Consider the following 72,089-nt stretch of genomic DNA (forward strand, 5'->3'; position numbering starts at 1 on the left):
AAGGAATTACCAGCTACTTTTTCGAGTATCTAATCTAAGAAGGGTAGCGGGAAGTGATCTTTTCGGCTAACCAAATTCAATTTACGATAATCAGTGCACATTCTCCAACCCGTTACTTTCCTAGATGGGATCAACTCTCCATTAGCATTTTCAATGACAGTCAAACCAGATTTTTTTGGAACTACCTGTGTCGTTCTTAACCACTTGCTGTCGAAGATCGGATAGATGATGTCGGCAGTTAATAATTTTAGCACTTCTTTCTTTACCACCTCCATCATGGTTGGATTCAATCTCCGCTGCGCATCACAAGCTGGTCTAGCATCTCCTTCCAAGAAGATGTTGTGAGTACAAATCGAAGGGTCGATACCCTTGATGTCTACAATGGTCCATCCTATCGCTCCTCGATGCTTCCTTAGTACCTGCAATAACTCAGTTTCTTGTTTAAGAGTAAGGCAAGAAGAGATTACCACCGGGAATGTACCCTCTGTTGGGCCCAGGAAAACATACTTCAGCTCTTCAGGTAATGGCTTTAGCTCAAGTGTCATAAATTCTTCTTCCGATGACGTCATAACTTCTGGCAGGTTAATAACTTCAAAAGTTGGCGTATGTAACTCGCATCTAACAAGTGAGGGGAACCATCCATCTTTGGGAATTGCCCCTCTGATTATGGCAATTTTTCATCAAATACCTCAAGTTTTTTAGAAGAATCATTTTCAAACGCACCATCAACATCAAGTACCGACAGCAGCTCTAAAATATCCAAATCATCTATTACATCAACTGCATGTGCTTTTGCATCGTCACACCCACTCGACATCTTGTGAGCATTGAACACGTTCATCTCCAATGTCATATTTCCAAATGTGAGCTTAAGTACTCCGCTTCAAAAATTAATCAAGGCATTGGAGGTAGCAAGGAATGGTCGCCCAAGAATAATAGGGGCCTGGCATATGGTGGAGGTAGGCTGCAGCATGTCCAAAACAACAAAGTCCACTGGATAGTAAAATTTGTCAACTTGAACCAATACATCCTCAATAACGCCTCATGGAACTTTTACTAATATGTCTGCCAATTGTAGCATCATGAAAGTTTTCTTCAGCTCACCTAAACCCAATTGCTTATATATCTAAAATGGGAGCAAGTTCACACTACTCCACAAATCAAGTAAAGCTCTCCCGATACGAGATTCACCAATCATGATAGAAATAATGGGAAAACTAGGATCTCTGAGTTTTTGAGGAGTCTGACTCAATATCAACACACTAACTTGCTCAGTCAAGAAGGCCTTCTTCTTTACATTCAGTTTTCTTTCCACTGTGCACAGGTCCTTTTGGAATTTTGCATATGCTGGAACTTGTTGTATGGCATCCAAAAGTGGAATATTAGTCTTCACTTGTTTGAAGATTTCTTGAATCTCAATGTGATACTTATTCTTTTGACCAGATGTCAACCTCTAAGGATAGGATACCACAGGTTGATACTCCTTAATAGTCTCATCCTCCTTATTACCTAACTTCTTTGGATCTGAGTTTGCTTCATCTGATTTTCTTTTGCTTCATCCGTCTTAGTTGCAACTTCAGGTGTTGGAGCAACTGTTTTTTGATCAATGGGTATTTCAGGATGGGAAACTTCTTTCCACTCCTTAAGGTAATGATGGATTTGCTGACTCAAAAGAATCTCCCGAAACATTATGCACAGGTTGCTGTTTTTGTTGATATACCTGGGGATTAGGTTGAGGCTGTGCTGGAAGTTTCCTTTTTTTTAAAAGCATTCAACTATATACTTATCTTATTAATAGTGCCTCGTAGCTCATTTATGGTCTTATTGTTATTCTACATAAATTGTTGAAGAGTGTTTGCTATCTGTGCCACACCATCATCATAAGGTTTCTTTGATGGAATAGGAGTTAAATTAGGTTGAAATCCTGGAGATGCATAGCTCTAAAAGATCTGTTGTGGCTGATATTGCTATTGAGGAGCTGCAACTGGATGATATAGCGGCTGCGGAGGTGGTGCATAAGATTGAGGAAGTTGTTGAAACTATGAGGAAGATGGACCAGACTAATCATTCCTCCATTAGAAGTTTTGGTGATTCCTCTATCCCGGGTTATAGGTGTTCGAGAATGGATGATTTTGAGATTTGTTGACCCAATTTTCTAATTGCATCTAATTAGATCTACTCTCCTGCCATACTGGTAGAAATGGACAAACCCGAATCTTATGGTTAGGGGTCTCACAAATAGAACATACCTCCACTAATTTCGTAGCTTTCACTTTCTTTAAATCCATAACCTCTAGTTTCTTAGACAAAGCAGCAACAAGAGTCTATAGATTAGTCTCCTTTTTGACCTCGTATTTACCTCCACCACCGATTGCTCTGAGAGGTTGTGTTGTCATTGGTGCCTGATCATATCGCGTGTTCCATTGTTGGGCACTTTTAGCTAAGTAATCAAAGAATGATAGAGCCTGATCTAGTTCCTTGCTGAAGAACTCCTCATTGCACATAATCTTTACAAATTGTTTACATTCAGGGGTAAGAGCAGTATATAATTGACTAACCTCTAAGATTCGAATTTATGATGTGGATAGATATTCATCAGATCCTTGAACCTCTCCCAACAAGCCTAGAAGGTCTCGTCACCTTTCTGTATGAACTAACTGATATGCTCCTATAGGTACTAGGTTCTCTGAAAAGGAAAGAATTTGTCTAAGAATTCACGTTGTATTTCAGCCCAACTAGTAATAGAGTTAGGTCTCAGAAAGTTAAACAAGATTTTTCCCTTATCTTTCAAAGAAAAAGGAAATAAGCGAAGTTTGACATACTCATCAGTTCCAACCATATTAATAAAAGTGGTACAGACCAACTCAAAATCTGTCAAATGCTGAAATGGACTCTTAGAATCCATCCCGTGAAACTGGGGTATCACAGATAACAGACTATGCTTAATTGTGAAGTTCGGTGCATCTTGTAGTAAAACAATGTGAGAAGGTGTAGACGGCTATAGAAAATCTTAAAGTGTATGTGGTGCAACCATAACTCCCTAAAAATTTTCTTCAAAAAGATTATTCAAATCAATTTCAGTATCACTCGTAAAACTAACCAGAGAACAATTAGATTCTGTGTTTTGTGTCACTGTTGGTGCTAAGTGATTTTTTTAGACAGTCTATTCGAAATATTTCTGACACAAAGCATCAAACATCAATGCAAACAGCAGAAATTCACCAACACGGCAGCAAACAAGCATGATCAAATTTTTCAAAAAAAAAAATTTTCATTTTTCTTTATTTTATTTTTTCCATTTTTTTAATTTTTTAATTAAAAATAAAAATAATAGGAAAAACACAAATTTTGAAATTAAATTTAACACTCCTTGGCAATGGTGTCAAAACTTGACTCACTCTAAAAATGAGCAACTCGAAAGCTATCCCAAGTATAGGAGTTCGGTCATGTAATAATTAGCCCAAGGGTCAGATCATCTCCTCAGAGAATGCAGTTTAATCCCAAATTTTGTGTAATTCTAAAAGAAAATAAGAAAATAAAAGTTTATAGAACACAGTTCAGATTCGGGTTCCTGAAATTTTTTAGATGTTGTAATAGAATTTTAAACAAGGCAAAGATTAAACATGCATAAAAATAACTAAAAAAAACTACCAAACTCAAGACTAGTATGAAGGAGTAAATAAACCCTACAAACATTCAACTACATAAAACCAACTATGCTAAACAATAATGAAAATCCAACTAAAACATATAAGATTTAATGGAGATCATACAAAATTGAAATCTAACAAATTACTTAATACTAAAAAAAACTATCTTTACTAATAAAACACTAAGAAAATTAATTGAGCCCTTAAACAGAATTTAAATAAGAGAGATGCAAATTAAGTTGAGTAATCCCCCAAGAAAAACTTAAGACAATAATTAATTCAAACAAGAAAAAAAACTAATTAAAAATTTAGACTTTAAAAACCTTCAATAAAGAGACTTAAAAATAAAAGCTATTGTAAAAAAAAGAGTTTGAAATAAAAGAGATTAACTAGACTGACTTTTTAATAATAAAAATTAGATCCAAACAATTATTCAAGATTCAAATAAAAAAAAAAAAGAGAATAGAGAGAGAGAGAGAGAGAGAGAGAGAGAGAGAGAGAGAGAGAGAGAGAGAGAGAGAGAGAGTAAGCAAGTCATCGGGTTGAGGAGAGTCTGGTCGTAGCAGCAGCACCAGGCAACAGTTGAAGCAGCAGTGGCAGGCAGCAGCAGCAACGAGTTTGCTCTCAGGTTGCACAAAAAGAAAGAGAGTGAGCTGAGAGACTGATAGAAAGGGCGAGATAGAGAGGCTGACAAAGAGAGAGATACGAAAGAGGCAAGAAGAGACTGAGGGATAGGAGAGGGAAAGAGAGTTGAGAGAGACGAGAAGGAGAGAAGAGACTGATAAAAAACTGAGAGTGTGAGAGAGGCCCGAGAGCCAAAAATAGAGAGAAGAGGAGAGGGACAGAGAAAGGGAAAAAAAAAAGACTGAAAAAGGAGAGACAAAGAGGAGGCAGAAAGACCCCAAAAAAACATTTTAAACCCCCCCCCCCCAAAGAAAGCCTTACTCCCCAGCACACACACTTCATACACGGGCTTCTCTTTTTTTTTTCTTTACATGGCCGAGTCACATCATGACCCAGCCTTCTTGGTTTTTTTTTCTTTTTATTTTGTTCCAGCTCATGAATGCACAGGCCTAGCTCACCGCCTTCACTCATGCACGCCCACGGGCTTCACAGCTAGCTTATGGCCCAGCATATGCACAATTGTTCTAGCAAGCTTCACGACCTCTTCTATTTTGCATGGTACTATTCACGTGGACATGGCCTGCTTTGCCTCCAAGCCCGCATGGCCCTCTTCGGTTTGCATGGCTTCAAGTCCTCTCACGTACGTGGCTCGTTCAAGTTGCATGCACGCCTCTTCACTTCATGCATGGTTCATACATGCAGGGTTCACCCATGTACACAACCCATTGTAGCAGTTTCACATTTGCATTGCATGACATAGGTTCATGTGTACGGAACCCACATACATTTTAATTTTGATTTTAATTTTTAAAAATTGTCCTGCAATAATTAAATACCAAAAATTCGTAAATTATCGTATAAAACCCAAATATTCTAAATGGAGCTCAATATTAAAATATGGGAAATAATAAGGGATTTAATTAAAATTGTAGACTTTAATGCATGAATTTAAAAGGCCTAACTACGCATCTTTGACGCGCAATCATGCAGTCCGAAGACTGGACTTAGCTAGCTAGCCAACCAAACTAAATCGAACTGTACTATTAAAGTGAGATTTTCACTATTAAGTCGTGGCCTGAGACCGGGTCTGCACTCAAGAGAAATTCACTTTTTTGTAAATCACTTTGTAAACAGTGTGGGTGTACTCTGATCCCTTTAAACATTAAGTTACAATACTGAGCATTTGTAACATTGAATTTTTTTCGCCATAAGGGGATTATATAATTTGTCCATATCAAAGCACTCACTGAAGTGGCCGTCCCAGACTCATTTGTCAAACCAAGAAGCCCTCGGACTAAAGTCCCAAGGATTGGGGCCATCCATGATTCATTTGCCCATTTCCTTTGATATCAACAAATTTACTAAAACAAATATCCTTGTATATATCTTTATGCAATTAAAACATCATAGAAATTGTATATATAATAAAATGAACAATATCATAAAAATTGTACCATATCTTAATTATTTTGTAAAATATGCAACATACTTTAACAAACTCATGCCACACGATTTTCGTGTTAAAAATATTTCCTTGAATAAAAAAAATAATGCTGTCAAATACTCGAGGGAATTAAAACATTTTTCAACCCAAAAAAAAAAACGTGATTATATTAAAAATAAAACTGATATAATCAAATATACATAAAAATAAACTCGGGTAATGTTTAATAAAAACCTAACATAATTAAATTCAATTACACTGATTAAACCTTGAGGAAGGGTTACAACAAACTTTTAATTCTTAAAATGAGATTAGAAAGAGTGGAGGAGTGAGAATTTTAAGTGTAAAAATTCTCTTTCTACCACTAATTCTTCCACAAACTTTTTTTTTCTTTATCTAAAAATATTTTTCATGTATATAGAAGTTGTGAGATTTCAGAAGAGAGAGCTTCTCTATTTATACGCAGTGGGGAAGGACCAATTTTGAAATTGGATTTTCTAGTGAGGGGGCAGTTGCAACATCGCCAAGGGGGCTGCAGGAATTTGAATAGGAGAAGACAAAATAATTAAAGGGATGGGAAAATTGATTGGAGGGGGAATGGGGCCTGTGGGAGAAAAAAATGGAAAAGAAAAGAAGAAAAAAAGGAAAGGGAAGAGAAAAAGAGAGAGGAATGGTTTTGGTGGCTACGGGGAGAAGAAGAGAGAGGAGAGAGAGAGTGTGTGTGTAAGAACCCGATCCGTGAGATCCAGAATAAATAAATAAGGGAAAGGACAAGGCCGTAATTCAAGCAGGCTTTGTCGACGAAGCCAAAGTTTGTCGACGAAGGCCTTATGCTATTCGATGAAGAATTTCAAGTGTTTGATGACGAGGAGAAGCCGAGAGGTTTCAGGCTCGTTGACGAGGTCACCATTTCGTCGATGAGCTGTCTACATTGACTCATCGATGAAGATGCCATTTTGTGGACGAGGTCGGCCGAGTCAAAGGGCTATAACTATCCTTTCCATTTCTTCCAAGCTAAGAAATCACAATATCCTCTCTCTCTCTCTCTCTCTCTCTCTCTCTCTCTCTCTCTCTCTCTCTCTCTCTAAGAACTTGAAACTCTCTCTCTCTCTCCAGATTTCATTGTCGTACGTTGCTAGAATCAAAAATCTGACGTTACTATGAGGATCAGGGAAGGATTCTCTTCGAGATTTATGGAACGGATCTTCGTTTCGAGCATTTTCGGGTTTTGGCTCAAAATCGAGGTAAGACTCAATTTTCATTTCTGTTCCAATAGTTTTGTAGGGAATGGAATTGTGAGTATATTATGTACTGTGATTTATAGGTTTTGAGAACTCAGTTTGCTGTTTAGGAGCCATAGAGTTCGGGATTGGATTTTTAGGGAAAGGTAAGGGTATTCTATTTATGTCGGTTATTTTTGAAATTGGACTCGGTAGAACTGTGGCTCACGGTCCTGTGTGTGTTTTGGCTACTCATTTTAGGGAATCTAATGGATAAAATTATGGGTTTTGCATATTACAGTTTTGGGGAAAAGGGGGCATTGGGTTGCATCTCTGGTTTTGTTGGAAAACCCTGGATATATTGTGTTATGGAGATGGCCATGCCTTGACTTGTTTTAAACTGTATTTTGAAAACTATGATTGTTGTGATTACTAAATGAGTGCGGATTGATTTGTTATATGAACATGCATAAGTTGTGTTTTGCTAAAAGAAAATAGGAATGGGGTTTCGAATTGTTCCGGGTTTGATATCCGGCTTTTTCTAAAGAGTGTGCAATACCACTAGATTGGCCGATTTTACCGAAGGGTGTGAAAGCACCAGATCTGCATCAGTTCAACACTATGGGCTAATGCTATGTCAGGTTACCAGGGGCACTGACTTTTGCCGAAGGGTGTGAAATATTACTAGACAGTCCAGCTTCGGCCGAAGGGTGTGACGACACTAGATTGTATTACCTGATTTGTGAAAATATTGGAACTAGTTTAACTGTGTATGTTTTATTTCATGATAACACTCATATGCCACACACCGATATAACCTGGATCTGCCTTACTGAGATGTGTCCCACCCTTATCGTACGTACATGTTTTTCAGGTCCTTCGAGTAACCGGAATTAGCGTCCTTGTGTTGGGAGCGTAGTGGTCGGTGTACTGTGGATCGCGCTTGAGTAAGTGCTAGGACTTTATCGGGTTGTCATTTTGGGGTATGGTTGACACCCGGGTTTATGTTTTGTTTTATGGAACCTAGACTGCTTTTTGTATAGACTCTAGTATGGTACGAAATATGTATAGAAAGAATATTTTCTGGTACCGATTTGTCGTATTTATGAATGTGTATAGGGTGCGTGGGAACGCCACGGGGTCGGACCCCCATTCATTTGGTATTGTATCATTGGTGATTTGTATGATACAAGGACAGACCAGGTTACTATTCCACCCCTAGATTCATTACCAGGTCTGGGGTGTGACCACTTGGTATCAGAGCTAATTAGGTTGTTAGGTCTTGTAGACTTGGTTAGGCATAGCTATGTGTACATACCAGAGCATAGGATGTGGAAAAATGGTGGAGTAGGTTAAGGGTTGTTGTGTTGCTAGACAAGGATTCATTGGCGGTGTGCTATGTTTTTCCTAAAATGACAATTTTAGTAAAATCACGGTAAACCATTGATGACTTCTGTGTCGGTGTGATGGGACAGACTTAGACTTGTGAGATAGTAGGTAACATAATTAGCTATAAATAATTGCATTAACCATACATGCGTAGGAGTGCTAATAGATTTTTATCTTATTTTCAGAATGGAGCCCAAGGATAATAACTTGGAAAGTGGCTCGGAAGAGACTGGGAGCAATGAGTCTAATGTTCTCCAATAACTGCGGGGTGTACCATCGAGAGGTTCACACGTATGCACCCTCCAACATTTTCAGGGGGATCCGATTCGATAGTGGTTGAGGACTAGGTTAAGAAGACCGAGAGAATTCTGGAAGTCTTCCACTGCATAGATAAGTAGAGAGTTCTCTACGCTACCTTCCATTTGTCTAGGGAGGCGAGGCGTTGGTGGACTGTTGTGAGTCTGCTAGAGAAGCAGAGAGCCGGTGTTTCAAAGATGACATGGAGCCGTTTCAAGGAGGTGTTCTTTGAAAGATACTTCTCGACCTCCACACGCAATGCTAAGGCGGATGAGTTTTCTACTCTGTGGCAGGGAAATATGACGGTGCAGGGTTATGCTGCTCGGTATATATAGCTATCCCATTTCGTGCATTGTGTATGATCTCGAGCAAGTACGAGAAGACTCGGAGGTTTGAGAAGGGTTTGAGGAAGGACATTCGCAGACTAGTGGGCATGCTTCATATCCGTGAGTTCTCGGTTTTGGTGGATAAGGCCACAGTGATCAAGATCGGCATCTGGGAGGATAAGGTGGATCAAGAATCGAAGAAAAGGCCGGTACCTTCTGGGTCTCAATCGAGATCTCTTCAGGGATCATGGAAGAAGAAGAATCAGGGCTCGAGTTATCACCAGAATACCAAGCATCAGAGTTTCCAGGCAAGTTAGACGCGTGATCGTTGTATTAGGCGCCACAAATGGCATGACGGTAAATGTCAGTCGTTTGGGGGTAACTACTACAACTGTGGCCAGTCAGGTCACATGGCTCAGGATTGTCACGCACCAAAAAGGGGTATGCCTGCTCCGAGTTAGAGTCAAGGGAGTAATCAGGTATCTCGGGGAACTTATCAGGTGAACACAGCTCGAGCAAGGGTATACTTGCTTACTCCGGTAGATGCTGAGCATTCGGGGAATGTGGTGACAGGTACTATGATGTTTCTTTTAAATAGAGCTGTGGTTTTATTTGATTCTGGTGCGACCCAATCCTTTATATTTGCTAACTTTGTAAAACTGTGTGGGGTTGAGACCTGAGTCATGAATGAAGAATTGTCTGTAGTTACACCATCTGGGAGTGTATCATTCTGTAGGAGGATGTTAGAAGACTGCCTAGTGGTAATTCAGGGAAAGTTGCTACTGGAGAATTTGATGGTCTATGATATGTCGGGGTTTGACCTCATACTGGGGATGAATTGGTTATTCTCTAGTTATGCTGTGATCAACTGTCGTAGAAAGGTGGTAGTATTCAAACCTCCTAGGGAGCAGGAGTATGAGTTTGTGGGATCGTGTGTGCGTTCGATGCCACAAGTTCTATAGGCACTACAGGCGAGGAGGTTACTCTTGGACGGATATTAGGGGTACCTAGCTTGTGTGAGGGAACCACCACGGGATGAGTTGAGGCTCGAGGATATTTGAGAGGTTAGCGAGTTCCCGGATGTGTTTCCAGAAGACTTACCCAGTTTACTTCTAGATCGTGAGGTGGAGTTTAAGATAGAATTGCTGCCTAGTAAGGCACTGATCTCTAAGGCTACGTATCGAATGGCTCCAGTAGAACTTCAGGAGTTGAAAGAGCAATTGCAAGAATTAATGGACAAGGGCTTTATCTAACTGAGTGCTTCGCCCTGAGGAGCTCTAGTTCTGTTTGTGAAGAAGAAGAATGGGTCGATGCGTATGTGCATTGATTATCGTGAGATCAACAAAGTGACTGTGAAGAATCATTACCCTTTGCCTCATAATGATGATCTCTTTGACCAGCTGCAGGGGACGCAGGTCTTTTCGAAGACCAACCTACAGTCAAGGTATCATCAGGTAAGGGTTAGATCTGAGGATGTGGCGAAGACTACTTTTCGAACCAGATACGACCACTATGAGTTCTTAGTCATGCCTTTTGGGTTGAAGAATGCTTCGGCGGTATTCATGGATCTAATGAACATGGTTTTTTATGAGTACCTAGACTAGTTCGTAGTGGTGTTCATTGACGACATTTTGGTATATTTGAGAAATCCGGAAGAGCATGAAAACCATCTGAGGTTGGTACTAAAGATTCTACAGGAGAGGAAGTTGTATGCCAAGTTGAAGAAGTATGAGTTCTGGTTGAATCATATTACATTTTTAGGCCATGTGGTGTCTAAGGGCGATATCTCAGTTGATCCTAGCAAGATTGAAGTTGTGGTTGATTGGGTGAGACTGAGGAGTGTGCAGGAGGTTCGGAGTTTTCTGGGACTAGCAGGTTACTATCGTCGGTTCATGGAGGGATTCTCTAAGTTGTCTGGGCCTCTGACACGATTGACCAGGAAATGGGTGAAGTTTGATTGGATAGAGGACTATGAGCAGCGTTTTCAGGAATTAAAACATCGTCTGGTTACTGCTCCGATTTTAACCATTCCTTCGGGGGATGGCGGTTTTGTGATCTATAGCGATGCATCTCTAAAGGGTTTGGGATATGTGCTTATGCAACAGAGTAAGGTAATAGTGTATGCTTCTTGGCAACTTAAGGATTATAAGAAGAATTACCCTACGCAGGATCTGAAATTAGCTGCGGTAGTTTATGCTTTGAAGATTTGGCAACACTACTTGTATGGTGTGTAATGTGAGATTTTCACTGACCACAAAAGCCTCAGGTACTTTTTTACACAAAAGGAGTTGAATATGAGGCAGAGACGGTGGCTTGAGCTAATCAAGGATTACAATTGCACCATCAGTTATCACTTGGGGAAAGCCAATGTGGTGGCTGATGCGTTGAGCCGGAAGTCAAAGCATGCAGCAATATCTGCGATGGTAGCTCAGAATCACATCAGATGGGATCTGGAAAGCCTTGGCATTGAGTTGGTAGTCAGAGATCATCGAGTTTTTATTTCTAGTTTGGTGGTCCAACTGACTTTATTTGAGCATATTAAAGCCGCGCAGGCTAGTGATGCGGAGTTAGTTGAGACTGTGGAGAAAGTGCAGCAGAAGTTGGCTGCGAATTTTAACATCTCTGAGGGGGGTGTGTTGAGGTTTGGAACCAGACTATGTGTTCCAAATAACGACGAGATCAGAAGGACGATTCTGGAGGAAGCGCATAGTTCTTTGTACACGGTACATCCTGGTAGCACGAAGATGTATCGAGACTTGCGCGAGACCTTCTGGTGGACTGATTGCTCAGTTCGTGGAGCAGTGTCTGACGTGTCAGCAGGTGAAAGCTGAACATCAAAGGCCGACAGGGCTGTTACAACCCTTAACTATTTCAGAATGGAAATGGGAGCATATTTCCATGGACTTTATGACCGGATTGCCGCCAGCACTTTATGGGCAGAATGCTATTTGGGTGATCGTGGACAGGTTGACAAAATCTGCTCACTTTTTACCAATGAAGGTAGCTACCTTTTGAGTAAGCTAGCAGACTTATACGTGCACGAGATAGTTAGAATGCACGGGGTGCCGGTGTCCATTGTGTCAGATCGAGACCGAAGGTTTACCTTTCGTTTCTAGAAGAGCTTGTAGAAAGCACTAGGGACGAAGCTTACTTTCAATACAACATTCCACCCCCAGACTGATGGACAGTCGAAGAGAACAATACAGATCTTAGAGGATATGTTACGGGCTTATGTGTTAGACTTCGGTGGTGGTTGGATGCAGTTTATGCCACTAGTAGAGTTTTCCTATAACAATAGCTTCTAGGCTAGTATCGAGATGGCACCGTTTGAGGCTCTATATGGTCGGAGGTGTCGATCTCCTCTATATTAGGATGAGGTTCGTGAACGTCAGGTGTTAGGACCTGAACTCGTGTAGTAGGCGCTTGAGAAGGTGGGTTTGATCTGGGATAGGATTAAATCGGCTCAGAGTCGACAAAAAAGTTACGCGGATGTTCACCGCCATGAGTTGGAGTTCAAGGTGGGGGGTAAGATATTCTTGAGAATCGCTCTGATGAAAGGGGTGATGTGATTTAGGAAGAAGGGCAAGCTGAGCCCGAGGTATATCAGACCATTCGAGGAACTTAAGCAAGTGGGTTTAGTAGCCTACAAGATTGCACTACCCCCAACATTCTCGAGGATCCACAATGTGTTTCATGTATCCATGTTGAGGAGGTACGTGTTGGATCCATCGTATGTTATTAGTTATGAGGACTTGGAAATTGGGGATACTTTAGCATACGAAGAGGTACCCGTTCGGATTCTAAAATCTTAAAGTTCAGAAGTTACATACCAAGGACATACCGCTGGTAAAGGTATTGTGGCAGAATCATGAAATTGAGGAAGCTTTTTGGGAACTGGAAGTAGAGATACGCCAGAAGTACCCTCAGTTGTTCTGAGTATGTATATATTACCCTACTTTGTATTGGGATAGGTGGTTAGTCTTTGGGAGTATGTGTTATTGTGAACTCTTGAGATGATCTATGTATGTAACCACGGTATTCCTCCGCCATAAGTATATATGTATTGTGACGGGGCTTCATTGTTGTAGCAGCCGGTTCTTTCTAGAGTCGAGTGTGTGTTTAATTGTAGGAATGAATTCGTGAATAAGAGATTACAAATTTCAAGGATGAAATTTTGTAAGAAGGGGAGGTTGTAAGAACCCGATCCATGAGATCTGGAATAAATAAATAAGGGAAAGGACAAGGCGGTAATTTAAGCAGGCTTCGTCGACGAAGCCAAAGTTTGTCGACGAAGGCCTTATGCTATTCGACAATGAATTTCAGGTGTTTGTTGACAGGGAGAAGTCGAGAGGTTTTGGGAAACCGAAAATCTCAGGATTGTCGATGAGGTTACCATTTCGTCGATGAGCTGTCTACATGGACTCATCGATGAAGATGCCATTTCGTCAACGAGGTCGGCTGAGTCAAAGTGCTATAACTATCCTTTCCATTTCTTCCAAGCTAAGAAATCAAAATATCCTCTCACTCTCTCTCTCTCTAAGAACTTGAAACTCTCTCTCTCTAGATTTATTCGTCATACATAGCTAGAATCGACAACCCGACGTTATTACGAGGATCAGGGAAGGATTCTTTTTGAGATTTACGGAATAGATCTTCATTTTGAGCATTTTTCGAGTTTTGGCTCAAAATCGAGGTAAGGCTCTGTTTTTATTTCCGTTCCAGTAGTTTTGTAGGAAATGGAATCGTGAGTATATTTTGTACTGTGATTTATAGGTTTTGAGAACCCGGTTCGCTGTTTAGGAGCCGTAGAGTTTGGGATTGGATTTTTTGGGAAAGGTAAGGGGATTCTGTTTACGTCGGTAATTATCGAAATCGGACTTGGTAGAAATGTGGTTCACGATCTTGTGTGTATTTTGGCTACTCCTTTGGGGGAATCTAACGGGTCAAATTATGCGTTTTGCATATTACAGTTTTGGGGAAAAGGGGGTATTGGGTTGCATCTCTGGTTTTGTTGAAAAACCCTGGATATATTGTGATATATATTGTACTATGGAGATGACCATGCCTTGAATTATTTTAAACTATATTTTGAAAACCATGATTGTTGTGATTACTAAATGAGTGTGGATTGATTTGTTATATGAACATGCCAAGTTGTGTTTTGTTGAAAGAAAATAGGAACGGGGTTCCGAATTGTTTCAGGTTTGATATCCGACTTTTGCCGAAGAGTGTGCAATACCACTAGATCGATCGATTTTACCGAAGGGTGTGAAAGCACTAGATCTGCACCGGTTCAACACTGTGGGCTGATGCCATGTTAGGTTACCGAGGGCACCGACTTTTGCCGAAGGGTGTGAAATATCACTAGATCGCCGGCTTTTGCCGAAGGGTGTGTAATATCACCAGACAGTCTGATTTCGGCCAAAGGCTGTGACGACCTCAGATTGTATTGCTTGATTTGTGAAAATACTAGAACTATTTTAACTGTGTATGTTTTATGTCATGATAACACCCATATACCACACACCAATATAGCTTGGATCTGCTTTACTGAGATGTGTCTCACCCCTGTCATACGTACATGTTTTTAAGGTCTTTCGAGTAACTAGAACTAGCGTCATTATGTTGGGAGCGTAGTGGTTGGTGTATTGCGGATAGCGCTTGTGTGAGTGCTAAGACTTTATCAAGTTATCATTTTGGGGTATGGTTGGCACTCGGGTTTATGTTTTGTTTTATGGAACCTAGACTCCTTTTTGTATAGACTTTGGTATGGTACGAAACATGTATAGACATAATATTTTCTACTGCCTATTTGTCGTATTTGTGAATGTGTATAGGGTGCGTGGGAACCCCAGGGGGTCGGACCCCCATTCATTTGGTATTGTATCATTGGTGATTTGTAAGATACAGGGACCGACTAGGTTACTATTCCACCCTTGGGTCCATTACCGAGTTTGGGGCATGATAGTGTGTGATGGAAAGGGGTGAGAGTATGTGTGAGAAAAGAGAAAGGAAAGGGAGAGGGGGAGAGAGAATGAGAGACATGGATGGGAAGGGGTTTTGTCCCCTTCCCTTTTATTTTTATTATTATTATTATTATTATTATTATTATGTATATATATATATTATTTATATAAATTATTATTTTTAATTATATTATTATTATCATTATTTTTTATTATTAATAAATTATATCTTAGTATTTATTATGAAAAAAGAAGCAGTTTGAATTCAAAACCCATGTGGGCCCTACATGATCTTATAAGCCCACACAACTCGAGACCCATGTGGGCCCCATATAACTCCAATAGTCCTCACATGACTTCATGGGCCCATATGCGTTGGATGTGGGAATGCTCATAAGGCGGCTTAATGTATTATATAATTAATTATATATATTTTATCATATATTTCTACAATGTATGTCGGTCAAAGTATTATTTTATATAGATATATATACTAATATATGTACACTACTATGTCTACTCTGTTTATCTTATGAAATTCCACTTTGACCTGACCGACCTCCTGGGAGTGACTGAGCTGCAATGGTCTCCGAGCACTTGCTTAGATGAGATCTTTTTTAGGCATAAAACATGGAATCAAAGATCCTAATAGAGAAGCACCTTTGTATACGTCTACATATTTTGTACATTCAGACTTCTACTCATAATATATTATTGGGGTCATTACAATTTTAGTTATACATAAAATTCTCATTTTTCCACTCTTTTCAATCTCACTTTATAGAGTTAAAAATTTAGTTTGATTGTTTCACGAGATTAAAATAAGGTAAGTAAGTCTAATTATGTTAGTTCTTTTTCATAAAATATACCCGAGTTTATTTGTAAGTAAGTTTAATTATGTTAGTTTATTTTTAAAAACAAATATTTTTGGCATGAAAAAAGTATGACATAAGCTCGTTAAATTTTATTGCATGTTTTACAAAACAATTAAGATGTAGTAAAAAATTTTATGATATTGTTCATTTTATTTCATAAATTATGTATATAATTTTTATAATGTTATTTTAATTGCATAAAGTATACATACAAGAATGTTTTTAAATTAAGTTTGGTGGTATCAAGGCAAAGGGGGACGATGATATATAATGCTCCAATCGTCGAGACTTTAGCCTATGGATTTGCTGAATTGGGGGACGACGATACGTAATGCCTTAATCTTAGTGAGTGCTTTGGTATGTATCATATTATATAAATTATATAGTAGTATGTTTTTAAAACCTTTATGACTCAAATATCATAGAATTACAGATGTTTGATACTGTAAGTTATAGATTACAATTTATAGAGTGCATCCACATTGTTTACAAAATGATTTTATGAAACAGTGGATTTTTCTTGAGTGTATACCTTGAAGGTTTATTAGTACGAGATTTTGATACATTCAAACTCATCTTAGCCACATACTAATATAACCTGACTTACTTATTGAGTGTCGTTTCATCCCAAATATTATTTTACATTACAGAAAATTTTGAATAGCATATCAGAAATCAGACATAGAAAGTAATACCTGAGACCCTATTGGGTTCATGGCTTTACAACCTTAAAGTTATAATTTGACAAAAACATTTTTAAAAAAATAAGCACTTACTTAAATATAAGTAAACAATATTACATTAGTTATTGATACAAATATTATAAAGAGTAATTTTTTTGAAGAAAAGTACTGAATTTTTACGATGTTTGGAATGAGAACTTAGACAAAATTTGAGATCTGATTGACGCTTCAAGTCGATGGAGATTGGGGTGAAATTTCAAAAAGCGATGGAAGGACACGGGAGGAGCAGGGCAGCAACGCCACGTTACCGTCTCTCTTTACGCCCACTAAATAATGACACCCACAGTATGAGTGAAACTTGTTTTACTTTCACACCGCCCAAACATAAAAGAAGTAGACAGACTGCTTCCACGTGTTGCACGTATAATAATAAAAGAAATAGAATGGTAGGCTAGGCTAGGCTACCCATAGATCTACGATGGAATAAAGTAATTCCGGTCAAATTCTAGGGGCGTCGGACATCCTCTACAGCTTGCTTGTTCGCAAAACAACCAACGGCTGGAACCCGCTTGTTCAGATCTGACGACGCAGGCGCCATTAAGGGAGGGAGACTTCCGCTTGGCCCATTAGGTAGGTGCGCTCGAGAATTGGAGACTGGGAGAAGAAGGGAAGGTTTGCGTGCACTTGCTGCTGCTCTACCCTTGGTTCGGTGGTGAGTGTCCTCTCTCTCTCTCTCTCTCTGCTTCCAAATTTGTATATTTGTATCCCTGTTCCTGCAAATCATTTGTTTTGCTTGCTTGATCCGAAAACAGGTATATCAGGTTCTTTTCTGCTTGTTGCTTTATTTTTTTATTTTTCTGTTTTAATTAAATCGACCGGTCCAGTCATTCAAGTCGATTTTTGAATTTTCTATTGATAGTCTTCCGAGGTTTCGATGTTTTTTTTTTTTTAAAAAAAATTTCCCCTTCAAAAGTAGTGAATCGGTTCATATAAACTGTTTTTTGTTCTTAAAGTCTCCATATTTGTCTGTCGATTGGATTCGCGACTCTCTGAAGATTTTGGCTTATGCTTGCTTTGCGCAATTTTCTTTGTGGCTTTTTATTTCGGTATTTGTTCTTTATTTTTTGTTCCCTTTCTTTTTCCAAAGATTAATTTTTTTCTCGGGGAAGTTAGTTAATTCTCTTTTATGGGAATTTGATCCCCATATTTTGAAAGTTGAAGAAACACGCTGTTGTTTCCTGGATTCGATTGTAGTTGATATACTGACCTTGTTGCTACTGAAATAATTTTCGACAAGATTGAATTACAGCTACTGATTGCGCACGGATCTCATTCTCTTAAATGGTTGTTCCTAACTCAATGTGTCTGGGTGCCTTCTAGGTAACTTCCTGTGGTAGAGATTTGTTAGAAAACAGACGGACCAAATGGCAAACATAGACATTGAGGGAATATTGAAGGAGCTCCCAAATGATGGTCGTGTTCCAAAAACCAAGATTGTTTGCACTCTGGGACCTGCTTCTCGATCAGTGCCCATGCTTGAGAAGCTTCTCAGGGCTGGGATGAATGTTGCCAGATTCAATTTCTCCCACGGTACTCACGAGTATCATCAGGAGACTTTGAACAATCTTAGGGTGGCCATGCAGAGCTCCCAGATCCTCTGTGCTGTAATGCTTGACACCAAGGTCAGGTTTTGTTACTTTGTTTGTTGCTAGTTCTTTATTTCACTTGTTCAGTGTTCAATTATTTTTCCACTTGTTATTTTGCTGGTTAAACCTTTTCTTAGGCACAGGGAAATTTTTTTTTACCTGTTGTAGCAGAATTCTTTCAGATTGGATGATGGAATTGGTGACTTTGTAATGAGCACTGCACCTACTTGGTTTATTTTGTTAGAAAGGCTTGCTGTTTGAGAATCATCTTACTGTTTTATTCACTTGTTTATTGGGATCTTAATTTATAGTTCCTGTGAACAAACTGGCATATATCTTTGAGCATGCATGGCCTTACATTTTTGGATTAACGCAGATCCTCATTAATTTTGAACAATTCTAAGAATTGTCAAAAAATTAAAAAAGAGAAGATGTTTCTTTTTCGCCACTTCGCAATTGCAAGTGACTACTCATTGGTAGTTTTAATGTCTCTTGCTCTGTCAAAGTGGGTAAACTGTTCATCCTTGTGTATTATACTCAGAAGATTATGGTTTTGGAAATGGTTTGTGAGCCATGCAAATTCTATTATGAATGCTTAATGCTGAGCTGGTTTTATTTGCATTAGTTGATGGGTTGAAAAGTTTCATGTTTAATGGGTACTTAGTCCTCTACTTTTAGCACTGGAACTACTTTATTTTGACTGTTGCTTCCCAGTTCTAAGTTTGTAGTTGCTGAAGGCCTTGTATGGCTGAACCGTTTTTCTTTTTTAATCTTTATTTTGATGAGGCCCTATTTTTTTTCTAGTTCGCATTATTGTGATGTAGTGGACGATTGGATTTTAATGCTGCATCTAAAGTTGTTGTCTTTGAATTTTACCCTGGTCATGGCCCCTTTGGATCCATGAATCCCTTATGGAAGCTCTTAGTTTTCAGATTGTAGACCATTGAGTGCCTCACAGTGCACACACTCACACACACACATATAGGGGTGAGCATAATTCGGGGAAAACCGAATTAACCGAATTAACCGACCGAAATTGGTCGGTTCGGTTCGGTTAAAAAATTCGGTTCGGTCGGTTCGGTTATGTTTTCCAATATTTCGGTTAATCGGGTTTCGGTTCGGTTAATGGAGAATATTAATTCGGTTAACCGATTAACCGATTTACGAATTTATTAAATTTTAAATATAAATTAATAAATTAAAATCTGATTTCACAATTTTCACTCATTCCCGAATCCCTCTCATACTCTCAGTCTCACACTCTCACTGCGATCAGTCTCACAGAAGTCAGAACATGTAAGTCCCTCACTGCCTTTCGCCGTCGTCGTCGCCGTCGCCATCGCCGTCGTCGTCGCCGGCCATCATCACCAACACAGTCACTGCTCTCTGAAGTCAGAAGCCATCGTCGTCGCCTTTCTCTCGCTCACCCGAGCTCCTCTGCACCACCAGGCACCATCTTCACGCGATGCCTTCATCTGTGTCCATCGCCGTCGCCGTCGCCGGCCATCATCAGTTCATCACCAACAGTGCAACGCAGTAACTGCTCTCTGAAGTGAGAAGTCAGAAGTCCTCACTGAGTCACTGCCTCTCTCTCGCTCACCTGAGCTCACTTCCGCACCACGGCACCACCATCTTCACGTGATGCCATCGCCATCGCCACTGGCCAGCCATCGTCACCGAGAACCACCCCCGACTCCTCATCGTCATCGGCGTCAAGCTCACCCGAGCTCAATCATCTCCCCCGACTCCTTCCTGACTTCCCCCTTCCCTTGTTCGGATTTACCTTCCCAATTCCCCCTTCCCTCATATTTCTCGGTTAAATTAGGTTAACCGAATTACCCGAAAATAAATTCGGTCGGGTTCGGTTCGGTGAGGCACAATGGTTCGGTCGGTTCGGTTAACACTATTCTTTAACCGAAATTTTCGGTTAATTCGGTTAATTAACCGAATTTGGCCGAACCGACCGTTTGCTCACCCCTACACACATATTATTGTATATATGTAGGCAAATATTATTCATGAAGCAGTTTTCTGAATGTTGACCATTGAGTGCCTCTCAATATGTATATATATATATATGTGTGTGTGTGTGTGTGTATTTGATGATCAACAACAGGGACAGACCTGGGTGTTTCACACCCTCACACCCACACACACACAAACACTATTTGTTAAAGGAAGAACATGGCAGTTTTCATTCTGCACCTTTTTTGCATTTAAAAATTCTTATTTTCATTGTATTGAAAATAAAATATTCTGTTATTGGGTAATTTACTAAATTAGTAAATATAAATCTTACCCATAACTACTCCTGATTACTGATAACAACAACCAAGAAGAGACTTAATAACTTTTGCACACACACTGCACATTCTTGTTATTCATGACTAGCTTGTCCCATGACTAGTATATAGATAATTATATATAGAATGACTGCTATTGGATATGTATATAGCTTCAATGAAGATTAAGCTAGAAGTTTTGGGGTTCCAGTGTGTGGGAACTTGGTCAGCTTTGTTGTACAAAGGTGGTGAAGCAAGAGGTTTTAGGTGTACAATGTGTGGGAGACTTAGGTCAGCTTGGTTGTCTTTGGTGCTTTTGTAGAACATTCTAAGGGAAAATTGAATTCTGAGGAAACAATCTATAGATGAAAGGAGTTCTGCTTGTTGAGGCAGAATTTTCTGACACAATACATTCCAGTTATTGATGACATGGTGACCACAGCCACTAAAGCTGCCATGCATATTTACACACATATTTAGGCTGGAAACTAGGATTGATGTGTTAAAATTATAACTGTTGGTTTGATATGTGTTATGTAGTGGTTTATTTGTAAATATGTGTTTCAGTTAACTATAGGGTGTTTAAATATTAAGTAGTTATCTTGTGGAACCTTCAATTTACAATTTGAATGAATCATATTGCCCCTCTATGAACTGTAGCCCTACCTCCCCCTTTCTTCATTTCTTCTTTCCTCTCTCTCTCTCTCTCTCTCTCTCTCTCTCTCTCCCTGCTGTCCAACTTCAAGTTTGTTATCAGATTAAACATTGATCACCCATGTTGTAGTCATCTACATTGAAGAATCATCCAAATTCTGAACCTTCCTTTGCCCATCAAGCACTCCCACTGTCCTTAAATCTGTAAAGGGAAGAAAAATTGCAGACATTGCAGCACTGTTCACCACTGAAATTTGACAGCTGCTTATTTTTGAGCGGGACTTTGCCAGAAAAATTCTGTGATAGTGCTTCCACAGCTGGAAACAGAATCCTCCGACTGGTCCAACCCCAAATTTTTGTTGCCATCTGACAGCCGGAGTGCCCTCATGTGCCATCCTTCCAGCTGCTGCCCCATAAAAATCTTCCCCTTCCTGCACTTCTCTCAATTGCACCACCCACACCACCAGAGTCAACATCCCCCATCTGTCAATTGCCGGAAGACCATCATCAGAATGTCATTGCCAGCTACTTACTCTCATGCCTTGGTGGCATGTGTATGATTCACATTGAACTTCTGCCACTTCAAGAATTGCAGCTGTCCTAGCTGTGATGCTTTGAATGTACTTCCTGGTATTTTGATATATGTTGTGAGATATTGGACTCAATGGACTGCAAGTGTACCATATACATTTTTGGAGGAAAGTTCAGCTTGGCCAGCATCAAGGTTTGGGGTCACAGTGATTATTCAAGGAATTCCTGTGAGAAAATTAAAGACTTTTTCTGAGGAAATTTAAGTTTATGTGAGAAATTAGGAATAACTTATGAGAAATAATGACTGCAAGCTTGTCTTTAGGGCGCCTAGTAAGATTTTAGATTCTCCCATTGAGTTTTATTTTTGTTGGATAATTAAGAAAATTAGACAAATTGAATTGTTAAACTTCCAAGTTTCTTAAATCTCACTCCAGTTAAACAAAAAGAACGAGAAAACAGCAAAAACAAAAAATGATTCTATCCACCTTTTATTGTTTGCTCACATCCTTTTTCATGCCATTAACTAATGTTAGAAAGATATTAAGGGATTGTTTGGAATCATGTACAGAAAAGTACTTTTCTAAAAAAGCACTTATCTAAAAGTAGTGTGAGAATACTTATTATAAGTACTTTTCCAAATACGTATTTTTTTCATATATTTTTTTCAAAAAATATTTATTTTCCTAAAAACAAAAGTAGTTTGGAAAATTACTTTTTGAAATAAGTACATATTTTAAGTGCAAGAACTTTTTTAGATAAGTATTTTTTTTTTCAGATTTTTTTTCAAAAAGTACTTATTTTCCTAAAAATAAAAGATGTTTGAAAAACTACTTTTTGAAATAAGTACGTATTTAAGTGTAAACCAAATGCTACTTATTGAAATAGGTACTTTGTTTAAGTACTTTTCATAATAAGTACTCATTTTTTAAGATGTTCCAAACTTGGGCTGAAACCATTCAGGGGTCTTAACAAGCAAATGCTTTTAGTTGAATTGATTTTTTGTCGTGGTATCAAAGCCTTTATGATGGAAAGGCATATAGTTCAAGCCTTGCTTCCTCATTCTTCAAATTAAAATTAGAAATTGTAGTACATATATGGTACTATAGTGGGCTTGTTCTTTATCCACTCTTCAAGCTCAATGGGTTTTTGAGTGCAGGGGCATGTTTAGAGAGAGATTAAAACCCTTCCTAGGGCCTTTAAATAGTAAATATGCTTGAGCTTTTAGGAAAATAAATTCTTTGGCAGCCACTTGTTTGTTACAGAATGTATACCTATGAGAAATCATTTATGTAATATTCAGTAGCTCTAGTGTGCATTGTAGTAATTTTATGATTCATATTATTTGGAGCAACATTTAGTCTTCTTGATCATCACTTGTTCCATATTGCACTTTGCTCTATTTGGTGACTGCTAACAAGATCAATGAACCAAACCCCAATTGGACCTGCATAGATTGACAGTCAAACTCTTCATGTGTGTTATATAATGTATACCTATGAGAAATCATTTATGTTATGTTCATTAGTTCTAGTGTGCATTGTAGTAATTTTATGATTCATATTATTTGGAGCAACGTTTAGTCTTCTTGATCATCACTTGTTCCATATTGCACTTTATTGCACTATTCGGTGACTACTAACAAGATCAGTGAACCAAACCCCAATTGAACCTGCATAGATTGACATTCAAACTCTTCATGTGTGTAGGCAATCTACATAGCAACTCGTCGAGTACATTGCACAAGCCCCAAAGTTGTTAGAAAATCCTATAGTGAAAGACCACCTTCAATCACTTAGGTGACTAGTGGATCTCCATAATCTACAAGGTCCACCTCTAGGGTATTCTCTACGGCTACAAATGAGCCAAACCTTACCATGCTCAGGCAAGCTTGTTTATTACTTTAAACCAAGCTCAAACTGAGCTTGAATGTATTGCTCAAGCTTGTTCATTATGTAATGAAGAAGTTTATGAGTCCTTACTGAGCTAAACTACTAAGATGCTCATGAGAAGTTTGGCTCTTTTGGACCCTCTCATTGGGAGAGGTGAAAACTCTCATCCCCTATTTGGTTTGTGGAATGGAATTGAAACAGGAAAGCAGTCGAGAGAGGAATGGAATCAAGGTAGAAATGGAATCACGTTTGGAATGCAATCATTGTGTTTCGTTAGTAACATGGAATGATTGTAGGAATAACAATTTTGATTTCTTTTTTCAATGTTTGGTATTTTTTGATGGCTGTTATTTTATTATTGTTTTTTTTTTATAATAGTGATTGTTATTAGCGTAATTATTATTTTTTACTTTTTTTTTATAATTATTATCATAATATTAATTATTTTTCCTTCTATGATTATTATTATTATAGTTATTATTATTTTTTATACTAATAAATGTTATTGTTATTGTAATTCTTATTAGTTATTATTACTATACTAATCATAATAACTAGTATTATTACCATTTGTTGTTGTTTTTGTTTGATTTTTATTGTGTTTAATAATAATAATTTTAATAATTATTATTCTTTTTACTCTTGTTGCTATTATTATTTTTCATATATATAAATGTGTGTGTGTGTGTGTGTGTGTATATATATATATATTTATTTATTTATAAAATATGTTTGACTCCAATGAAGAAGGATTCCAGCCTTTCGCTGCTTATAGGAATCGTATTTCGGTTGGAATACGATTCCGACCTTGATTCCACAAACAAAACATAGGAATATGATTCCATTCCTAAAATTTGATTCCATCTTAGGGTTGATTTCACAAACCAAACTGAGGGTTAGGGTTTTGTTAGAAAAAAAGTGCACAAGTCCTCTTACTAGTACTATTGTAGGGTTTCTTTGCCAACACCAATACAGCCTATTGTCCTCGAGCACTAGTCCTATCACTAAATTCATGTTATGGAGTTAGGCTAAACAAGCATAGACCCAGACATCCCCTAGTTTTAAGCCCACTATAATCTACTGAGCCTATTCAACCTTAAGAAACGAGGCCAAAAACGAGCCTAATCCAAGTCTACGAAACCAAGCCTATGACCGAGCCAACACCAGCCTAAACAAGCTGAGCCCGTTCATGTTCTGGTTCACTCATTTATTAAACGAGACCCATATTTGGGGAATCACTCATTTATATCATGCCCAACTTGTAAAGTAAAAAAAGCACAGGATCAATCAAAGTATTCCTGTTTCCTATCAATCATTTGAGAAACCAGCCATAAACCAAGCTGAGCTCCAATGGCTTGGCTCATTTGCAGCCCTGATATTCTCCCCACTCTTGAATTCCTATAGCTGCCATTAAAGTGAGTGAGGTCCTAGACTACTCAATAGATTTGTTTAGCCTATCTAGCCTCGATTCACTTTGGAGTCTTGGTTTGAGGAGGCAGCTTTGATTAGATTGACATTGAATAGCACCAACATAATCCTATGCATCTTCTTTATCTACCTTGGTATGACTAGAAGAATTTTGGCGATATCACTAAGCGTGTGTACATGATGGACAATTAGATCCTAATTCTTTGTTATATTAAACGGACAAGATGGAGGATTATTTTAAGTTGTATTGCGTGAGATTTTACATTTGAATTTCAACTAAAATTTTGAGGCTCCAAGGTGTGGAAACATTTTGAATGGAAATTTTGATGTTTAATGCCAAATTTTGATTTTTAAAATGATGTGAATAAGTAGTAATGCATGGAAGTGATGGAATGTTTTATGAAACTTTAGAAACTGTTAGTAAACATGATAACACAAGATTTATAAATAAAATATTGTAAATAAAATGTGTCAATGGTAGGTTTGTAAAACTATTGTAAAAAATGTTCAATTAACACCAATAAAATTCATACATTAGTTAAAAAGTAGTTAATTATGCAAATACAACCAATTTATGCATAAAAGGTTGAATATAATGTTGTACCTTAAATCTAAGTTCAATTTTCCATGAAATTTCAAAAGTTTGAGAGTTACCATCCATATGGTTCTTGCAATAATCTTTATTTTTTAATAAAAAAAGGATTTATTAAGAGAGAATTTGAATTTGGGTTTTGAACTCTCAAATTTCAATTTCAAGAATTATTTTTGATTGCCAATGTTCAAAATATTAATTGAAAAATTCAAGATTTTGATAAATTTTGTATGATTTGTGAAAGTTTCAATGAAAATTTTGTAAGATGGAAATTTACTGCCATTACAATTTTGAGGGTGGTGGAAAAGAAATCTGATAATCTCATGGAGATTTAAGATGGTAACACATGAGAATTAAGGAGAAAGTTTGTTTTGCCAAAATGAAGCTAATTGGACAAGCTAACAAATATTGGAAAAATGTTCAACAGAATCTCCATCACTTAGTGCAGTCCTTATCACTCAATGGGAGGCCATTGAGGCAAAGATTTGAAATTCCTTTTTATAGAATTATTTGGGCAACTTTCTGGTATGATATCCATTCAAGTGAGTGGGTTGGGCGGGGGCTTAAGGCAGTGTGGAATTGTTTCACAATTTAGGGCCTGTTTCTGATATGCTTCTAAGGAGAGTATTATTAGAACTGTATAGCAGCACTAGTCCATCACTTTTCCTAGTGCATCTTTTTGTGATCTTTGGACTAGTAGTTCTTTAGTTTAATGTCATTGTTATCTACTGGTGGTCATACGAATGATCATTGTCCTTAACAAGCCTTAGCTTTGGAGTGTATTGTTGATGCAATTGGAGTACTTTGGAGTGTGTTGTAGATGCAATTGGAGTACTTTGAATATGATGTTGAGATACTTGATGACTTTGAGGTTGCTGTCTCCCATTGTAATGTTTCAAGGTGTGTTTTGTCCATTAATGTGGATAATGACAACTAGATTAGGATAACTATCTGTGGCGATTGGTGTTATAAGTTATTCATTGATGGATTAATAATATTAATGTTGTTTCTAATGTTGGCTTAGTGGATTGAATCTTAAAACAATGTACCCAACCTCGCCTTGATAGAAGTTAAGTTCTATGCTAACCTTAAGAAATTCACCTTTGTGTAGCCTAGTGAGTTTTTTTTTTTTTTTTTTAAAATTGGTTTTTTGGTTTTCAATAATGTTAGAGCCATTAGAGAGTGGCTTGAATAGTTGAACCTATGACTACGTAACTACTTTCTACAGGTGATCCATTAGGGTCTTTGGCACTATTCTGCCGCCCATCATTGGAAAAGGGAGTTTTGTTGGACCTTTCAGCTGCTAGAGTTTTTTGAGAGATTTAAACTACAAGCCAACAATAGAGCATCGAAGGGGAGCTTAGGCACAACGATAAGATTGTCTTCGTGTGACTTGGAGGTCATGGGTTCGAGGCATGGAAACAACCTCTTGCAAAAATGTAAGATAAGGCTGCGTACTGTAGACCCATTGTGGTCCGCCCCTTCCCTGGACCCCGCATATGCGGGAGCTTACCAGGCTGCCATTTTTTAAACTACAAGCAAATGAATAGAGCACCTCTACTTTAAATGTCTTTGGTAAAAGCCCTTGAGATTGCTTGTGATGCCCCATGGGTAGTTATAGGTGGGTTTTGAGTCAAAAGGGACAGCATATGGCGTTTTCTTAGTGAGAAGCTCTTGGTGGCTAACCAAACGTGCAACACATGAAGAGTTTTGTGTTATAAAGCCTGTAATGAGATCCCTTCTTGCCTAGGATTGTATACTCTATTATTGATCACGATATTTGAGTTCATATAAAAAGTTGATTGAAAAGCATCCTGCTTGGTGGAGTTCCTCAATAAGTACATCCACCTTTGTTCTCAAAAATTGTTTTTTAGGGTTAAGATTTGGGTAGCTGTTAGTAGAGTTGGAGCCATTTTTCATTTCACAATTGTTGAGGTCATGGCATTTGAGTGCTAGAAGGATGAGTACTTTGCTTGTTCTAATTATAGGTTCATTTTTTAGGAGGAGAGATATTGAAATTTGTGGAGAGTATGTTGACTTTTTCATGCATGGCCTCAATGAGGATGTGTTCTAGTAGCCTCCTTTGCAGATAGCTAGTGTAGCCTTTGAGTGTCATATCCACAACAATCTAAGGGGGGGTTTTGTTGCACTTAATGGCCTCTAAATAGAGGTTGGGCTCTAAATGGTTCAATACTCAGTGAACTGGTGATGTTTGATTAACCTTTTACTAGAGTTTTGAGTAGGCCCTGGCCCAATTAGCATCTCCCCACATACTGTTTTGGTTAGCGCTGCATTTGAACTCATATTGGACTGTTTTGGCCCACCTAAAAATCACCAAATTACCCAACAATTCTGCAATTGCCTAATCCTTTCCAAAACTGTTGTGGCCGGGTATTGTTGGCAGTGAGGACTGGAGTCAAGTGGGAGTTGTTGAAACTAGATAAGGAGCATCATCCATATGACCGGAGCTTGTCATTAGCAGAAATGGAGCTAAGAAGGAGAAGCTATGTGTAGATTGTAACAATGCTAGTACTATCGGCGGGATCACTTCATCGTCATCATCAACTTCTTCTTCTTCGCATTGTACACAGGAGGTGAAAAAGTTCTCAAGAAAGCAACTAGAGGAGTTGATGGGAAGCTAGGACACAGAGGGGTCGTCACTAGAGCAAGTGTGCTTTGTTAGCTCTAGTGGCAACCACCAAGATGATGCTCCGATAGCAATCTTGCATATTTTGGGGATCTTGGCTTGTGATTTTTTTTTTTTTTGGAATTTTGAGAGGAGGAGAAAAAAAAGAAGATCTAAAAGTTAAAGCCATATTTTTAAACAAAATAAATAGATTTAATTTTAATTTTTTTTTCTATAATTTCTAATAAATGATTTTTAAATATATTTCAGAAAATTTTCTTTTTTATGCAATATTTGTTTTGTTTATTATACATGAAAAATAATATACATTTTTTATTATCTATAACTAAATATTTTTCTAGTATTTATTTTTAATTTTTTTATTTAAATATTTAAGGGTTAAAATAGTAAAAAAAATATTTATATTCAGAACTTTGTCAGATGACCTAAACTATTCAATAATTAGGGGTTCATTTTATTTCTAATTTCAGTTCACAAATTTAGAGCTGGATTTAGCATTTAGCACTAAATGCTTAATTTTGTCAAATGCCTTCCCCCCCTAAAATCTTGGAAAGAAAATACTGGGTTTTGTATCTCTTTTTTTTTGTGCTTCATATGCCTTGGAGAGAGACCTTGAGCATGAATTTTGTTCTTGGGCACCTTGAAGGAGCTCAAGGTAATCCCTCTTAGTTGTTGTTGAATAGGTCTCCAAAATGGTACATTTTTAAGAAGAAGAAAAAGCATCTATGCTAAAAATAGAATTGGCAAAATTGGCGTCCTAGAAGATGTTTGCAGTCCTCCCTCATATTCCTTAGGCTGAAAGGAACTTTACAAAAAAAATCCTAATACAAGCATAATTTCCTAGTTCTACACCGAAAAAATAGGTATGGTGAATGGACATCCTAGAAATTCCCTTGACTGAAAGGAACTTTGCTTCAAAGAGTGAAACTGTAAATATGACTCGAGCAACTTAGGAGCGTACTTATGGACAACATCCTCAATAGCATTTGAATCTATACAACCTCTCCATTGAACCAAATATTGATGAAACCACCTTGCGGAGACATCATGAACTCATCAACCAAAATAAGCTCCCTAATCTTCTCTGGCTGAGAAATAGAGGGAGTTTGAGAAGTTGCCGACCCTGCATTAGCACCTGATGGCAAACAAGAGGCTGAAAGGTGCCTTGATAAGGTGTTGGATCCTCCACATTAAAAATTGGAGTAATGGTCATATGAGAAGGCAAGTCTAGTAAATGTGCATTAGGTCCAAGTTTCTTAAGGATAGGGAAAAGGGCCAATGGCATGGGCATGGAGCTTTTCAAGTGAATTTCTAGAGTAGCATTTAGGTCTAATGTGAACCATGACACTATCACCTGCATTAAAGTCTCTAGCTCTATGATGCACATTTGTAGTAAGTTTGTAATCCATATCAGGCAAGTTTTCTAACTTCAACATGCAACTCATGAATGTGATGAACAAAAGACTCAATAGAATTAGAAAATACAGGCATCTTGGTGGCAGTGGAACATGATCAATGGATGGACGGGGTTTGTAACCGAGTACACACTCAAAATGACTCTTTACTTAGGGGTGTACTCGGTTTTTTCGGTTTGGTTTTACCCAAAATTGAACACCAAACCGAAACATATCGGTTCTTATAATTAAAAATCATTACCGAATTGTGAACTGACTGTTCGGTTTAAAAAAAAAAAAAAAATCTCCGGTTTGGTTTTCAATTTCTAACTGAATTGAACCTTAGCCCAATACAAAGCCCCACACAACAACTGGGCCTTTACTGAAAATTGGCTTTATGGAGGGCCGTGGGAGCCAAATATGAGCCAGGCATAGTAAAGCGAGCCCTTGGCCTATTAGCTAGTAGTTGGGTTGGGATTTGGAAAGAAAGGGAAGGGGGGGGGGGGGGAACCTGTATTTATAGCTGAGGGAGAGATTTCAAATCTCTACCACATCCAATGTGGGACAATAATAGGTGGGGAGGCTGAGAGCATTGGGAGTTTTTCCTATTCTTGCTGTCCCCCACTGAAAATTTGTGAGGGAGGGGAGTCTCCAAGTTTATAAAAGCTTACTATTTCTCTCTCTCTCTCTCTCTCTCTCTCTCTCTCTCTCTCTTTTCCAAATTTCTAGTTTGATAATTAAATTTTTTTAAAAAAGTAAAGAATGTGAAGATGTATTTATTTTATTCAAAATTGATTTATTGGGAAATTATTAGTTGAATTTATTAATATATATATATTGTAGGGCAGTATTAATATATATTTTTATAAGATATTTCAGTTTTTCGGTTTGGTTTTGGGTTGGAAGCCGAACCGAGAACCTAAATTTTATATATTCAAGAACTGAAACCGAAAACAAAAATCGAAAGACTGAATCAAAACTTATTTTGGTCCGATTTCGAGTCGATTTTCGGTAAATTTTGCACGCTCCTGTCTTTACCCGTGGACATGTTCAGATAATTATTATAAGCAAACTTGACAATAGGTAGCACCAAGTCCCAATTGCCTTATTTTTTCTCCCACAACACACCTGAGTAGGTAACCAAGACTACGGTTGACAACCTTAGTCTGACAATCAGTTTAGGCATGGCAAGCAGAAGAAAACATCAAGTGAGTTCACAACCTTAGTCTGACCATCAGTTTAGGCATGGCAAGTAGAAGAAAACATCAAGTGAGTTCCGTATATTTCCCCTAATGTGCTCCAGAAGCAACCAGAAAACTTGATATCCCTATCAGACACTATGGAAGTTGGCAACCCATGCAATTTTCTGACCTCTTTAAAGAACAATTTAGCCACATGAGATGCCTTAGAAGTCTTATTACATGGGATATAATGTGCCATCTTGGAGAATCTATCAACAACAACAAATATGGAATCATGTCCTCGAGTTGTTTTGGGGAGTCCTAGAACAAAATCCATACTTAGGTCTCTTCAAGGTATGTGCGAAATCCAAGAACAAATAAAGACTAGTGTTGTGTCTCTTAGATTTGACTAACTGATAGGTGCAACGCTGAGATGCTATTCTAGCAACATCCCTCGTAAAGAAGGGCCAGTTTGATGCTAGTTTGCTTTGATATCAAGTCGATGTAATATAAGCAATGGAATTTAGAAACAGAGAAAGAATGGGGAAAGAATCAGAAGAAGAGACGAAGAGAAGTAGAGAAGAACATAACAGAAGAGAAGAGAGTAGGGGCTGCTGGTAGTAGAGACAAAACAAATAAAAAGGAGGACAGAATGGATTGCTGGTAGTAGGGACAAAACAAATAAAAAGGAGGACAGGATGGAGAAAGAGAGACATAATGGAGAAGGGCAAAACACTACGTAACTGAGATGGGAGAGGGAGAAGAAGAAGGAAGATGAAGAATAAGAAGAAGAAGAAACCTCCTGTGTGAGAGAGAGAGGTGGGGTAGTGGGAAGTTGATTCAAACAATACTGTACAATGACGTACATCTCCAGCATTTATGCCCAATACTACTAACACATTTACATAAAAACCCCAATAAAAAAGGAATTAAAAAATAACCCCATACACAACATAAACCTAAACTGAATGAACTACGAAAATAACTCGAGTTTTCCCAAATTAAAACTAAAAAAAATTAGCTATAATATAAAAACCTAAAGTTCCACATCGGTGGTTCTCCATCAAACTTACTTGTTAGAGAAAACTCGACCCTGAGTTATAAAATGGCGTAGTAGCTTTAACTCCATGAATGGAAATAAAGTTGAAAATATAGGCAAATCAAGAGGAGACAGTATGCGTTTCATTATCAATCACCATTGGAGAGTATCTAGAAGATCCTCCAACTACAAGTAGCACCACAAGCTGCAATGTCCTCCGATAAAACAAGTCCTCCAAACAAGAAATCAATTTATATCCAAATATATTGGCAGCTTAAAAAAATATGCATCCGGTTCATATTCTAGGATGATAGACAATGTTCCATGAGATTTGGTTAACGAAAATGTAGAGGGAGAAGATGCAAGGGATGGAGGCACAAGTTTGCTAGATTGAGGAGAAATAATCCCAAGGGGATTTTCAACTAGAGGTTCCATGATTAAAGAATTTTCAACAGACTTTGAAGCAGCCTATTGTTCCTCACTCTTTGGGTTAGAAGCAGAAAATTGAGGTTGGAAAGCAAGGTCATTGACGAACGTATTTATCCTAGTAGGCAACTAATCTTAATGGTCATTGCAAGTGCAGTAAACAATTTTGGTGACATGTCAACGTCCATCTTTGTCCTAGACTTCTAGAGGCTCCAACAGTGTTTGAGGTCACTAAAGACAAGTTTATGACCTCATTTTGAGAAGATTTATGACTTGTGTCCATAGAACAAGTGAACAAACAACAAGAACAACAACAACAACGAACCAAGCTTTAAATCCCATTAGGTGGGGTCTGCTACATGAATTCTTTTCCACAAACTTACACAATCATGGGCAATTTCCTCCAACAAATCTAGGGCTATTAAGTCCTTCTCACTATCTTATTTTAGGTTAATTTAGGTCTACCCCCACCCTTTTAACTGCCCTTCACAGTAATCAGCTCACTTCTCACTGGTGCATTATTTGGCCTACGTTGCGCATGCCCAAACTATCTGAGTTGCCTCTCCCTTATCAAATTTCGTATCCATCCTCACAACAATCATTTTCCCCCTCCACATAGTATATTGAGAATGATTTAAGAAAAAAGGGGGGGGGGGGGGAGAAGAAAAAGTAAGAGAAAAAATTATTGTTGATGGTTATCTTAGTCATTAGCATTGTTAGTGTGTGAATGTTATGTTAACAAGAGTAAGAGTTATTAAGGGCATTATGGTCATTGTTTGTACTTTGACATATATTATAAATAAAGAGAGAGACCTATCATTTGTGAGTAAGTCTTCCATTTCACCCAATTATTCAACATGGTATTAGAGCAAGCTGAGACCTAAACCCTAATTGTCACAACCACCATCAAAACAGAAGCCCAAGACCCTAAATCTACTTCGTGTCTACCATCATAGAATAATTTCTAGCAACATTATAGCCCTAAAATAATAGCCAGCAGCTATCGGAAGCTAGAGAAGTCACAGGCAAATTCTTGAGCGACACTACCAGTTCAGGAACACAAAATCTACAATAGATTTGGCAAAAACAACGCCAGTCACCCACATTCACTGTCGATTTGCCTCCTACTGAAATCTCATATCCAGCAGCTTCCCTATGTGCAACTGAGTTGGAGCGGTAGCAAATGTTTTCCCTAGTAGAGTCGCCAAGCTGTCAACACCGGATTTTGATATGAGGTGTGTTGACGAATGGAAAATGTTTTTGGCATGGTGATCCCTTAAACAAGAATAGTTAAAACAGGGGTGGGTAACACTCGAGGAAATACAAAAGATTGGAAATGTTATTTTTTTTAGGGGAGACAAAGGAAAAAAACCTTAAAAAAGTCTACAACATAGAGATTATAGGTTCGCATCAGTTGAAGGCTGCCAGGGGTGACCTCACGTGTCGGCGTGTGAAGCAAATTTCAGCCATGTTTTTGACTTGAATTCTTCAAGCAGGGCTTGAGTCCCTCTATAAACATGTTATTGAAGTTTTCTGTGATGTTTTTTGTTCAAAGATCTTAACTTTTTTAGTTGCTCATTTACAACATCTGAGAAATGATTGTTTGGTGCTTCTTGAAGCTGTTTGGCAATGTTTATTGAGCCTGAAAGTGGTATTTTGTTGTTGTGATTGGTACACTGTGGGCTTGTGGTTTGCATCAGTTGTCAAAGGTTGTTTATGTTGGGATCAAGTTGGTGAATTTGAAAAACATGGTGCCTGCTGTGTGTTTTTGATTTGATGCTCTATTGATGTTGTATTTGTGTTGGGATGGAGTTGTCAAATCCCAAAAGTGTGTCTCCCTCATCAGTTACTTGTTTAAGTGAATAACATACTATAGCTATTTTAGAGGAAGAGTATTTAAAGTTCCTGCAGTATGAGGCATCCCAACAAGCGCATCATCACATTGCAACTTTTGCTTAGAATAGTAACCATACCATTTGTTTGTCATCTGTTATTTCTCCCACTATTCCTGGGGTTCACTTTGCTGCTATTTACCATATGGCAGGTGTCACAAACTTCTTTTCTACTCTCCAGTATTCTACAAATCTACCTTGAGTCACCCTTGCTAATGGGTCCACTTTTGTTGCTAAGGGAATAAGAATAGTAAATCCTACTCCCTCCATTTCCCTTTCTTCTGTTCTTTACATTCCTAAATCTCCCTTTAATCTCATGTATGTTAGTAAAATTACAAAGTCTCTAAATTGCTCTATAACCTTCTTTCCAAATTCTGTTCTTATTCAGTATCTTAAGACGGGGAAGACAATTGATACAGGACGTGAGATTGATGGACTTTACTACTTTGTGCTCTCTTCTCCTATTGCCTGTAATGTTGCTGTCACAGCACATCAAATCCATTGTCACCTTGGTCATCCATCATTCGACAAGTTAAACAACTTGTACCTACTTTGGGTTTTGTGTCTACACTCGATTGTGAGTTTTGTTAATTAGGAAAGCATCATTGTGTTTCCTTTGCCTCCCAAACCAATAGAAGAGTCGTTAACTCTTTTATGTTAGTACATTCCGATGTTTGGGGTTTCGTTACTTTGTCTTTTTTGTCCATGACTATTCTAGAATGACTTGGTTGTATCTGATGAAAATCACTCTAGAGTTGTTAAATTTTTTTTGTGCCTTCTGTGCTCAAATAAGAATTCAGTTTGATATGCTAGTATAAATACTTCGTAGGGATAATGCTAAAAGAGTACATCAGTACTCAATTCATTGCCTATATGACTAACTCTGGCATGATCTATCAGTCATCTTGTGGCCACACTCCACAACAAAATGGAGTTGTGGAGAGGGAAATGGACATACTCTTGAAGTCATTCGAACCCTTTTGTATCAAATGAATGTCCCCAAAGTTTTTTGAAGTGATGTTGTGCTCATTGCTTGCTCTTTCATCAATAAAATGTTATCTTCTATCCTTGGTGGTAAAATCCCATATTCAATTATCTTCCATAAGACTCCTTTGTTCTCCCTTCCTCCTTGTATATTTGGTGTCGCTTTCATTCATCAGTTAAATCGAGTAAGGGGTAAATTGGATCCTCGTGCTATCAAATGTATTTTTCTGGGTTATTCCTATACTCAAAAAGGATATCGATGTTATAGTCCCACTTCACATCGACTCTGTCTCTACTGATGCCACCTTTTTTGTGTCTACACCGTACTAATCTATTTCCTTGATTGTACTTGATGAATCTCTTCCTCTACTTAGCCCTCCCAATCCTATTTCCTTCGTCTAGTTCTCCTGCATCTTCATCTAGTTTGAGTCTTCAGTGCTTGGATCGTCCCAATTTGCAATTGTACACATGACGACTCAAGGGAGGAGAGCTTCCTCCAGCTTCCACTTCTATGCCTCCAGTTTCCTCGTCAGATGATCCTCTTTCCCCAAGTGGTTGATCCTCTTATTGCTGTTCAAAAAGGTAAATGAACTTGTACCTAGCATCCAATCTCTAATTTTGTTTCTTATGATTTCTTGTCACCCTTATACTATTGTTTTGCTAGTACCCCATCTTCTATTGCTCTTCCCAAGTCTATTTTTGAAGTACTATCCCATTCTAGGTGGAAGAATGCAATGATAGAAGAGATGCATGCTCTATAGGTGGATAATGATACTTGGGACTTGGTACGTATTCCTCTTGATAAGTTTGTGGTTGGTTGTTGTTGGGTGTATATTGTGAAAGTTTATCTAGGTGGTTCCCTAGCTCAATTGAAGGCCCGCCTTGTTGCTAAGGGATATACTTAGGTGTATGGTCTGAACTATTGCTCTCTCTTGTAGCCAAACTTGCCTCAATACATTTGTTCATCTCTTTAGCCACCACCTATCACTTGCCTCTACATAGTTAAGACATGAATAATGCTTTCCTACATGGTGATCTTCAAGAGGAGGTTTATATGGAGCAATCACCTAGGTTGTTGCTTAGGAGGGGTCAAGCTTAGTGTGCCAACTCAAGAAGTTACTACATGGTTTAAAATAGCCTCAAAGGGCATGGTTTGGTCTTTTCAGTGTTGTAGTACTTGAGTTTGACCTTCAACAGTGTGCAATAGATTATTCTGTATTTTATCGCCATACTCCATCGGGAAGGATTTTACTTATTGTGTACATGAATGATATTGTGATTATTGGTGGTGGTGGTCAAGGTATTCTGAGTCTAAAGCATTTCCTGCAAACTAAATTTCAGACAAAGGATATGGGACGATTGAAGTCCTATGCGGGTGTAGAAGTATTGTGATCTCGTAATGGAACCATCTTGTCACATAGGGAGTATGTTCTTGATCTTTTAGATGAGACTGGGCTGTTGTGGTCCTAACCTGTTGATACACATGGATACTGACAATAAGTTAGTGCTAATTATGGGTGATTTGTTGCCCAATCTAGGACAATATCAGAGGCTTGTTGAAAAGTTGAATTATTTCAGAGTCACTTGGCCGAATATATCTTACAAGTGTTGTGAGTTGGTTTCTTGATTCTCTGAGAACGAGTCATTGGGATGCAATAATTTGCATCTTAAGATATCTCAAAGGTGCACATGGGAGAGGTCTCTTATATCAGGATCAAAGTCACACACAGGGATATACTAATGCAGATTGGGTCGGGCCACCTTCTGATAGAAAATCTACAATCGGGTACTGTATCCTTGTTGGCAGAAATTTGGTTTCTTGGAGGAGTAATAAACAAACTGTGAAATGGATCAGAGTATAGGGTCATGGCTCACACTACAGTGAACTTGTTTAGTTGAAGAACATGTTGGAAGAATTGGGTTTTTTTCACATGCTCAGTCTACGGAGTTGATATGTGATAATCAAGTTTCCATTCTTATTGCTTCCAACCTGGTCTTCCATGGGCGAACAAAACACATTGAAGTTGATTGCCACTTTGTTAGGGAGAAACTTGTGTTGAAGCTCATTACCACCACTCATGTGATGTTTGATTTGCAGCTTGCTGATTTATTTACTAAAGCCTTGGGGCTGCTCATGTTAAATTCATTTGTAACATGCTAGGAGCATATGATGTATATGCTCTTGTTTGAGGGGGAGTGTTGATGGTTATCTTAGTCATTAGCATTGTTAGTTTGTGAATGTTTTGTTAACAAGAGTTAGTAAGGGCATTATGGTCATTGTATGTACTTTGACATATATTATAAATAAAGGGAGAGACCTATCATTGTGAGTAGGTCTTCCATTTCACCCAATTATTCAACAATTATTATTATTATTATTATTATTATTATTATTATTATTATTATTTTTCTTGTAACAGTCTTGTAGCAGTTACATAACGGCAATAGTGGCTTTTTATAACATGCGCGGTCCATGATGGCCGCTATTGACCATGATTTTTCTTCTCATTGATTTCATGGTGTGTAACAATATCAAAAACCCAAAAAATTGTTTCATAATATCGTGGAGGTCATGAGTTTGAAGCATGGAAATAACCTTTTGCAAAAATGCAAGGTAAGGCTATGTACTATCCATGCTGGTCCTCCCCATCCGCAAACCTGCATACACGGGAGCTTTGTGCATTAGGCTGCCCTTTTAGCTTAAGAACTATTAGATCCATATTCACTATCTCATTCCAAGTTATTTTAGGTCTACCTCTAGCCCTTTTAATACAAAAAATAATAACTAACTCATTCCTCTGCACAAGTAACTTGGTTTGCGCTTCAAATGCGCAAACCATCTAAACCGCTCCTCCCTTGTTTTTTGTCTTTGACCGGTGCTGTGCCTAGTTTGTTGTAATTATGTTCATTCATTATTCATTAATATATCTTTTAATGTTATATCACTCATCTACCTAACAATTGCATTTTAGCAACTTTTACTTTTGTACATATTTCTTAGTTGCCCAACATTTTGATCCATAGAGCATGATTGGCCTTATAGCGGTCTTATAGAACTTCCCTTTTAATTTCAAGGGCATTCTATGATCATAGGTCTAAAGCACTCGTCCATTTACTCAACCTACTTTAACTCTACATATTATATTGAAATCCAAGATATCAAAATCTATAATTTCTTGGTTATCAAGTTTAATCTTATCTCTAGTACTCCTTGCATTAATGAAATTTTATTTCATATGTTATTTCTTATTGCCACTTATCCTAAAACCTTTAGCTTCTAAAGTGGTCCTCCATAGTTCTAATTTGGATTCCACTCTACTCCTCCATCAATCAAGACAATATTATCTGCAAACAACGTACACCAAGGGATCTCGTTTTGGATAGTCCTAGTGAATTCACCATTACTAGAGCAAAAAGATAAAGACTAAGTAAAACCTTGATGTACACCTATTGTGATTGGAAATTTTCTAGACTCCCCTCATATAGTCCTAATGCTAGTTGTTATTCTATTATACATGTCTTTAATTACCTTAGTGTATCTACTGCATACTCCCTTATTTTCTAAAACCTCCAAAGAACTTCCCTAGATACTCTTCCATGGGCTTTATCTAGCTCAATAAAAGTCATATGCTAGTCTCTCTTTTTACCCCTAACTATTCCATTAATCTTCTTAAAAGATAAATAACTTATGTGTTGACTCCCAAGCATAAAACAAAATTGATTATCTAAAATCCTTATTTCTAGTTTTATTCTTTGTTCAATTACCCTTTCCTGCAATTTCATTGTATGACTCAATTAATTTTGGAAAATTATTACAATTTTGAATATCGTCTTTTACTATCTTCTTGATAAACGATCCTATTCCACATGGTATTCGCATCTACCTTATCCCCTATTATCTAATTACTCTCTTTGGTCATTTTATCGTTAAATTTTATTATATTTTCTCCCTTTAGGCTCCATCATCTACTCTTCTTGCGTTGATTTATGTTGCACTTTCGCTTCCATGTTTTTAGTATATATATCTAATACTAGGACTCTATGTTATGTAGTCAAACTTTTGCCTTGGACAACTTTACAATACTTGCATGATAGGTGATGTCCCTTTCTAGTTGAGAAGAAATCTAGTTGGATTTTATTTTGCCCACTCTTGAAAGTTATTAAGTGTTCTTCTGTTTTTATAAAGCAAGTATTCAATATAACCAAATTGTAAGACATGGAAAAATATAAAATCGCATCTCTAGCCTCATTTTTATCTCTATATCCATGGCCTCCATGTATCCTCACAAGAACCTACATTGTCTTTTCCATTGTGTCCATTCAATTAGCTATTAATTATGAATGTTTTTAGACCTTGGTATCCCTTGTATAACGCCATCCATATTTTCTCAAATTGCCTTTTAAGGTTTTCTGCTAGGCCTAGTTGGGAAGCATATGCACTAAGGAGATTTAGTATCTTTTGGCTTAGAGTTTTTCTTGATTTTTATGATTCTATCCTCTACTCCTTTAACATCTACTACGTTATCTTTTAGGTCTTTGTCTACAATGATTCCCACTCTGTTTTTATGTTTCTCTTTACAAGTGTACCAAAATTTAAATCCTGAATTTTCAATTTCTCTAGCTTTCTCACCTACCCATTTCTTCTCTTAGAGGCAAGGTTAAGTTAATTTTCCTTCTAATCATTGTATCCTCCATCTCCATGCTTTTGCTTGTGAGTGTTCCTATATTCTAAGTTGCTAATTTGATCCTAGTTTCTTGTGCTAACTTCTTAACCCTCTGTCATCTAAAACGATCCAATTTAGTCCCTTGTCCATTTTTCACTACACTCAGGTGGTATAAGTGCAAATGCCACTTGTAGGGGACGCCCCAATAAATATTTAGTAAGGATTCATGTTATAAAGATTTGACAAGTTTTATGTTGGGTATTAGCTTCCTAATGCAGCCAACCTCCTTTATCTGGGTTTGGGACCAGTTACGTGTACAAATATTTAGGGAAATTAGTGCTACATAGGTGGAGTGCAATTATCTAGCATTCTTTATTTTATTGATTTAAAAAAATTGGGCAGAAGACATTGATCTCTCATGAGGTTTTGGCAAAAAGACGGGGACCTCCCTTGAGGTTTCAAAAATGATATAAGTTTCTCCTTAGGTTTGCTAAAAAGACAAACTTCTCCTCAAAAGATTTGTCTTTTTGGCAACCTCAGGGGAGGTCCCTGGAATTATTGAAACTTTAGGAGAGGTCCCTAAAATATTTGAAACCTCAGAGGTTAGTGTCTTTTTGCCAAAAACTGCAGGGGAGGCTAGTGCCTTTTGCCCAAAAAATTAATTGAATGATGCAAACTGTTTTAAAAATTAGTGAAAAATTAACTGAATGATGCAAATTGCTTTAAAAAATTTTCAATGTAAGCAACATTATAATCCCAACATTAGGACTCTGAAGTAATCTAAACTAAGTAGTCTACTAGTATCCTACCCTGCATCCAACTCACAATTATCTAAAGCATGCCCTAGATGCACATCTAGCAACCATGCATACATCTCAATGAACTTAAAATCTAACGCGTGCAAATTTGACATGTGAATCAAAGCTAGAATAAAATCAAAACTCATGCAGTAGTAATTCTGAGAAATTTTAGTAGATCCGAGAGTTGCAAATGACTTTTGTCTTGAGATCTAAAAAATGTGAAGTCTAATGCATATGTTAAGCCTACAAATTGAAACACAAACCTAATCTACCAACCAGCAAGGTAAGAACAATTGTAAAGATACAAACAGATCGAGAGAAGAAGATCTCATTGGTGGCCAAGACAATAATATTACAAAAAAAAAATTATGAAACTAATAATTGAGGAACCTAAGGACCAAAAATTGGCTTATAGTGTGAAAAATGGTAGGGGATCTAGTCCTTGAATTAAAAAAAAAAAAAAAAATAGTGGTTAGTTGATGCCCATCACGCTACCTGTGAATAAACCTTGCATCGCTAATGTCTTTTGAAGATGACTTAGGATGGCTTCAGGGCTTTACTCGTATAGGGACTACACCACCTTTGGGATTAAACAATATAACTTGGAAAACAATTTTTGTTCCAAATGAGAAGGCAATTTCCTTCTTATTAAACAAGGAAGCATACAATACAAGTCTCATCCATAAGAAAGACTTCATTGTAAGGTGAAGGTCTTAAATTTGATTTTTAGACTAAAACTGAGGCTTCAAGAAGTACTGAATATTTTATTAATCCATTTGAAGTACGCAAGGGCAGTAGGAAATTGAACAGTTTGATGGTGGAATTTTGCCTACCCCTATTTCTCTGAGGGGGGAGGTTAACAAAACGGAAGCTCAGCAATTGTTGAACAAGATGGGTTTATGGTTGACTGGTCCTTGGGGGAGAAAAGTTTGTTTGGATTGTAATAAAAGCAAGGGAAAAAGGTCAGCTTGAGTAAGCTAATTTAAATGTCTAACAATTTCGGGGGCAAGGGTTTAGGAAGTGGCTTTCTTAGTTTGTATTAGGTTTTTTGGTTTTCCATTTTTCATATTTCTTTAATCATCATCTTTCTTTTTTTTCTTGAAGATTCTTGTCCTTCTTTAGCTTGCAATTCTTTTTCCTCTCTCTTAATATGTTCCTTTCTTTAAAAAAATGATGAAATTTAGTAGTAAAGTGTGTAATTCTTTTATGAAACTATGGAAACTATGATAGACAATGCAAGATTTAAAACTTAAAAATTATACATAAAATACATCAAGGACAGGTATGTGGTGTATAAAGCGCAATCCCTATAATATAATAATCATGTTAAACATATTCAATTAATGCAAATGAAATTTTGTAAAAAGAAAATTAACTGCCATCTCGATTTCAGTGTGATGTAAAGTGGAAATTTTCAACTGAAATTTTGACAATTGATGGAAATATAAGAACATGTGTGGGGCTTATTGGTTCACTTCATTTATGAGCATTGCCTGGAACAGACTTAGTTATTGTTTTTATGTACAGATTTAATTTTCTTGAAATTATAATTATTTAAGAATTATATTTTAAGCTATTATGCTATTTATTTATTTGTTCCTCTGTTCTTGCAGGGTCCTGAGATTCGAACTGGTTTTCTAAAGGATGCTAAGCCTATTCAGCTTAAGGAAGGTCAGGAAATCACTGTAACTACTGATTACAGCATCAAGGGGGATGAGAATATGATTTCCATGAGCTATAAAAAGTTGGCTGTCGACTTGAAGCCTGGAAATACCATCTTATGTGCAGATGGCACCATCACCCTGTCTGTCTTGGCTTGTGACCCAGATGCTGGAACAGTAAGATGCCGTTGTGAGAACACTGCAACTCTAGGTGAGAGAAAGAATGTTAATCTTCCTGGTGTTGTGGTGGATCTTCCCACACTAACAGAGAAAGATAAGGAAGACATCCTGGAATGGGGCGTTCCAAACAAGATTGATATGATTGCTCTTTCGTTTGTGCGCAAGGGCTCGGATCTTGTCAACGTTCGTAAGGTTCTTGGGTCTCATGCAAAGCACATACAGCTGATGTCAAAGGTTTGTGTATCTTCTTTCAATGCTTTGCTGGGTTGGCTATTATATATTTTGAAGAAACTTGTAGTTGTCCCAGTGGACACTGGTGGGAGTGTGAGTGTGTGCAGAGAAGCATGGTTTGTAAGGCCATATGACCAAAATAATGAAGGTCCTTCATGTGGCCATAGCCATGGTGTTGGTCTGGGTAACAAATGATCTAAGCTTTAGGTTGTCAAAAGTCCTGAACAAAGGCCTAAATTTGGTGATGCAGAATTCACAGCTCAGTTCACACATGCAAAATACTTTACATCCTACATTTTAAAGTAAAACTGCTATATTCAAACAAATTGTAACATAACATTCGTTTGTGCTTCCATCACACTCCTTGGATGAGAGAGGGAGTTTTTTTTATCGTTTCAATCTCTGCTTCTATTGATGTGGGTCAATGAGATAGCAAGGTTTGGTTCAAAGTTGGTTCTGTGTTGTTCAAGGTGTGATGGTAATAGTTGAGTTTCTGGTGTGGTTGAAGCGTTGATAGTTCAGATGTTTGCTCTGATAGCAAATTTGATGGAGGACAGCTACGTAGGAAGGGAGAAGAGTGAAACGAAAGATTAGTGGAAGGATAGAGGAAGAATAATTGAACAGAAGAGAGCGAGAGGGAGAAACACAAGGGGCAAGTGTGTGAAGCAATGCAGCTTAGAAAGCCAAGGTGCAATTTGAAAGCTAAGTGATAGAGAAAGGGGTTAGGGTAAATTTAAATGAGATGTGAAAGGGCTATAAGGTTAAAAGATGTGGATCTTCAGTGGCTGGCAGCTAGGAAACAGATTGCAGGAAGCATGGGAGCGAGAAGATTAGGGTTTAATTGATAGAAATAGGTCTGAAAGTATGTGTAGGGTTTACTAGAAACAGGCTTTGATTAAGCTTGCGCAGGGAGGGGAAATTAGGTCAAAGGATGTGTGATTGTGCTATGTGAACAGTAACCCGAGAGTACTGTATATGTGTAGGGTTTACTAGAAACAGGCTTTTGATTAAGCTTGCGCAGGGAGGGGAAATTAGGTTGAAGCATGTGTGATTGTGCTATGTGAACAGTAACCCGAGAGTACTGTAAAAATATGGGTGAGGGAGAGAGAGGTCACACATGGCACCCTTGCCAGAAACTCAAAACACTTGACTCCATTGAGTCAACTCTTAATTTTTTAAAGCTAGTTCATAAATACACACACACATGGCTTTAATGACCAAACTCTCTTTAAGAACCCCAAAACTTGGTGCTAAAATTATGACTAAGACTTCTTAAAAACAACTAAACCGCAGTTATGATTTCAAATTTTGATGAAATAACTGAAATTTTGTAATTTGGGAGGGATGGAAATGGAAACTACAGTTGAAATTTCAGTCAAAAATATTTGGACATATTGGCCAAAATTTCAGAATTGAAATTAAAAACTTAGCCTTTCTTTTCTCCTGTCTTTCAACAAAATTGCATCCTGAGTTTCACCAAATTTGAGCTTATAAAGCCAACGTGGACCTTGGCATAGGTTTTCTCTAATGATCAAAGCCCATTTATTTGCTTCAAATGAAGGTGCTGCCTACTGCAACAATGAACCAAGCCTTAGGTTCCACTACGTTAGGTCGGCTATATGAATCTTTTTCCGCCAATTTTTACAATCATGGACGCTGTTTCTACTATTATTACATTCAGCTATATGATTGAGCCCATGAAACATTTTCCACAATGGGCTTAAATATTTGAATAAATGGTGTATTGTCATTTATCATAGTAGGTGATTAGATATTAAGTTATTTTTTAAGTTGTTTAGATCATAAATAAATGTTATGTTAAATAAATATTTTTTGCTTCTTTGCATGATTAGTAGTATGCAATTTATAAAGCCCATATACTATAAAATTTTTGTACGTACATTTCTTTCAATTTATGTTGGTTTTTAACTACACACAACATATATACATTTCTTTCATTCATCATTTTCATAATTTAATACAAGTTTATGTTGTTTCTTCTATTAAATTGAAATTTGCAGTGAAATTAGGGGGTTTGAAACTAAGGGGCCATTTGGTATTGCTGGAAAATATTATGAAAATGAAAATAAAAAACGAAAACTAAAAACAAAAATAAAGAGATAAAAACCGAAAACAAGCAAACTATTTGTTTAGTATTTAGAAAACTAAAACAAATTAAAACTTGATTGAACAATTGAAAATACAAGTTGAAATTATTGTAACAAAATAGAAATTATTATAATTATTTTAAAATTATATTTTAAAATGTACTTTAGAATAACAATCTTATTATACATGATAATTGGAAAATGAAAAAAATATTATTAGAATAATAATTTTATTATACATGTAATTGGAAAATAAGAAAAATATTATTTAGTTGGATGTTTTATTTTTAAAATTTGGGAAATTTTTTACATTTTTTTATTTTAATTACATTTTAAATTCACATGTTCATTTTTTTAAATTTAAATTAAAAGTTATGCATAAAATTAATGACTAATTCCAAAAAGGTTTTTGGATATTAAAGTATTTTGGCAACAGATTGTAAAGCAACTAAAACCCATTAAATTTGGTTTAGTTTTTCTTTTTTCCCCTTTAGTGAAAACAATTGAAAACCGAAAACAAACAAAACACTAGCAACATAAACAAACATGTTCTCATAATAAGAAAAATATTTTTTAGTTGGATTTTTTATTTAAAAAAAGTTGGGAAATTTTATACGTATTTTATTTTTATTACATTTTAAATTCACATGTTCATTTTTTAATTTAAATTAAAAGTTATGTATAAAATTAATGACTTATTCCACAAAAGTTTTTGGATATTAAAGTATTCTGGCAACAGATTGCAAAACAACTAAAATCCATTAAATTTGGTTCAGGCTTTTTGTTTTTGTTTTTTGTTATTTTGTTTTTTTTTTTTCCTTTAGTGAAAACAATTGAAAACTGAAAACATAAACAAAACACTAGCAACGTAAACAAACATGTTCTCATAATAGGAAATAGAAATGATACCAAATAGACCCTAAATTTTGTTGAAATTTATTTAAATTGTGGCCCTTGAAATTTCCATAAAAATCGAATATAAGTCCTTAACTAAATTCTATTAAAATCATATTAAAAAGTTACCCTAACTTCGACACCAAGACCCAAGAGTCACAATTGTGATCCATTGCCGGTAACAGAAAAATTACCAAAATAACTGCAAGACACTAAACTGAATGGAACTAATAGTTTATTGCACAATCTTTTAATAATAATAACTGTCAAGGATACCATTCCCAATGCCAAAGGGAGTGTTTTGCTGAAGAACACAAGAATTTAGTCTTCAACTTCCAAGGAGGATAAACCTTTTTTTTCCCTGCCAAGTTAATAGATGTACCATTAGTTTGAAACAAACTCAGCTGCACAGACAAACTAATCCTTTCACATAAACGCAGCAATTTTAGCTGTGTATTTCAAAGTAAAACAAGTATTTTCAAGTGACTCCTAATTACTTCAGCATGATTTTTCTAATTTAAATAGAATTCCTAACTTCCTAAGTCTAATAGTAGGTGTATGAACAGGCAGCATAAGTGCCACTCTTGTCATAGTCCTTTATTTAGTTTTTATCATATCTTATGAAATTTGTCATTAAATTTTTATATTTTTAATTTATGAATCCTAGTCTAGGGCCACGCCTGCCATTTCATCAGCAAAAGTATGGGCATTTTGAAGGGAAATTTTAGAGTATGAGAGCTTGCTTTCTCTGTTGAAAGAAGCTAGTGATTTCTTGTTGGCAGCTCATTGGCAGTTGCTGGCAGCATGTTTTGTTTTTGTGCGATTCTGCAGCTCATTTTGTGTGATTTCGTTTTTAAATAATTTTCGCCTTTTTCTCTATATCCACCTATTATGTAGTTTGGCAACAATATTCTGTATGATTGCCTGATGGTTTTTTGATTGCCGGAATTGTAAGGTTGAGAACCAGGAGGGAGTAATCAACTTTGATGAAATCTTGCGCGAGACCGATTCATTTATGGTTGCCCGTGGTGATCTTGGAATGGAAATCCCGGTAGAGAAGATCTTTCTGGCTCAGAAAATGATGATATACAAGTGCAACCTTGTTGGTAAACCTGTGGTCACTGCCACTCAGATGCTTGAATCAATGATTAAGTCTCCGCGGCCAACCCGTGCTGAAGCCACTGATGTAGCCAATGCTGTACTTGATGGAACTGACTGTGTCATGCTCAGTGGTGAGAGTGCCGCTGGGGCATACCCAGAGCTTGCTGTGAAGATCATGGCTCGAATTTGTATCGAGGCAGAGTCCTCCCTTGACTATGGTGCTATCTTTAAGGAGATGATAAGGTCGACCCCCCTTCCAATGAGCCCATTAGAGTCTCTGGCATCCTCAGCTGTACGAACAGCAAACAAAGCCAAAGCTAAACTCATAGTTGTGTTGACACGTGGGGGAACTACAGCCAAGTTGGTAGCCAAGTACAGGCCTGCAGTTCCAATCCTATCAGTAGTTGTTCCTGTTCTGACCACGGATTCATTTGACTGGAGCTGCAGTGATGAGACTCCGGCAAGGCATAGCCTTATATACAGGGGCTTGATTCCTCTACTGGCGGAAGGATCTGCAAAAGCAACGGATGCAGAATCAACAGAGGTGATCCTTGAAGCTGCCTTGAATTCCGCAACAGAGCGGGGGCTCTGCAAGGCGGGTGATGCCATAGTTGCACTCCATCGCATTGGTGCTGCCTCTGTCATTAAGATCTGCCTGGTGAAGTGATAGCGAATGTGCTGCACTGGGCAAGTCAGATCCATGGTTTTGCTTCCTATTGTCATCTAATCTTTATATGTACTGCAATGCATTGCTAAAAGGATGTAGAATTATTTTCCATTTGCCTTGAGCTGTGTTAATCTTGTTGTCTTGTATGCTTGGCGCCGTCCTCTAGCTAATGTTATGTAGCCTGAATGAGCTACAGGTGAAAAATAAGAGACTTCGGGATTTCATTTTGGTAAATATAGTCGCACTTATGTTGGACATCATGTTTTTTGGGTTTTTTTTTCTTTTTACATTAATGTTTGTTGTTTTTTCTTTCCCTCTTTTGTTTATTACTGGGTCAAAATTTATGAATGCAAAGCAGGGGTATCATGCGCCCGTTTGTAGCAGAATATCTGATTAAAAATTTGATCATCAGGGCAATTATTGTTAATGATTACACTGCGTGGATTGGAGCCTCTCTTTAATGATTGTAATCTGATGGAGAGAGGTGTAGCCAGTTCGTAGGGGTAGGGGTGGGCGAGGAATAAAAAAAAAAAATTGAATTGAAAAATTGGTTAATTATTTATTCAATTTGGTTTTTATTTAAATTTTTGAATTGTTTTGGTTATTGGTTCGGTCTATTTTACAATTGCAATTAATTGAATTGAATAGGTTTATTATAAATATATAAAAATTATATTATTTATAATATATTTTAATAATTTAAATTAAAAAGGTTGTATTGCACATGTTTAAATTTTGATGATTATTTTAAATGCATGATTATTATTGAAAAAAAATTTATTTATAGTGAATTTAAATTTTGAAATTATATTTTAATAATTTGATTTGATTGACATTTGAAAATTGGTTTAAAAATTAATTAACTAATTATAGTTCGCCATACGATGAACTCTAGGTTACACATGCACAAGACACAAAATAGGTTGCTTTGCTAATCAAAGAGGTATAGAAGCAAGAAAACACATTACTCACTCCCAGGGTATGGTTCAGGTGGTAGTGCGGACTGCGGGAGTACCTTTTACGAGGTCAGGTATTCAAACCCTCTTCGGTTCTTTTCCGTCCCTGGACTCTTAAATTTACCCTTCCTTTGGAGTTGTGAGGTCAACTTCAAAAGGCGCAGGATTAGTCACATGGACCGTAAAACGGACACGTGGATATCCGATACGTAATCTAAAAAAAAAAAAGAAAACACATTACTCTAAAAATATAGAAGATTTATCACTTTAGAGATGCAATTTAAAAATTAAAGTTTGTCACTCGTAAGGGAGATATAGAATTGAAGAGAAGCAAGATAAAGTCAAATCTCCAATTTTCATTCAAACAATATGCTCTTACATGCTTCAAGTGCTTTTATAAACTTAGTAAACCCTCTTAGCTAGGGAAATGATACTATACATTTTTCTAGATAAAAACAGTTGACTTCGACAAAAAGAAATAATCAAAAATTCAAAAGAAGAGTTAAAACATGTTTTTTGAGAAGTGGTTACTACTAAAAGACACATTAAAAGCTGCTGATTGTAGACTAAAATTTAAACTATCATAACTTCTAGTAGGAAGTTCCAAATAATGTATTATTTAATCCGTTGAAAAGATCACTTCAACTTTAATTTTATGTATGGTGTGTACATTTTTAGCCTCAAGGATTTGTTTGAAAAATGGGCTCAAAATTTGGTTCAAAATTGAGTCAACTTGTTGGTCCACAACGTCTCGAACTAAATTTGCATACATTGTTTCAGCCATTTCCCAACATCTCAAATTCATTTACACTTATTAAGCACACTCCTTTGTCAGCTTGGTTGAAGAAAACTCGCCCCGAATCATATGTTCTATCATCACTATAAAAAGGAGATAAATTAGTAATATTGAATTATAATCAATTGAAAGTTCAATCTTCTCATTTTCATCAATCCACTTGAGAACTTTGAAAGGACCATCAATCCTCGGTTTGAGTTTTCCAAATTTTCCATGACAGAATCTCTTTTTTCCAAGGTGAACCCAAACCAAATCGAGATTTTTCCTAATTTAATTTAATTTTCATTAAAAATATTTAAGAAAAGTTTGGGTTGTCATTTTCATAATTGATGCATCTAAAAAAACGCCGGACCATCCAATATTTTTTTTTAAAAAAACACACTACTTTAGGTAGCATTTTTACGTAAAAAACGCTATTTAGACCAGCAATTTTTGCATGGCCCATGCAACATCAAAAATTGAAAAGCAAATTTCAACAAATTTTTTTTAATTATACATCAAAATATTGGGAGTATTTAAATTGACTGCCTTTAATTTTAATTCCTAAATCTTTTTATCACTTTCAATAACAATGAGTGTGTTCTAAAGTTTGTATAATAAAACTTTAAAAAGAAGTCATGACTTGTTTATGAACTCGTTATCTAGAACCATTTTGTTAATTCCATTATATTTTTACGTACCGTATGTGCAGTTTTAGTTTATAGTGGATAAGGTTCAATATATATTATCATGAACTATCGTTATTTTCATAATTGATGCATCTAAAAAAATGCTAGACCATCCAATATTTTTTAAAGAAAAAACACTACTTTGGGTAGCATTTTTATGTAAAAAACACTATTTAGACTAGCAATTTTTGCATGGCCCATGCAACATAAAAAATTGAAACATAAATTTCAACGAATTTTTTTTTTTTATTATATTATACATCAAAATATTGGGAGTATTTAAATTGACTGCCTTTAATTTTAACTCCTAAATATTTTTATTACTTTCAATAACAATGAGTGTGTTCTAAAGTTTGTATAATAAAACTTTAAAAATGAGTCATGACTTGTTTATGAACTCGTTATCTAAAACCATTTTGTTAATTCCATATATTTTTACGTACCGAATGTGCAGTTTTAGTTTATAGTGGATAAGGTTCAATAAATATTATCATGAACTATTGTAAGATATAATCAAGAATAATAGTTAAGCTTAACCTCATCTGCATTAAGTAAATCATTTACTTCAAGATTGACATTTGCATTTGCATAGAATTGTCATTGACATCTAGTTTAGTTTAAGATTAGTGTTTCCATATATCATATCATTTGCATCATATTTCACTCATACATCATCATGAAAATCAAAACCAAATATCACCTACTTTGAAAGAACATTTTATTTTCATTAAATCCAATACGTTCATGATGAATTCAACTAAAAGGCAAATATACATTCAATATCTCATTCTTATCAAATTTAGTCTAGGAATATCACATCACTTCATCAAGGCTTAGAAGGAAACAAAAGAAAATACTATATATAATTTGCTAGCATTTCACTCTTATGCTCAAAATTGACATTGCATTTACACTTCTACCAAACAACCATCATACTCCCTTTTACCAAACAAAATTACAATAATAATAATAATAATAATAATAATAATAATAATAATAATAATAATAATAATAATAGTAGTAATAGTAATTATTATTATTATTATTATTATTATTATTATTATTTTACAATTATATTTATTATCAGCAAAGGGACAACTTATTAAATATGGAGAAAAGGCATGAAGGCGATGCCACCCAAGTACAAAAGAATAATTGAAAAAAATATAAAAAATTTTGGCAGTCTCCTCTTAAAATCGAGTATATCCATCCATGTTTGCACCTGTTAAAAGAAAGTAATTTTTATTAGCAATCGATAACAGCATTTTCACAATTTTCATACATTATACATTCATATTATATCGAACTTCTGCAAAAATTTTGGCTGTCTCCTCTTAAAATTGGGTAAATCCATCCATACTCGCACCTGTTCAAAGGAAACCATTTTCATGGGCAATCGATCATAGTATTTTCATAACTTTTATACACAGCTATATGCACTTATACTGTGCAAGCAGTATTTTCCAATTACATATACATATTAGGGAACGACAAATAAACATTTCCAGTTTTACAAAAATGATGCAATGAGGCCATAAACATTAATACATAAAATGTACTACACAATATAGGCCCTAAAGTATATATACAACCATGAATGTTCAAGTGCCACACGAAGGTGGTATTTGTTGTCGGCATGGTTGCCGTATGTGTCCGCCCTCTCCTTGCTAGTCATCCCCATTTGATCTGCTGCCCCCGTTTTTGTGAGACATACTCAAACCTGAAGGTCGGGAGGATGAAGAAACATCTCCAGAATATGGTCTGCTACTGTTCGACTTGGCAATGTCAGCTCCCGTCGAATAGTTATGTGGTGTTGATGGGTCAAACACGTCCTCACTCTATACGGCAGGCGGCTCTACAAACGATTCACCAGATTGGCTCTGTGAACCACTATCCGTATGTGGAGCATGTCCTCCTCGTACTAGTTGTCGTGTAGGTGAGTGAGGTCGAGGTACATGTGCCCATCTCCATCCTCGTGGATAATCCTTAATCCAGTCCTCACCAATCCCTGTACTGAAGGATCTGGAGAGATCATATCTACCTTCTGCAGTATGTCAGTCTGCAGTATAGAACAAAATTTAGTTAGTATATTCACATCATAAAATCCATATACAAGAAGTATAGTGTGTGTGTTAATGTCTAATAATGAGGCTCATATATACAACTGCGGTCTTGTCCACGAAGCGTCATGGGATGGACCTATATCCACACTTCTGGCTTGATGCTCACAGACTAAGCCTGCATGGATAAGCGCAAAGCTCATGAGTGTGGATACCCACAGATTGAGCATGGCCAATTGATGCCCACAAATGAGTACTTGAGCATGGAAGCTGAAAAACAGATGCCCATATATTGAGCATGAACTAAATAAACAAATGCTTTGGCTAAACATAGCTTGTAGATGGAGTGTTCACAACAAAGTGTTTTTAGAATAAGGGGTAAATGGATAGATGCTAAAAAATTGAGCATGGTTTCATGAGTGCTCATAGATTCAATATGAATGACAATGGATAAATGCCCATAGATTTAGCCCAGATGAGAGGGGTGTGTCCCTAGCTAAAGAGATGGATAGTAGATACTCATAAACTCTAGCACATGAGGTGTAATATATGGATGGACTTGTTATAAGTTCTCGAGCTTTTATGGGAAGTTCCTTAGGCTAGACCTTACCGAAAGGTTTAACAAGTCATATTCACATTGGATTTGAGCAAAGAGAAACAAACTAATACAAACTAAAATTTTCATGGAGAAGGTAGAGGCTTCTATCCCTCCATAGTAGGTTTTCTAGTAGAGGAATCATCCCCAAGGCTAAAATCCTACAACATTGAACGTAGGATTTATCAAGTGACAACGTCTTTATCTATTAAGGATGGCAGTTTCCCTAGACAACCACCACTTTGCTCCAATTAAGCTAGTGAATCCCCAATCCTCAAATAGAAAAGGGTTCAATCTGAGTAGGGTGTTTTGTGTACCCATGTGGAGACTACGGCCTCATGAGAGCTATCACTTCTTTGCCATTTATCAAATAGAACAAGGACATCAATTTGTAGGCACTTTGTCTGCCCATTCACCGATTAGTAGGACTTTGCTATGAACACTCCATCCGCAAGAACTCGGTGCTCATGCTCAATCCTTTAGCACTCCTTTAGCTATGCTCAACCTAAGCTCCCTTTTATTCCTTCCACTAGTTCATGCTCAATATGTAAAATCTTTTTTTTTTTTTTAAATTTTCAGCTTCTCAGCTTAGGTAATCATTTGTGGGCATCAACCGTCCGTGCTCAATGTGTCGATCATCTATGCACTCATGAACACCAAGTCATGCTTAATCCTTCTAGGCTTAGTCTGTGAGTATCAATCCAAAAGTCCATGATCAATTTTAGAGCATCCTACTATGAGATCATTATTTTGCCACAATCTGGGGCGTCTATCTATTTGTGCTCAATCTGCAAGCATCTACTTATGCTTAGTTAGAAACTTCCTTATGTGTGCTCAACTCATGCTATTTATAAGCTCATTTAATGGACATGAACTTTAGGAAGGAATAAATAGGTGCTTAGGTTGAGCGTAACTAGCGGAGTGCTAAAAGATTCAGCATGCTTCATGAATGCATTCAATATGAATTGTAGGTTGTTTATGAGGTCGATAGATAGGTGCCCACGAACTAAGCCCATATAAGTGGGGTGTGCCCCTAGCTGAAGAGATGGATGGTAGTGCTCATAATAGGTTGAGCACTTGTGGTGTAAGATATGGTGGGACTTGGTGAAAGTTCCCTAGCTTTTATGAGATGCTCCCTAGGCTCCACCTTACCGAGAGGGGAAAAAAAATCACAATCACATAGGATTCAAGCAAAGAGATAAACAAACCAATACAAACTCACATTTTCATGTAGAAGATCGAGGCTTATATCCCGCTTTTGTAGGTTTTCTAACTGAGAATCATCTTCAAGGCTAAATCCTATATCATGGAACTTACAGTTGAACAAGTGTTGAGGATCGCTCATTCTACCAAGACTTCCCAAATATAGTTGCATTGACCTATGATTGTAGATATCTCATTCATTATAGGAAATTAGTTTCCATTATATATACAGTATCATTTAATTATAATTATTTTTTATAATTATAAATATAGTATTCATACCCACGTTAATGTGTGGTGGTCTCAAAATATTCATTTTGTTCCTTTCTTTTTCCTTCCAACGTAGATATTTTTTTTTTCTTTCCAGCTTCCCCTTGCTGTCGTTTTCCAGTTTGCAGACGGTGCAAACACGATCCTTCCTCTACCGCTTTGCCTCACGTGTCTCTAGCCGTTACCACTCTCGTTCTTTGTCACCGTTCTTCCTCAGCGTGACCTGTTTCTGAATCTACACCTCCTTCCCTACTGTTCTGTTTCGCCAATATAGTTGCAGCAGATCCTCTCTACAACCAGCCTAATTCCCGACAGCAGATCTACTTCGTCCCCGATGAACACCACTAGGGCTGGCTCCTCCTTTAGGCGATTGAGGTGTTCGCCTAGGGCCCCCCCAATTCTTTTTAATATAATAATATATTTTTGGGGTCTTAAATTTTTTTTTATTAAATAATGTTAACATTATTTATTATGTTCTCTTCCCATACATTGACTTCCTAACTAACAAATAAATACAATTTAATTCTTTTTTTTTTTTCAAGTCTCATTGACTTCCCTACTGACAACTTATTATATTTCTAACTATCTATTACTCTCATCTCTCACACTCTCTCACTCTCATTTCTTGGTCTCTCTATGATTTTTGCTCCGGCTATTGTGTTCATCATTTTTGAGCCTCCGATTCTCTGTAATTTTCATCAATCATAATTTTGATTTTAATGTTTGTGCATTATTTTTCTATTATTTTCACTTTGAATTTTTTTTTTTCTATTTTTTCTTAAATTTTGGAAGCTTTGAGGTTAGAGCGTTGTATTCGGCAAGAATTCGATATCTTTAAAGCCTCACTCGCCGATCGATTTGCAATAATAATAATAATTAGGTTATATTGTTTCAATATATTATTTCTATAGATTTATTAAATTCATTTTTATTTGTTTACATAATTTGTCAATTTATAGTTAGTGTTAATTTTGAAATTTAATTCTGTCAACGAGAAAATATGAATTCAGATATGAAAAATGAAGAAAGAAAAAAAAAAAAAAAAAAAGAAGAACTAGTGTAATCTCAAAAGGAAGCTCTTGATAAATTTATTTTTGTATCTCAAAACGTTAAAAAAATTAATTTTAGATAAAAATAAAAATTAAACAAAACATTAATGATTTTTGATTAAATCATTCGCTTAAGATCCCATATTGAAGAGCTGCCCTGAACACCACCTCCCTCGCATCCCTGTAATCAATCTCCCACCATCGCCGGTCCCTTTGCTCGCCGCTGTTGCTTCCGTTCCATGCTTCATTTCCGATCTCTCCGGCATCGACTTATTCTTGCTCCTACGGGTCGCTGCTCTGGCTGCCTCCTGCTGGTGCACTGCTGCTGCAATCCACTCTCCACTCCACAGTTCCAGGCTTGCAGCTGCTCCACAGGTGGATCAATCTCGCTCACGGATCAAGCTCCCTCACGAATCCAAATTCCAGAAACGTATATCAGATCATCGTGCAGATCTTCTCTGCAGAGTTCTTCGGTGCTCGTCTGTGTCTCCAGTCCGATCTTGCAAGTGAGAGATATCAGATTGCCACCATAGTAACCTACAAAGGAGAGCAACCACCAAGACCTAAACAATCTTGAGGCCAGAGAAGGACTCGTGCTTCTGCTCTTTGACACCTCTTTTAAGCTACACGCAGAACTGCTCCCACTAATTTTACATTTCTCAAAAAAAAAAATAAAAAAAAATCAAACCTTTTCTATTTGCTCCATGGCTGCCAACATTGCACGCACCAACAATTTTGATGATCCAAGTCATTTATTATCTCAGTAATTTCGACAATCTTGGCATCGTCTTGGTTTCCAATCTCTTGACTGAAACTAATTACAATACATGGAGTCAATCCATGGTCATTGCACTTAGCACCAAGAACAAAGTCGGCTTTATTGATGGTACCATATCCAAGCCATCCAAGACATCTTCTGTTGAGTATCGACAATGGAATAGTTGCAATAACATGGTAAAAGCATGACTTCTTAACTCCCTTTCAAAAGAAATTTTTGCTAGTGTTCTCTTTTGTGATCTTGCTCAAGATATTTGGATAGATTTGAAGAACGATTTTCTCAAGTTAATGGTCCTAGGATGTACCATCTTGAACAAGAAATCCATAATCTTGTTCAAGGAAATACGTTTGTGGCCACCTATTTTACAAGCCTGAATTTGCTATGGGATGAACTGTTGTCTCTTCAGTCTAATCTCTTTAAGGGAGATGTTGCTCCATACCAACAGTACCAGTGCACCATGAAGCTTCTTATAAATAATGACTCCTATGGTGCGATTCGCAGCCAGATTCTCTTGATGGATCCTTTGCCCATGATCAACCGCATCTATAGTTTAGTCCTTCAAAAAGATTGTCAACGGAACATCCAAACTACTTCCCCTGTTGATGGGTTTGCATTAGTTGCAAAAGGTATTCTCCCCACACCAAAAGATGGTAAGCCGTTCCGCAAGCCCAGACCAAAGTGTACTCACTGTCACAAAGAAGGTCATACTGTGGATCACTACTATTTCATCAATGCGTTCCTATCTAGACCCCGTAAAGCTAGCTTGAATTCCAAGCCATGTGCAGACCAGGTCTCTTCTGCTAACAACAATTCGTCCACTAGTAGTCTTCCTTTTACTCCGGATCAATGCCAACAACTTTTAGCCTGCTCCACTCCTAGTCATCACCTCTGGCAAACCACATAGGTACTACTGAGTCTCTATCAGGTATATTCTCCCCTCATTCTTCTGAAAGTCTTTGGATTCTTGACAATGGAGCCACTGATCACATGGTGCGCTTTCCCACTGACTTAACCTATTCTATTCCTATTTCTGGTTGCACAGTACGACTCCTTGATGGTTCTTATGCTATGGTAACACATATTGGATCCATTGTTTTCTCTCCTTCCCTTATTTTGCAAAATGTTATTTGTGTTCCTTTCAGTTCAACCTTATTTTTGTTCACCTGTTATGTCAAAATCTCAATTGCTTAATTATTTTTTCTACTCACCTGTGTTTTATTCAGGACCTACACTCGATGAGGATGATTGGACAGGGCACTGAGAAGGATGGGTTGTACTACTTTTGCAAGCCATCTCCTGCACTTTGCCAGGTGGCTACATCGAATTCCCAACTCTGGCATCGCCGACTCGGTCATTTATCCAATAAAGTCTTGCCTTTACTTTCACAACATATTTTAGACATTTGTTCTAGTTTAGATCCATGTTCCATTTGCCCATTGGCTAAACAAACACGTCTTGAATTTCCTTCAAGTTCTATTTCTTCTACTGTACCTTTTCAATTAATACATGTTGACATTTGGGGGCGTTACAATGTTCCATCACTCGTTGGGGCACAATTTTTCTTGACCATTGTTGATGATTTCACTCGATGTAGTTGGGTCTATTTAATGCGTCATAAGTCAGAGACTCGTTCTCTTCTCCAAAAATTTATTTGACTCATCGAAAATCAATTTAACCATACAATCAAAATTGTGCGCAGTGACAATGGTTTTGAATTCAACATTCCATCATTTTACTCTAAAAAGGGCATTGCGCATCAAATTAGTTGTGTTTCCACTCCTCAACAAAACGGGGTTGCAGAACGTAAACATTGTCATCTTTTGAATGTTGCCCGCGCTCTTCTATTTCAGACCAACATGCCCAAAGAATTTTGGGGTCATGCTCTTCTTACTACCACTTATTTGATCAACAAAACACCTACTCCTCTTTTGGGAGGGAAATCTCACTATGAAAAACTCTACAACACCTCACCTATATATCACCACCTTCGAGTATTTGGGTGTCTCTGTTATGCCTCCACTCACTTCTGCCACCCTTCTAAATTTGACCCTCGTGCCATTCATTGTGCCTTCATTGGATATCCCTACGGACAAAAGGGTTATGCATTATATGATCTTGCCACTCAAAAAACCTTTGTCTCCCGTGATGTGATCTTCCATGAGGATCAATTTCCATTTAGCCACACCCCTTTTGAAACATCCTATTCCGTCTTACCACAACCTCTTAACTCTCCAGATCTCCTCTCCACCAACCCTACCCAGACACTTCCTGGCTCACCTCCTCTTTATTCCCCTTCTAATGCTCCAATGGTCCCTGTTTGACGATCCACACGTGCAGTTTAGCCGCCTGCCTAGCTACGGGATTACCATGTTGACCAAGCACTCCCTTCTCGTCCTATCCCATCATCTGACTTGGCAGTGGTCCATTCTTTAGGTACTTCTTATCCTCTTTCTAATTTTCTTTCTTATGATTCCTTTCTTCTACACACTGTGCTTTCACCACTGCTATCTTCATTGCAAAAGAACCCTAGTCTTTTTGGCAAGCCATGTAGGATCCCAAGTGGCGTGCTACCATGCGTGCTGAGATTAATGCCTTGGAAGCCAATCACACTTGGACTTTGACTCCTCTTCCACTCCACAAATGACCCAATTGCTGAAAATGGGTGTACAAAATCAAACACAATCTTGATGGATCTATAGAACGTTACAAGGCTTGCCTTGTTGCCAAAGGGTACAACCAAAAGCAAGGGATTGATTACACTAAAACTTTTGCCCCTGTAGCCAAGATGGTCACTGTTCGCACTGTCCTCGCTCTTGCTGCTGCCCACAATTGGAACCTCTTTTAGCTTGATGTTAATAATGCTTTTCTGCATGGTGATCTCGATGAAGATGTCTACATGCATCTTCCTCCTGGTTTTGGACAAAAGGGGGAGACCAGAATCTGCAAGCTTAACAAGTCTCTATACGGTCTCAAACAAGCATCCAGACATTGGTATGCTTAATTATCTTTCACACTTAATCAATGTCGGTTATAAGCAATCTAAAGTAGATTACTTTATGTTCATCCCATCTCACGAAACAAGTTTCACCATTGTCTTGGTCTATGTTGACATTATTTATTTGGCAGAAAACAACTTGGAACAGATCAACGGGCTTATGAAACACTTGGGAGAATGCTTCAAATTGAAGGATCTTGGCCCCTTGAAATACTTTCTAGGGATAGAGGTGGCTCGTTCCAAAATTGGAATTTTCCTATCACAAAGGAAAAATGCCTTGGAGATACTTGAGGAGACTGGTTTCCTTGGGGCTAAACCATGTAATCTACCAATGGAACCAAACCTGACACTTAGTGAGACGGATGACAAACTTAACTTGAATCCAGCTTCATATCGAAGACTGGTTGGGAAACTGATATATTTGACTATCACTGGACCAGATTTGGCATATGCATTGCACACATTGAGCCAGTTCATGGATAAGCCTCGAACTTCCCACTTGGATGCAGCATGTCAGGTTTTGCGCTATCTCAAACAGTTGTTTGGGCAAGGAATTCTTTTGTCAGCTTCTAATGGTATTCAATTACATGCATTTTGTGATGCCAATTTGGCTCAGTGCAGAGATATTCAACGATCTGTTACTGGGTACTGTATTTTACTAAGAAAATCACTGATCTCTTGGAAAACCAAGAAGCAAACGATAATTTCACGATCCTCAACTGAAGCAGAATACCGCTCTATGGCATCAACCTGTTGTGAAATTATTTGGTTAAAGCAAATTTTGACAGATCTCCAAATAGCTCTCCCACAACCAATCAAGTTGTATTGTGATAATAAAGTTGCTATTCACATCGCATCTAATCCAGTTTTCCACGAGTGAACAAAGCATATAGAGATCGATTGCCATCTTGTATGAGAGAAGATCCAAAACCAAGTTATTCAAACTATTCACATACCCACAAGTTAGCAGCCTGCGGATTTATTCATAAAAGCACTCAGACACACACAATTCAACCATTTACAGAGCAAGTTGAGTATGATCACTATCTACTCCAACTTGAGGGGGAGTGTTGAGGATCATATAGCTTATTCCACCAAGACTTCCCAAATATAGTTGCATTGACACCTATGATTGTAGATATCTCATTCATTATAGGAAATTAGTTTCCATTATATATATGGTATCATTTAATTGTAATTATTCTTTGTAATTATAAATATAGTATTCACACCCACGTTACTGTGTGGTGGTTTCTTAAAATATTCACAAAAAGTGTGAGCTTTATCTCTTGATGATGGAAGGTTCCTAGACTGCCACCACTATGCTCAAGTTGAGCTAGGGAATCCTCAATGCTAACCCATTACAGTATGCAATCTGAGTAGGGGTGTTTTGTGCACCTGTGCGAAGCCTACGTGTTGAGAATCAACAAGCACCATTAAAGGATCCATTGCATGTTCCAATTGGCCTATTACTAAAGTAAGATCCAAGAAGATCAAAGAAGCACTTAATGGGCTGATTTAAGAGATTTGGGCTAATTCTAAAATGGGGCATTCCAAGCTTGGCCCAAAGGAAGATGAAGGCATAATAAACTTAATCCAAGCTATTGATGGGGCTAATCTTTCTTAATTGGTCGTAATTTCCTTAGCAATGGCGTGGATTAATGGCTATAATTTCCTTAGAAATGGCATGGATTATAATTGATTATGGCCTAAGTGGGCGTGGAATTAGAAGGAGAAAATGGTTGATTACTTTCTAATTTCAGACCAATTAATTGGCGAACTGAATTTCCAATTCCATACCAATTAATTGGATGATTGACTTGCCTATTTCAGACCTACCTTAGGCATGAATCCTTTCCTATTACAATCTATTATTGGCATGGAGGAGCTTCTAATTTCAGACCAAATTAGTGTTAATTTTAGGCTTCTATTTTCTGTCCTTTTTATCTACTTTCTTATTTTGGAACCATGTTAGTTTCCTTTCCTTATAGCGGGCGTGCAAGGCTGAAAAGGGGCTAATCAGTTTTAATATTTTGAGTCTTATTTTCAGCCAATGTTTTATAAACAACATGCACTCATTGTGAGGGGAGATGGAATAGAATTTAAAATAAAAACATGAGGTTTGTCTCTTTTATTGGTTTTTTAGAGAACTTGTGAAATTATCAATGATTCTTCCTTATGGCGTTCAAACTTTATACCTCTGATTCGTGATTCAATTATAATCATTGGGTCGAGATTTGTTACTTTATACCTTCGGTTCATGTTTCATTTAAAAACGTTGAGTTGAGATTTTCTATCAAAAATATGAATTTTAGCTTTCTTGGGAAAGTATTCCAATATTGTTTGTTGGGTCTCAAAGCGTGTCGGTTGAGATTTGCATCATTTGGTATCAGAGCTTAGGCTTTAAAATCAGGTTTGCTATTCTTTTATCTTTTGTTTCTTGTTATCATCCTATCTTGTTCCATTTGTGTTCATTATTCCTTGTTTTTGTTTTGCGTTGTGCTTCAAGTTTGAGAAAAAAAAAAGTGACATCTAAAAAGAAAAGAAAACAAAAACAAAAGAAAAAAAAAGGTGATACTGAAGCAACAAATACTATCATTCACTGTACTTATCAAAGTTAATTTTTTCTTGAATTGTGACTTTTGTAGTTTTAGTTCTCTAAAAAAAATGATTTTTGTCCTCTTCCATTGATTTGTTGTTTCTATAATATTTTATTGTCGTCATTATTGGTTTAAATACTACGAGTTGAATTCCTTGATCAAGTTTATTAGTTTAGTAAAGAATTGAAAAGGGGAAGCTATGAGTGGAAAAAGGCAAGAGAGTGTGAGACTAATATCGAGAAAAAGCCAATTTAAGAGTGAAACACGAGTGTGAGTGACATAATTTGAGCGTAAACACGTGAGGGAGTGTTGTGAGGAATTATTTCTAGCACTTTTCTACAGTTCAAAAATATGTTTTCCATGGGCAACACATCAAACAAAGAAGGAATGGAGGAGTCGTCCTTCGTGTTGCAGGCTATGCAACAACAATTTGAATGCATGGATGTGGTGTTTAATGAGATTCAGGATTAGATGGATAGGAAAAATGTTGTTATTGCTACTTGGCATGAGGGGCATCCCCAAAGAGTCCCTAATGCTAGAAGGCAAGAAAGGTGTTCGTACGTGGATGGTTTTGTTGACAACCACGAGGATGAGTTCGAAGATGAAGAGGATCAAGCTTCATTGAAAGGTGAGGGCAGGTTCATGCCAAGGGGAGAAATGCATGGTAGAGGTTTCCAAAGAGATCCGATATGGCTAAATGGGGCTGATAGAAACCTAGAAAACATCAAAATGAAGATACCATAGTTACAAGGGAAAAATGATCCTAAAGCGTATTTGGAATGGGAGAAGAAGGTGGAGTTGATTTTTTAGTGCAACAACTACTTCGAGGAGAAAAAGGTAAAACTCACTGTCATTGAGTTTATTGACTATGCTATTATATGGTGGGATCAACTTGTGATGAGCAGGAGGAGAAACCATGAAAGGCCTATTGATACGTGGGAAGAAATGAAGGTGAAATTAGGATGTAATCCCAAGAGAGGGGGTGAATTGGGTTCTTTAAAAATTATTTGTAGAATTTATTTACTTTAACCCTTAGCTATTCTATCTTCCAATATGAATATATATATATATATATATATATATATATATATATATATGCAGCAGTCAAAACTATGTAAATCACAAGTCATTAGATATGAATATAGGAATTAATACACAATATGAATTTACAATATACGATAACACATTCAATTAAGCACTTGTTTGAAGTAGAACTTTCAGCTTGATTCAAGGAGACTCACAACAATGTACTCAAGAATAAATTCGGTGATTTGATTTATGCCTCAATGAAACAACTAATATTAAGATTTGAATTTCAGCAGCAAAAATTTTTTCTTTCAAAAATTGATTTTTGTATGTCACTTGTTTAACTTAAGCACATATGTAAAAATATGAAAATCAATTCACAATTATTAACTTCTCAAAATATTTACTTGCAAATTCAGTGTTGTAATCCTTTCTAATTTTTTCAAATCCATTTTTTAATCAAATAATCTGATATATATTTAATTACAATGATATGTCCAGCAAGTTCACAACTTTCAGCAATATTTCCCTTTTCAACAAGTTCTTAAATCTTCAACAAAATCTCAAACATTCAACGAATTGTAATATTCAGAAAGATGTAATCTTTAGTAAGTTCTTATGAAAATAAACACATGCACGCAGTTAATATCCTTCGAAAATTAAAAAGAGTAGGGCAGAAGAAGCTGAACACCGTTGTTTTACGTCCTTGCCCCAAGCAACCCATTGTGAGGATTTCCTTTACCAACTTCGTTACTAGGTGAAGTTATAACCTCTCTCCCTCAAAGGTGGAGTTCGACTCTTTAATGAGAATCCCCTCCCGTTAGGCAACGATTCAATCCGTGAATTGTAAAAAATACAACAAGCAGCAAAAACTTGCTTGTATAATGAAAAGCTCTTCAAACGAGCAGATTAGTACACGTTTGTTGACCTAATAGGTCATATCCTGTTTTGATTATGACAAATACTTTAGTATTTAATGGTTGATGAGTTTGTGTGCAGGATCAATTGGAATTTTCTTATGGTGCACATGGACTGGAAAGAAATTGAAGACCCAAAATATTTATTTGTTGTATTTCAATTAAGTTTTATTTGGGTATGTAATATTTAAATTTTAATGGTCTGTAATAATTAATGCATTGCATGCATGATCGGACAGATAAGCTCAAAGACCTTAGACTGACCATATGACCCAAAATTTTGCATGAAAAATCCCCCACAATCTTAAAATTAATTATGATGTGAATAGGGGTGACTTCATAAGAAGAATAGGACTAAAATGCACAAATTTTTATATGTTCGGTCAACCGAACCAAAATATACTAAGACCATTGGTCGACTGAACCTCACCAAGGTCAATGGTTTGACTAGTTGGTCGATCATCCTTAAAATGAGCGTCAACGTTCTGGTTGACCGAACTGGCACATGGGAAATCCCAACGCCTTGGTCGACCGAACTTCCAGTAGTAAAATGGCTCGATCGACCGAATGTTCAACTTCGGTTAACCGAACTTAGCTCGATCAACTAAACCTTGGAGGTTCTGAAATTGCCTTAAGTACGGTCGACCATCACTGTAGTTCAAAAACACCTTGGTCGACCGAACTGAGAACTGAGCAACCGAACCTCAAAAGCGGTCGACCAATCCTCTAGGGTTGTCCAATTTTTACCAAGTTTAAATTGTGTTATTTTTAATTAAACTCACTTAATCTTTTTCCAAAATACCTAGCGTGTCCCCAACACCTATAATTCTTCCCAACTCTATAAATACCTCCTCATTTGCAAATTTAAGATATGATTAGGGTTTTGAGATTAGCCAAATTTCTCTGAAAATAATTTTGGCGAAAATCCACTTCCTATATTCATTTATTTATTTTGAGTGAGATTGGTTTGTCATACTCATCCTACAAGCTCAAACTCCCCCTCACTTGTATTTGGTTGTGCTTTGATTTTTGGAGAGCAGCTTAAGGTTTTTCCCATAATATTTTATTTATAAATATTGTATTGGGAAAAACTCTTATTGGCTTAAGAACTTGCATCCTCATTGCAAGATTCATAAGCTTGCTTTGTGCTTTGACAAATTTTTTAGCAAGCTTAACCCTATTATCTATTGTGTTTTACATTTGAAAATCATTATTGTGATATTTGCTTAAGGATTATAGAGACCTTTTGATTATGTGCATTACAAGCACATTATCTTGAAATAAAAAGTCTTACTCTCACATAGACACATTGACATACATATTATTAAGAGTCAACACATCGATTAACAAAATCTCACTTGAGTTTAATATCCTATCATATGTGAGTGCATAAATTGATTGAGCATAGTGGAACATATCTGCTTAGTGCAAGAAGCATATTTGTTTGTACACAAATTTAATTATTTGTTGTTTTTTAGGCGTGGGCCTGAAGAGAGAGACTTGCCCTGTGAAAAGTCCTAGATTGGCTTTGATCCAGTTAGGAAAGTTAGGTGCACCATCCTATTAAGGTGTTGTATTAGGTGCCACTCCACCCGTTAAGTGAGCCTTAGTGGAATCCTCTTACTTGTAAACTTGAGGTGGGGACGTAGGCAGTATTGGCCAAACCCCAATAACATATCGTGCGTGTATTTTATTTTTCCACAATTTATTTTATGCATTTTCATTTTCAGCACATGTATGTTGTATGCTTGATTCATTATATGCTTCACATGTGTTGATTAGGTTTATGATTATTTAGACAGACCCTAGGTTGTGGTTATACTGCTGGTGGAGTTTAGTTGAACTTAGGCATAAATTTTTAAATACCCAATTCACCCCCCCTCTTGGGAATACACCAATTCCAACAATTGGCATAAGAGCCTCGTGGCATTGACTTAAATGTTTTTGCTAAAGATCGGGATGACTCTCATTGTTGTATCCCCATTCGAAGAGGGACAATCACCTTCCAATCCTCCATTGTTTTGTAGTGTTAACTACACCCATTGAAAAATTAGAATGAGCATTTTTATAAAATCAATGGACTGGAGGGCCTGACAGGTGATTGATAAAGGAATTTGTATGCCAGTAGAAAATGATAATAGTTTGATGCATGCAAATTCACATGCCATGGACTTAATGTATTGTTCTTTAGATTCTGATATTTTTCTCGAGTTTGTGGCATGTAAGAGTGCACGGGAGATCTGGGTTGAGCTCGAAAAGAAGTATGGAGTGACCCAAGAAAAGGCGATTGCCACTCCAAATGCTCCAAGACAAAATGATCAAGTAGTGGCCAATCATGATCTGATTGCATTGGTAGACAATGAGGTATATGATTTCAACTCTGCCTCTTTTACTGTGTTGTGCAATAATTCATATGATGCATGTTGTGATGATTCGTATGCAAAATTCTGTGATATATTCTATGCTGAATCATCTATTGAATGCAATAATATCTCTGTTGTTAATGCATGTGATGATTCTTGTAAAACATATTCTAGTGATGAATCATCTGCTGAATATTGTGATATACTGGCTGATGTTGATGCATGCACTGATTCTTGTAACATTCCTAGTATTAAATATTGTGATGAACTGTGTGCTAAATTGACAGATAGGAGTATGTATTTGAATGAAAAACTAGAGAGAAATTTATCTAAAAAACATAAGCTTCTAGTTAGGATGGATAAAATGAAAGCAATAATGAAGAATGAGAATAAGAAAGTAGCAAATAAATTGAGTGGATTAAAAGAATATCAAGTTGCTCTAGAGAAGAAGAAAATTAATTAAATCATGAGGATCATCTGCATAGAAGAACAAATAAAAGATGATAAACCCTTAGGATTCGAACGAAATAAACTATTCAAAGGGGGTCTATCATTAAAATCCCACCATTATAAAAACTCTAATGCCTCTTTTGAACAAAATAGAACAAATAAGCAAAAACCTTCATATACACGTAAAGCTTGCTTAGGACACATCGATTTTGCTTGTTTATGTAGGAGTGCTAGAGGTTTAGATAAGGAAATGATGTGGGAGACTATGGTAACTAATTCCAAAGGATAAGAGGGAGGAAGAGCTCAATTTGAATCTAAATAATCACTCTTCCTTGGATCACAGAATTAGCCATAGTGGGTTGTGATGACTGATGGTTTGGGAAGGGGTTAAGCTTAGAAATCCTACAAATAGATCCCACCTTAACTGAAAAGTCATTTGTTATTCCCTTAAAGCCAGAATTAGGTCAAAATCAGGTGAAAATTGAAGAGTTGACTGAGTTCGGTCGACCATCCTTAAATGACCTAAAACTTTTAGTTGACCATATGGTTGACTTTGAACCTTCGATCGACCATTCATTTTGAACTAATGAACTTTGGTCGACCGAACACACTTTGGTCTACCCCCTGGTCAATCGAACTCGAAACCGAATGCTCTTTGGTTGACCAACCATTTCAGAACAAAATCCTTTTGGTCGACCAATCCTCGGAAACTGAAACATCACATCAGGTTTCGATTGACTACCCTTTGCTCCAGTTGACCGAACATACACAGATTGTGAAGAATTTGAAGCTTCGGTCGACCAAACTTCCCCTTGGTTGACCAAACCTCATGGGCCTATATATACTAGCCGCGTGAAAAAAACTCAATTTCACCCCAAAACTAAGAGCTTTTCCTTTGTTTCCTTTGCCCTTCTCTATAATCTTTATTCTAGGAACAAAAATCCTTCCACCATCCTCCATGGCCAGGCTAGATGAATGTGTTGATGCCCAGGAGGTTGCCTACGCTCAGGACAGCTGGTTTCTTTCTGAGCAGGCTAGGATCAGATACATGAGGGAGTTCCATCCCAAAAAGGTCATACTTGGTAAGGTCCTTGATCTTATGGTTATGAAACAAAATTTCAGCAATATTATGGATATGTTTAGATTTCAAGGATGGGAGTCACTTATGATATATTAGCCCAGTGGGCAATATCCCACTTTTGTTAGATTATTTTATGCCAATGTAGGAAATGATGAGGACGAATATTATTCTTGGGTTGTGGAGACTGACATCAAATTTGATGCTGAGTGTTTGTCTGATGTTCTTGACATTGGGCGGGGAGACTTTGAGTGCCTTGATTCGGTGATCTCTTGGATAAATGGGAAGAGTTTTCTATTGAGACGTTTGCAAATTTAGTTAGGACTGACCCACATGCAAACCCCAATCACCCTCCAAACTATAGGTCCTTCCCCTTAGAGGCCAAGGTAGTCCACTATCTGATTATGTACAATATTCTTCCTAAAGTAGGATCTCAGGTGCATGTATCCTTTCTAGATTGCTTTATCATGTGGTGTCTATTCTCTAGAAAGAAACTTGACCTGCTCAGTTTGATGATAAGATGGATGATGCCAAGACTATTGGGCATAGAATCATCATGCCCTATGGGGGGATTTTAAACAGGCTATTCCTGAGGATGGAAGTAACCCGATCAAACCTTGCCATGCTAAAGAGAAGAAGAAGCGCAGACATGTTCTCATCAGTTACATTGAGGTTGATGGGGTATGAGTTGGTTGACAACATGTGGTTGCCCACGGGTGCTAAGAGACCGGAAGATCAGGAGGAGGTCCCATAGGAGATGCCACCACAGCCTGCTCAGCCATAAAATGCCGACTTGATGGCATCCATCACAAGATTTGCTGATTCTTTTGGTCAGTTTAGATATTCTCAATCTTAGATTACTCAGTCCATACAGGTAGATATAAGGGGGTGGAGGGATATGACCTCGTCATCTCACGCATAGTACACTGCTCTTCGTGATAAGTTTAGAAAGTATTCGATCTCTTCAGAGCACAGGTACAGGGAGCTGGAGAGGGTCATGGATGTAAATTTTAATGAGCTGAATGACCGCATTCATGAGCTACATGATGATAAAGATGGGGAGCAGATGGACTTTGCCCCAGATGGAGGAGACGATTTTGATGATGGGGATGGCATATAGACACTGAGAGAGCTCCCTGCAAAAACTGAGATTATTATTGTTATTATTATTATCTGGTCTATATCTATAAGCAACTTACATTGTTCTTACGTTTCTTTCAGTGACTACACTACACTCTCACCCACTATCTATTTTGTTTTCTGTGGATAGGTGGGTCATTTACAGTTATTTACATTTATCAGTAGTTATTGCCTGAGGGGGAGCATTAGTTCTTCATGACTGGTGTATTAAAATTCCCCCATGATCATGTTATTATATATATGGTTGCTATTCTCTATTTTTTTCCATATATATTCTTTGATGGATGGCATATTTATATAGATTGTTGACTGCTACCTTGTGGTATACGTAGTTTAGAACGCTCTTCCATGGTGGATGCAGTGGATGAGAATTGCATGCTGGTAGATGATTATAGGTTCTCACATGCTTTAACTGAGTTATAAAATGCTTGTTTGAACCTTTTAGGTACATGATTTTTTATGAAAAAATGTCCAATTTATAAACGACATGCTGCCAAAATTTTGAAAAACTTTTTCCCAAAATAAAAACAAGTACACTAATGATTTTGATAAAATACAAGTTAAAATCTTTTGAAAGGATGAGTGAAAACTTAAATGAAAACTAAACTCCATCCTGGTGTAATCATCAGATATTTAGAGTAGCTAAGATAATTGATTACATGTTAGCTTTGGTGCAATCCTAAGAGGGGGTGAATTGGGTATTTAAAACTTCCTAGGTTGATTTTAATTTCACAAGCAGTAATACTCAACCTAGGGTTTGTCTATATACTCAAAAACCCATATGCATAGATAAATGTAAGATGCAGAAATTAAATCATGCACAACATTCATAATATAACATACACGTGTAGTAAATAAATTGCGAAAATATAAAGTGCACACGCGATATATTATCGGGGTTCAGCCAATACTGTCTACATCCCTGCCGCTAGCTCGCAAGCCTAAGGATTCCACTAATGCTCACTTAACAGGTGGAGCGGCACCATTTACAACTAGGTCAATTAATGGGGCTAACCTCAACCTACAGCTGCACCTTACTAGGATGGTGCACCTAACTTTCCTAACCGGGTTTAAGCCAATTCGGGACTATTCATCAGGGCTAGTCTCCCTCTCAGGTCCATGCCTGGAATACAACATTCAATATAATTTGGCATACAAATAAATTCTTCTTAACTAAGCAGACTATGTACCGATTCAGCACAATATAATCAATGCACCTCAAACAGATAGGAACTATAAGTTCTGTGTTATACGTGTGCTAAACACTCAATCTTATGTCAATATTCAATCAAGCACAAGAGTGTATAATCTAAGCAGTCTTGAAACAAATAATCAATGTAAATCAATCATCCCAAGTTTCAAAGTGTTTTAACAAAATTATTCAAAATATCTCAAATATGATTTTCTCACAAATAGTAGCTCAAGAGATATTTAAGAATATGTAAGCTTGTGAAAAATATTTTTGCAAATAAAAAACACACAAGCTTGATGAGTCTTGCAACGATGATGCAAAGACTCACTAGCTATGAAGATTTTTCTCACATAAAGTTTATTAAATAAAACCGAGTGAAAAATCTTTGCTTAACCCTCAAAATAAAATCACATGCATAAAAGGAAGTGAGGGTTTCTAGCAATATAGAACAATTAACAAACACTCACAAGGCTTTGATTTCTCAAGAGAACAGAAGTATTAAAGTGTATGAGGTTTGTATAAGAAAATAGGGCTTAGGATTTTTCAGAGAATTTTGCTTAAACTATTTTTCTAATGCTTGCAAATAAGCCCCTATATATAGAAGAGTGCTAAATTATGACCGTTGAGGACATAGGGGTCATTATTAAATTTATTTTAAAATTGTTTAGTAAAATTAACCCATTTAACCCCCTTAATTGCGATGAAAAATAAAACAACTTGAGAGTTTTGGGTGCCCGACTTAAGGTTCGGTTGCCCAAATAGACACAATATAAAAAATCATTTTTGAACGTTTGGTTGCCTAAATAAGGGTTCGGTTTGCTGAACTGAGCCGATTCTCCAAAAGACCATGATTCAGTCACCCGGTATAGAGTCCGGTCTACCAAACTCATGTGTTCGGTAGCCCGAGGAATTTTTGAACGTGAAGTACGGGCTGCTAAGTTGGTGGGAAAAGTCACAATCAAGGTTTGGTCGCTCGTGGATACTACGGTCATTTAGGTTCAGTCACCCAAAACCAAGTCAACATTTTGACTGGTCAAGAATTTGGTCGTCCGAAGTGTTTTGAACACAATGGTTCAATCACCCGAAGCCTCATTGTTTTTACCCTTTAAGTCCAGACTTAAGCCAATTTATTTCCCTGATAATTTATGTTATGTTGGGGGACTGTGTTAAGTATGTGTGCAAGGACCTAGGGTCTTTCTATGGTCTTTGAGTTAGTCACAAAAACCTGGCATCAGTTGACCGAAGGTCACTTTATGGTCTTGGGCTTATAATCTTGTATGCATGATATGTAGATTATTACAGACCTTTGGAATTATAATTACAAACCCGAAAGAATGAAATATAGATTACAACAATTTAAACACTTTGTCTTCATCATTTTTTTTGAGTCCATACACACCATATGATCTTGCCCATTTAAGGCTGATCTTGCACACAAACTCAAGGAAAACGTTAAATACCTTGTATTTGTCATTATATAAAAACGAGATAGGACTCAAAAATTCAACATTATACTTGGCATGTTAAATGAATTTCATATCTTCCATGTGACTGTTAAATCCTTGGATCAATATGATTATATTTTTCTGGTTATGTTTTATGAGCACCACGTAGAAAATTGATTGAGTACACAAACTTAGGGGGAGCTACTTGTTCTAAAAATCTATGGCTCTGATAAGTATAAAATCCATCTTTGCTTTTTTCTTTGTGAGTTTGTTTGTGTGGTGCAATGCATGACTATCATATTTCTTGCATGTTGATAGTTATATTTATGTTTTCCGTTTTGATCATACTAGATTGTTTGAGTTGTTAGTTGTGGATAACTTGTAAATTTGAACTAAATTAGGTCATCTCTATATAGATATTTTTGGGAAATGCTCTATTTTCAAACGGCATGCTGCCGAAATTTCTAAAAATCTTCCCAATCATATCTTGTATTTAAATGATTCATACTCAATGCCTAGCCTATATATCTTAAATTTATGATGACCTCTTTTGCTGTTGCCAAAAGGGGGAGAAGTTAGACAAAATTGGGTACCTTAGGAAAATGTGTTTGAACTTTTAAAATCTTTACATTTCTTTTATGCATAGTTTTAGGGGGAGCCTTTCTTGGCTGTACCTACTTTTGCATAAGGTATTTGTCATCATCAAAAAGGGGGAGATTGTTGACCTTATAGGTCATATCCAGTTTTGATTATGACAAATATTCTAGAATTTAATGGTTGATGAGTTTGTGTGCAGGATCAATTGAAATTTTCATATGGTGCACATGGACTTGAAAGAAATTGAAAACCCTAAATATGTATTTGTTGTATTTCAATTAAGTTTTATTTGGGTCTATAATATTTAAATTCTAATGATCTGTAATAATTAATGCATTGCATGCATGATAGGACAGATAAGCTCAAAGACCTTGGATTGATCATAGGACCCAAAATTTTGCATTTATCATGTGAATAGGGGTGACTTCATAAGAAGAATAGGACTAAAATGCACAAATTATATGATCGGTCGACCGAACCAAAATATACTAAGACCTTTGGTCGAATGAACCTCTCTAGGGTCAATGGTTTGACCAGTTGGTCGAT

The 72,089-nt window shown here is 36.9% G+C and overlaps 2 protein-coding genes and 1 non-coding gene across 4 annotated transcripts; all 3 read left to right on the forward strand.

Annotated features, from left to right (window-relative positions):
• The first annotated feature begins 2,570 nt into the window (after positions 1-2,570).
• LOC131154639 (small nucleolar RNA R71) lies at positions 2,571-2,676 on the forward strand. The gene has a single exon (XR_009136556.1). It is a non-coding gene; the product is annotated as a small nucleolar RNA R71 (small nucleolar RNA).
• Positions 2,677-16,835: 14,159 nt separating this feature from the next.
• On the forward strand, positions 16,836-47,625 carry LOC131154052 (pyruvate kinase, cytosolic isozyme). Of its 2 annotated transcripts, none has more exons than XM_058106544.1 (4): positions 16,836-17,186; positions 17,855-18,156; positions 42,137-42,598; positions 46,553-47,625. In XM_058106544.1, the coding sequence occupies exons 2-4, from the start codon at positions 17,899-17,901 to the stop codon at positions 47,363-47,365; spliced, it is 1,533 nt and encodes a 510-aa protein (XP_057962527.1). In that variant the 5' UTR covers positions 16,836-17,186; positions 17,855-17,898; the 3' UTR covers positions 47,366-47,625. The 2 variants fall into 2 exon arrangements, with proteins under 2 accessions (XP_057962527.1, XP_057962528.1); XM_058106545.1 differs by having other exon boundaries at positions 16,927-17,286.
• Positions 47,626-58,622: 10,997 nt separating this feature from the next.
• On the forward strand, positions 58,623-59,615 carry LOC131153832 (uncharacterized mitochondrial protein AtMg00810-like). The gene has a single exon (XM_058106284.1). It carries the CDS (start codon positions 58,623-58,625, stop codon positions 59,613-59,615), a length of 993 nt encoding a protein of 330 aa, XP_057962267.1.
• Positions 59,616-72,089: the final 12,474 nt, after the last annotated feature.

The sequence above is a fragment of the Malania oleifera genome, chromosome 4 (genome assembly GCF_029873635.1).
Source record: "Malania oleifera isolate guangnan ecotype guangnan chromosome 4, ASM2987363v1, whole genome shotgun sequence".
Lineage (NCBI taxonomy): Eukaryota > Viridiplantae > Streptophyta > Magnoliopsida > Santalales > Ximeniaceae > Malania > Malania oleifera.

Bases quoted from the DNA above. Each gene is read 5' to 3' on its own strand.
- LOC131154052 (XM_058106544.1), top strand. From the start codon at position 17,899: ATGGCAAACATAGACATTGAGGGAATATTGAAGGAGCTCCCAAATGAT. The intron at 18,157-42,136 runs GTCAGGTTTTGT...CTGTTCTTGCAG, and splicing joins CTGTAATGCTTGACACCAAG to GGTCCTGAGATTCGAACTGG. The intron at 42,599-46,552 runs GTTTGTGTATCT...CGGAATTGTAAG, and splicing joins ACATACAGCTGATGTCAAAG to GTTGAGAACCAGGAGGGAGT.
- LOC131153832 (XM_058106284.1), top strand. From the start codon at position 58,623: ATGAAGATGTCTACATGCATCTTCCTCCTGGTTTTGGACAAAAGGGGG.